This window comes from Brachyhypopomus gauderio, chromosome 9, assembly GCF_052324685.1.
Source record: "Brachyhypopomus gauderio isolate BG-103 chromosome 9, BGAUD_0.2, whole genome shotgun sequence".
NCBI lineage: Eukaryota > Metazoa > Chordata > Actinopteri > Gymnotiformes > Hypopomidae > Brachyhypopomus > Brachyhypopomus gauderio.
Window position 1 is genome coordinate 23,307,273 of NC_135219.1, and position 58,043 is coordinate 23,365,315.

The 58,043-nt window shown below is 42.8% G+C and overlaps 1 long non-coding RNA gene across 9 annotated transcripts; it reads right to left on the minus strand.

Moving 5' to 3' along the window:
• Positions 1-2,375: 2,375 nt before the first annotated feature.
• On the minus strand, positions 2,376-21,701 carry LOC143523518 (uncharacterized). 9 transcript variants are annotated; one of them, XR_013133391.1, is made up of 6 exons: positions 14,334-15,347; positions 8,949-10,695; positions 3,785-5,447; positions 3,351-3,505; positions 2,835-2,952; positions 2,376-2,599 (listed from the first exon to the last, which is right to left on the minus strand). It is a non-coding gene; the product is annotated as an uncharacterized LOC143523518 (long non-coding RNA). The 9 variants fall into 9 exon arrangements; XR_013133389.1 differs by having other exon boundaries at positions 8,949-10,698; XR_013133394.1 differs by lacking the exon at positions 14,334-15,347 and having other exon boundaries at positions 2,377-2,599; positions 3,785-5,204; positions 5,294-5,447; positions 8,949-13,551.
• Between the last annotated feature and the right edge of the window lie 36,342 nt (positions 21,702-58,043).

Genomic DNA, 58,043 nt, shown 5'->3' on the forward strand with positions numbered 1-58,043 from the left:
GAGAGCTCGCAAAATGAAGCTCAAGAATTTTGGTAACAACAAAAACCATTTTATTTTACCAAAGCACTTTATTTTTTAAATTAAATGTGAAAGACACTTAATTTTAATTGCATCATGGCCCCCAAAATCGGAATCTAATCGAATCGTGAGATAGTAAACGATTCCCACCCCTACTTCTAATTGTATTCTTCTGAATACTTTATAAAGTAAAATGTATTCTTCTAATTGTTACTATTTTGTTCAAAATGATTTATTCTAGTGTTCTATAGACATGCTTATTGCACAGCTTTAGTCTTGAACAGTTCTTTTGTAAGGGGCTGGAAATGTTAAATAAAATTATAAATATACTTTACCCCCTATACTTTTCTGATTAGTCTTAAGTGGTTTTAGAAACATTCGGGTATTGTTTGTGTGTAACTTGTTAAATTTTTATTATCTTGGTGCGATAAGTTTAAAATAAAAAAAAAGTTTAAAATAAACTTCATGTGGGTTTGGAATTTAATTAGCTTAAAGTACTAAATAATGGCACTAGACCAGCAGGGGGCACGCCGTAAGGAGAGATCGGTCCAGGCTATAAAACTGGCAGCGAGGAAGTATTCTTCACAACGCCAGTTTGCACACGTTGACTTCTGTGTCAGTCTCTCTTTTAAGGTACGAAAAATATGGTTTTATTCCACTTTCGCCTTTTCTCTGCATGGTTTTAAAATGTATTATGTATCTTTGGTTAGATGCAGTGTATGATTCTCACGTAGTTGGAAACACGTGTTAGTGTAGCACGCCATTAGCTGGCTCAGACAATGAGTTCTTAATGAATGAATGAATGGAGGCTATTGGTTGGGTATGTTAAGCTCAAGTTAAAACAATCATTGGCTACGTTAACGTAAATACTCGTAATAGTATTTATATGAAATATGAAATACTCGTTTCATACTCGTATGAAATACTCGTTTCTGGTGCACTTTGGTGTACCGCTTGAGATAAGTAGTACTTATTAAAGGCTGAATGAAGTTTATTATTGGGTTGTATGTGGGGTTAAAGGGTTTAAAGTTATGGTTATTGGCTTTTCTGATATTTGTCCTTTCTGATTATGGGTTATGTTGTGTAAGTGTTTGTAGGAGTTATTTATTTCTTTTCTTCATTATGGTCCTTCTTGAGTTTTGGGTTTGTCTAATTGATTTCATTAGTGATGTTGTTTCTTTGCTTATGCTTATTATTATTATGTGTGTGTTCATATTTGAATGTTAATCTTGTTTAAATGTCTGATTTAAGATTATGCATTTTCTCTAATAATAACTGTGATTAAGGGTTTCTATTTGTTGATAATTGTATAAATAAAGAACGCCAGTTTGCACACGTTGACTTCTGTGTCTGTCTCTCTTTAAAGGGAAACGGACGTTTGTACCATGCCGCAGGTTGCACCTAGGCCTGAGGCCGGTAACACTTTCAGAAGCCTAAGATTTGCACATGACTATATGCACTATTGAGATTTAAACCTTTATGGGTTTTTTCCACATTAGAAATGATCGCAGGAATTGAGAAGCACCTCTTTGAAGGCAAAGCAGGCAAAGGAAAGTCTCCAAAATATTCACTAGACAGACATCTAGATCTAGAGAGTAAGGGTACAGGAAAAAATCGATTAGAGCTCGAATCGTGTTTCTAACATTGAACGATTCAGAAAAAAAAATCGATTTTTTAATTTTTCTGTAGTGCTAGGCAAAACAAGGAAACAGCTTTGACTATGTACAGGCATGCAAGCCTAGGCTACAGAGGGTTGTGTAGTGTACGGTATTTGTTGTTGCGCCGTTAAAGTGTGAAGAAAAAGAAGTTCAAACGGCTCCGCGGTCTTTGAAAGCAACCATTTGGAGACACTTCCCAGATAGCAAATTTTTGTCGGGCCAGATATGGCCCACCATACGCCACATTCTTCTGGCCCAGTTGCGGTTTGGAATGACAGGCCAATTCTGGCCCAACTAACATCCGCCATTATCTAGCCAAAGGTCACCCAGAATATGGCCAAAATAAGCCCTAAATTCAGCCAGCATTTTCCAGAACTCAGCCGGATTTGAACCATTTGGCCCATTAATGGCCAAGATGAAAACTATTTGCATTAGTATTATAAATACACTAACATTTAAGCTGTAAATAAATTTAAGTGCAGTTAAATTTAAGTACTTTACCGTGTAAATAACAGATGTACTGAATCATTTAAAATAACTGAAAAACAAATTTTTATTTCATATTTTTATTCTAATGTGTAAACATTTAAATGCAAATTAAGAAGTCAAAAATTACATAAGATTTATAATAAAAATAAAATGATAATGAAAGAATAAAAATAAATACAGATGCAGTATAGGAATAAAACAATTGCATTCAGTTAAACTTGCTAATGTATAAAACTATATTGATAAGAGTATATTAATTTCTTAGGCTAGTACTTATTTGTTCATTAAAACTATATACAAATCATGTAATAAGTATGTGTTGATTCAGTGTATTTTAAAAACATTTTAAACATTCATAAGTAACAACATAACTCCTAACTAGTGGGTTTACCGGTGTCACTCTTCATGTTCTCTCACTGGTTCTTTCACTGGATCTAAAAACAAACAAAAAAGAGAAATTAATTCAACAAAGAAGCATAGAACATGGTTCTTTAGACACACCTAAGAAGAAAATAATTTCTGGGGTCCATAATATGCAATCCAACAACACAACTTTAAAGTCACATAGAGTATGTGATAGTAAATTAAAATTTTAACTTCTGTTTTATGGACTTATGTTCTTGCCTGACAAGATACACTGGAAGTAATGCACAACTGAAATCTGTGTACCTCATTCGAGCTCGTCTTCCTCCTTCACGGTCCCCTGCGAGTTGAAGCCACCGCTTCATACACCGTTCAACATCCAAATCAGTTGCTTTGGCTGTGATGGGATTCCTCCGTATAGCATCTACAAAATTCAATATCATAAATCAAACAAAGACCATGTTCAATTTAAAAATACAGACTTTTAATGTCCACTGCTTTGCCCACAGACACAAATCTCATTCTGCATTTTCAGCCTAAGGCATATAAAAAATGTACAAAAACAAATCCAAAAAAATGCAAATAAAATAAAAATGCAGTTTACTTACATTTACTTTATTTTATGTAAATAAAATAAAGGTTTTTTATGGCAGATGCTGATATTTCATGATGATGATTATAACCATTAATTCAGCACTGTCTTTGGCTGCAGAGTGATCACACTAGTCAAACGAACTGGACTTTGAGAATCAAAAATGCTCGATCATGGTACAGACTGCCTAGTGTGAGTACACGCTTAAAAATACAGAAATTAACTCTTACCAATCAGTACTGATTTCAGATGCAGTCTCTGAAGTGGCATTTTTCCATTGACTCCTCGCCAGTTGATCCTTTTGGCCACACTGTTGAAAATGTTCGCTTCGTTACAGCCCAGTCTCCCTGATGTCACCTCCACCAGCAAGACCCAAGGTGCAAATCTGAAAGTACAATGTATAATATAAATTTTCATTCATTTCAAAAATACCTACCGTACATATTAGGTGGCCAATCTTCATTAACTGCACATTGCATCAGTAAGAGCAGGGTGTGAAGGTTCAATTAGCAGGGTAAGAGCACAGTTTTGCTCAAAATATTGCAATGCACACAACATTATGCAAACATGACTATCGCATGATGCAAAAAAGTCAAAATACCCAAAAGTGGAGATACATGTTTTGATGCTGGTCACCTGTTGATACCAACCACAGGTCACTTACCTTCTTCTTTTGGGTCTAGGTTGGTCTTCTTCCTCAGTTTGTATACCTGTGTGCTCCACAGCTTCAGGTAGTTTTCTTCTAGCAGCACTGTAATCACCTAATAATTGAAAGACAAACTTCAGCCACCATAAACTGTGAGGCTGTATTGTTCTGTAAAGCAGGCAGGCACTTAATGTCTAAGGCACTATCCACATGTACCCAGACATTTTAAAATATATAGGAATTCCTTTAACTATGAAACACTTGCGTGAGCACTCCAGCATAGCATAGCTTAAGTGAAGTTTAATCATAAATGTTTCAATAAATATATTGATACTGGATTACTGTGCATCAATAACATATGACAAAAATGTTATGTTGCACCATTGTTACTTAAAATCACGAGGACACGATTATAGTGTTGTAATCAAAACACGCTGTATACTTACTTGCTGTGTAGATAACACAAATGCTGTATGGGATCCATGACTCTTGTGGTTGCTCTTGAGATTTGACTGCTCTCTAGGGCTGGCCCGAATAGTGTTTTTTGAGCTCCGGATATTCGGCACTGATTCGAAGCGAATATTCGAAGCTTCATTTTTAAATAAGACGGATTAAAAACGGATTAAAGTACGAAAAAATGAACTGGAGGCTTTGCTGTGTCGTTTTGTCGGTTGAAGATGTCGATGGCTGCGAAGCCATACGGACGGTATGCACCTATACAGATGGAAGCTGTTAATAGGCTGGGCATTTTTTTTTGTGATTTAGCACCTAGTGTTGCCACATTACCCCTTACATTTTATTATATAAATCAGTTTCAAAGTGCCTGCAAGTTATTATCATGTATAACAGGAGTGGCCAACCCGCGGCTCTTGTTTCATGCGGCTCCCCAGCCGGTCCGTGGGCTCACCTGCACAAACGGGGCGACACACTGCTACATTTTCGTGGTGCGCGGTTTGTTTACAAGCCTAGCGAGCCGCCAATACTTTTAAAACCGGCGTAGTGGAAAACACGCTTTCGACTGTCTTCACAGCTAATAATTCACACTCGCCACCCCAAACACCCCCCCCGCTCAACAATCTACACTCGCTCTTTACCGTAACACAGTAAGAAAAGTGGCTCTTGGTCTATGACGGGTTGGCCACCCCTGATGTATAACATTACTGTTAATGTCAGACATAAGCAGCTTCGTCATGGCAAAACATGGCAGACACTATTTAAGCCAAGTTTGTTAGCAGGAATAATCTTGTTTTTTTTTTTACACCGTCAAGAAATAATACTTACCGCAATTTAGATGATTCCTCAAGCTTGATGTGCCACCATGATATGCCATCTGAATATTACATATTTGGCACACCGCCTTTGTCTTGTCTGCATTCAATTTAAAATGCTTCCAAACAGCTGAGCTTCTCGGCATTTTGCCTCATATACCGCCATTAACCTGAACGGAACTGTAACGTTAGAGTGAGGCGGAGCTAAGAAAAAAAAACACGAATATCCGAATACCAAAATTAAAAACCGAATACCTACTCAATGACCGAATATCCGAATATTCGGGTCCAGCCCTACTGCTCTCAGTATCATTTATAAGGAGGCCAGTAGCAAATGCCATCTTTCACCCAAGCAGCTGGAATGACTTCTACCTCAGGGTTCAAGTAGTCAAGGACAACTGGCAACCATCCACCTACAGGAAAACACAATCACAATAGCATTTTATTAATATTTTTTTAAAGAAATAATTATTCTATTTACTGTTTAACATTCATCAGTTAAAAGAAAATGGTGCAAAGATAGCTGGCAGCAGATATCATGCTATATTTCACCAAGTTATATAGTAAATTAAATGATCAAGATGATAAGTGAGGAATATTTGATCAATTTCTCAATTTTATCATAGTTCAGAGATGATGTAGCTTAATCAGGGTATATACAGAGATTCTTAAGTTGAATTTAATACCTTTTTAATACCTACAAAATATTTTTTAATACCAGCATGACTTAAAGCGGCGACTGAAGTGGCCTCTCGGTTGTTGCTAACTACTGGCCTAAGCCAGTCTTAAAACAGGCATGAAAATGGGGGTTATGACCGGTGACAGCACGGGGATACAGCGATTACCATTACGCAAGGGCGTAGGAGCAGGTTTGACATGGGGGGAACGACACATATTTGCTATCAAATCAAAGCCCACACTATCTTTTATATAATTTTTATATTTTATAAATATTAATATAAACTGATTCCACTGTAGGTAAGGTAGTTAATCACTGTATGTATAGTGACATAGAACATTTGTGGAATTACGGTAAATCGCAAATAAATAAATAAATAAACAAAATACAACATTTTCTGTACTTATGTTTATTATTAGACAAGTCCAAATTAAAGGACACTTTATAATCTAAACAAGATACTCAATAATACATGATACTGTTGTCCACAAACTTTAAATAAATTATGCATGCAATGTATGGATTATATTCAGATATAACCAAAAAACTTCTCTGCCTCAGAGGTTGAAACATGGACTACTAAAAGCAACCTGACCAGAGCTTCCACTTGCCCAAATAATCCATGTAGCTACCTCTGAAGGCAAAGCACAAATGATCTCTGCAGCTTCTGCACTGTTACTGTAACTTTGTACCAGTACTCTCCTAATAAGGTGATGCATAATATTTAAAATAATATAACAGGTTTGATGATGATGATGAGTGTTGTGTCCTGTGGTTTAATTTTTTCTTTGGTGGCATGCTGAAATGAAATGACAAAACATTTATGTTAAGGTTTCCTGACTAGAGAAAGTAATGTAGAGAGTAATGTAACTTTACGTTTCTGAGAGCTTTCTGACAAGCGTAATATAAACTTTAGCTAACCCAAACCCTCCTAGTCTGTTAACAGCACATTACAATAAAGCGGTTTTATTGTCATATATATGGTCATATGGTTGGCTATTCATTGCTCTTATCACTGACCTCGCGTTTAATGCTGGCGCAAACTACCCGCCGCTGCAGCGAGGCGAGAGCTTGGGTCAGTGACGCTATGAGTGCGGGATATTTCTGAACATCTCAACACAAGCCTTAAGAAAGCGAAAAACCCAGAGAGCGCCTGGCGAGTTGCTAACAACACAGCGCGTGAATTGCGAACGCTGCCAAACGCGCTTTTAGAAAAATGGTTTTTAAATAGTTTCCGCTTTTTCTTTGGTTTAATTTTTGGGTGGGACAAATCTACCTGTTTCTGATATTGGGTGGCCAACTGTGCCATTGAAATAGCCGATTTCGGCAGTGCTCTGTTTGCTTATTAAGTCAATATGATAATAAAAAAATTTTATATAATTTTCACCCTTTTCAACTTCAAAACGGCGAATTTCGCCGAAAGGTGACAGATTTTCATGCTTGTTTAAATCTTGGGTCGTCAAGCCAGACGTCGGTTAACTTGCACTTTCCTAGAGTTTCACTAACCGGTTTGGCGGCAAACCAGCCAGTATTTAGGTGACTGGCGCGTGCGCGAACAAACATCACATCACGTCACGTCAAATCACTGCTAGCAACATATAAATAAATCTAATTTAAGGAGTTTTAGGAGAAAGGCGCTTAACACAAATTCAAAAACGTCTAGGCAGTTGGATGAGCGTTCGAAAATTTAATACCTCTTCCGATGAAGTTTAAGACTTTTTAATATTTTTTAATGGCCTTAATTTTGGCAAACTGAATTTACTACCTTTTAATACTTTTTACAACCCCGCGGTAGTTAATGGCTACTACTCACATTTAGCCCACCCATGTTCCTAACAAACACAAAAGGATATAGGTTAAGGAGCCAAGACAAGTCTCCTAAAAAACAAAGATCACTCACAAATACTTTTTTTTCTGAGCTAATTACCATACAAATAAGTAACTTGCAATAATAATGTTTATTTATATATCTTTCACAAACTCAAGGTCGCTTTACATTGTTAAAAACAATATCTCCATAGTATTTTGTAATACGCACATCTTGTGTATATTAAAAAATCAGCTAACTGCAGCAATAGCCAGCTAGCCATTCAAATGTTCCTTTCCTGTGTAAATTATATGGTGCCTTGTTAGAAGAGAAAAATAATGTTACACGTTGTTCATCGGACAGGGAAAATATAAAAATATGCAGTAAATTCCAGATTACACCAGTAAGCAGAACCACCGTGAAGTGGAAAAAATTAGGGGTGGGCGATACTCGGAATTTTGGTATCGATACGATACCGATACGATACTGGTCAGTATCGCCGATACCGATACTTCCAAACCGTTGGGGGGGGGCATACTTTTTACTTGAAATTATAATCCATTAATATAATAATTTATATTAAATTATATATATTTTTGCTGATGCTGGTCCAGCGTGTCGCGTGCCAGTGATTATGCCTCGTGCCAATGGTGGCACGCGTGCCATAGGTTGCCGACCCCTGCTGTAGACGGTCAACCAGTTTCAGCTGTGGAAAATTCAATTAAAACAGGCGAATACATCACAATTAAGCCAACTACAGGAAAGTCTGATGTATGGAAGTCATATTCCATTGTAATTAATGGAGAGGGAAATCGGCTTGTTGTGATTGATATCAGAAAGTGTTGGTGTACGTCACCTGACGGCATGTGTTTGGACTGTGGTAAGAAATGGGACAGCGCGATCCATCGCTATATTGCTGTTTTAATAAATACATAAGAAAATTTCAAGTACGAAATCTAATTAATTCAATTCATATTAGGATTGCGGGCGGGAGAAGTCTGGTGAATTGCATTAGGGTTGAATGTGGTAACTAGGAGGGAAATGACGGAGTGACACCTCAGGAAGCAAACCGGCAGAAGGCGGAAGCTTTGGAACATGGCGGCAGGCCGCTGCTAAACAAACTTATCTATATCTTTTTTACCCGCTAACTTAATTTAAGACAACCTAAATAAAAATATATATATAGGCTATATATAATAATAAATATCTGTGTTTGTTCTTCTTTTACATAGGTATCAATGAACGCAACCACTCTGGAGCACCACAAAGATTTGGACAATATATTTACGTATATTGACAATTGCTTCGATAGAATTATCATCAGATCTTCAGTCTCGCAGTATGAGAGATAATCTTATATTTGCAGGTATCCCGGAGAAGGCGGACGAAGACCCCGAGACTACGGTGAAAACATTTATACAGACTCACCTAAAAATCTCAGAGGCAACCGTCCAAAACATCAGCTTTCACCGCGTTCACCGCCTGGGGGGGAAACGGCCGGATGCGCAGAGACCCAGACCGATCGTGGCAAAATTTGAACATTTCAAACATAAAGAACTGCTGAAGAGCCGCGGCCGGGAGCTGAAGGGAACCAACTTCAGCATTAACGATCAGTTCCCCAAAGAAATCCTGGAGCGACGCAAGGTCTTGTTTCCCATCCGCAAGAGTTTCATCCAAGCAGGTTCCCGGGCTGTAATATCAGTGGATAAACTCTACGTGAACGGTCAACTCTACCGCGACACCAACACAACACCATGGCTGTTCTAAACAGGTGAACTGTATCAACACCGACACCAACTCCTTACTACACATTACTTTTCGCCTAGAACAACAAGACATGTTTAATTTAAATAACTAATGCCGGTCTAATTAGCACCGTACTGTATGTTTTCCGTCATTAGTCCTAGTTGTTTATACTTTTTTTGTTGTATATGCACTTTCAGTGTACGTCTCCTTTTCCCTTCCCCTCTCTTTTTCTCTTTCTACACTCACCCAGCGATTTGTTCACCCACTTTCAAGACTGCAATGTATTGTATGCACACACACACGCACATGCAGGCAGGTAGGCAAAACAGACACACACGTAGACATATAGCACAATCTCACACTAACACACAGGAGATACACACACATGACCGATTCATGCAGGCACACACACTCAGGCATATAGCGCAGACGCAGACACATACACAAAACATTCAACACAGGCATACTACACAGAAGTGCAACACACACACCTTTAGCAACCATCCAACACTCAAACAAGTAGTTTTAACATTAGTTCACTGAAGTTCGTCACATGGAATGTACGTGGAACTGGTTCGAGGGAAAAGAGATTGAAAATTTTTAATCGGCTAAACGACTTACAAGCAGATATTGTCTTTCTACAGGAAACACATATGTCTAAAACACCTACATACACACTGACCTCTCCTCAGTTCCCACACCTGTACTCAGCCTGTTACAACTCAAAACAAAGGGGGGTGGCCATATTAATTAACAAAAGGATAAGCTTTTCCATTAGCAACAATATAACTGATCCAGATGGTAGATACATAATACTCAACCTATCCATTCTAAATATGCGTTTATGTTTTGCTAACATATATGGGCCGAATGTTGACGACCCCTCCTTTTTCCACAATATTTTCACTGCACTCTCTGATCACTCTGACACCAAACTAATAATAGGAGGAGACTTCAACTTGGTACTTGATCCAGATATCGACAGGCTCAGTACAGCAGTGAGTCAAAGGAACTGGCAGTCTATAGACACCCTAAAACAATATATGAACGATTTTGGGCTCTCTGATGAGTGGCGTTCACACCACCCCACTCTCCGGGACTACTCTTTCTTTTCGGCAGTACACCACTCACATTCTCGTTTAGACAACTTCTTAGTTAGCAATTCCATTATGACAGATGTCACAGACACTTGTATTCATCCTATCACTATCAGTGACCATGCACCGGTCTCTCTCTCTTTGACACAGAAAAGAACCACACCAGCAACGAGGAACTGGAGATTAAATACATCATTACTTAAGGAACAAGATTTCATTAATTACTTCAAAAAAGAATGGGCAACATATTTAGAATATAACGATCTACCAGGAACCTCTCCATGTGTTCTTTGGGAAGCAGGGAAGGCAGTAATGCGGGGGAAAATAATATCCTACTGCACACATAAGAAAAAGACAGAAAAAACACAGGTATTAGAATTGGAAGAAAAAATAAAATCTTTAGAAGCTGCCCATGCTGCTTCACCACAAGAACACACACTGAGCAAGCTGAGGAAACTCAAACTGGAATTAAATGAAATAATAGATAAAAAGACACAATTTTTACTGCAAAGACTGCGCTGGCAGAATTTTGAACATGGCAATAAATCTGGAAAATTCCTTGCTAATCAGTTAAAGCTTAATAAGGAAAAAACAACTATCTCCTCTATTAAGAACTCAACAGGTAGCATTATTCACGACCCACAACAAATAAATAAAGCTTTTAAAGAGTTTTATAAAGCTTTATACGCATCACAGATTAATCCATCAGATTCAGCTATTGAAGAATTTATTAATAATATAAATCTCCCAAAGCTAGAAAACGAACAAATTGTTGCACTGGATTCACCACTTGCTCTGCCCGAATTACATGAAGCCTTACAGCAGCTACCAAATAACAAAGCTCCAGGACCAGATGGATTTCCTGTAGAATTCTACAAAGAATTATGGTCGGTGCTAGAACCAACCTTTTTTAGAATGGTAACTCAAATTCAAAATGATCACGTACTGTCTCCAGACATGAATTCTGCTAACATCAGTGTACTTCTAAAGCCAGGCAAAGACCCTACACTTCCTTCCAGCTATCGCCCCATTTCACTCATAAACATAGATCTTAAAATTATTTGCAAAGCACTTGCCAGAAGATTAGAGGAAATCACCCCACTTATAATACATCCAGACCAGACAGGTTTTATCAAGGGTAGACAATCTGCCAACAATACACGCAGACTAATAAACATAATAGATTACTGCACAATTAACAAATTAGAGACTACCATTGTATCTTTAGATGCAGAAAAAGCATTTGACCGGGTAAACTGGAAATATTTATTAGCAGTTCTACACAAATTTGGATTTGGCCCATCCTTCATTAACTGGATCAAAGTCTTACATAGTTCTCCTAATGCACGGGTTAGGACAAACGACATCACCTCACAAAGCTTCACTCTGCAAAGGGGCACCAGGCAGGGCTGTCCACTGTCACCCTCACTTTTCGTTCTCTTCATTGAGCCATTAGCAGCAGCAATTCGACAAAATGCAAATATTACAGGAATTAACACAGGAACCACAAACCATAGGATAAGTCTCTACGCAGATGATGTATTACTTTTCCTACAGAACACACAAGATTCCCTTCCGAATACAATCAAACTTATAGACAGCTTTTCTTCTATAACAGAATATTCCATCAACTGGGGCAAATCAACAGTTTTGCCTATAAACTGTAGTTTCCAGAACACGACCACCACTCCACTACAATCAGGTAATATTAGATATTTAGGCATACATGTCTCTGCTAAACTGTTAGACTTGGTGCAGTTAAATCATATCCCTCTATTAAAAACAATAGAAGATGATCTCACACGTTGGAACGCTTTACCTATATCACTCATGGGGAGAGTGGCTACCATTAAAATGATGGTTCTACCCAAAGTTAACTATTTATTCTCATTAATCCCAAATAAACCCTCTGCTGCTTGGTTTAAATCCCTAGATTCAAACATCTCAAAATTTCTATGGAAAAACAAGCCATCAAGAATAAGTATGAAAACCTTGCAAAAGCCAAAACGCAATGGTGGCTTAGAATTACCAAATTTTTATCAATATTTCTTAGCCAATAAATTACAGTACATTTTAAAATGGGTCAAATACGACTTAATAGACAGGCCATGGTTGGACCTAGAACAAGCATTTTGCGGGAAAATAAAACTCTCAGACCTACCTTACATTAGCTCTAATATTAAGCGTCAGGACTGTTTTAAAAGCCTTAATATAAATACTTCACTGACAGCCTGGTGGGAATTCCTTAAATTAACTCGGTCCCCACTCATCCCATGCAAACTAACACCCATTTGGAACAATCCAGACATCTGTCAGAACAAGAAAGTACTACATTTTTCATCATGGCATGACAGGGGAATAAAAAATTTAGAACATGTTATTAAAGATGGAAACTTTGTCACATTCCAGGAACTTGTATCAGAATATGGAATAAACAACAGTAGATTTCTGGAATATCAACAATTAAAATCCATCATTCAACAGAGATTCAACCGCAATCAACTGAACTTAGAAATATCAGCATGGATAACTGAATTTTTTAATCTATATACTCCTAAATTATTATCAAAATTGTATAAATTATTGTTAAAATTAGATGACTCAATCTCCCTTCCGATAGCCAAATGGGAACGAGATCTATTTATTAATCCAGATCAACATTTCTGGACCGACATGTACAAATATCTTCAAAATAAGTAAAAGCCCCAACTTACAACTTATACAATACAAAGTCCTTCATAGAACACACTATACAGGACAAAGGATGTTCCAAATGGGCCTAGCACAATCAAACATATGCACCCACTGTACAGGCAATATAATTGATAACTATATGCATGCTATATGGGATTGTAGGCCTGTTAAGGAATTCTGGCAGAAGGTATGTGTAGAATTGTCCACGGGGCTTAAAAGCTGCATCCCAACTTCCCCCAGACTGTGCATCTTAGGAGACGTCAGTGAATTAGATACAGAGGCAGACATATCTCACACAGTTCTCACTGCCCTATGCATCGCCAAGAAAACCATTCTTATTAATTGGAAAACGAAAAAGGACCTGCATATTACTCATTACAAAAATTTATTACTTGATCACATCTGTCTGGAGAGAATGTCTGCTTCCTCTAAAGACCAGTTGGAGGAATTCAATTCTCTTTGGTCCCCACTGATCAGTTCCATTAGCTAGTCGGGGTGGTTGGCAGGGGCCTCGGCTCCCGGAGGGCCGGTTGGTGGCTGGGGGTCGACCCCGGGGAGGCTGCTCGTGCCGGCCACTTTCTGGGCGGGGGGGCCGGGGCTGCCGACCTGGGATGGCATGTGCTTGCCCTGGCGGGCGGTGGTTGGGGGGGGCTTGGGTGGCGCTCCCTCTGGGCTCTGGGGTGTGGGGCCGGGGCGTGGGGGGGAGCAGGTGCTGGCCCTCGGCGGGGTGGCTGGCCTCCCCTGTGGGGCCGGGTGGCGGGACCCGGGGCCTGGTGCCTGGGGCCCCCCGACCCCGAGCTGTGGCCCTGCCCGTGCGGGGGGACCTGCGCCGCTGCGGTTGCGCCGCTGGGGGTGGTGGGTCGGTCGGCCTGGGTCGGGGCGTCGGGTCTGGGCCTTGGGGCTCCGAGGTGCCTGGGTGGTGGGAGTGGGGTGGTGGATGATGGGGATGTCTGTTGTGGGCTGGGAAGTAGGGTTCCGGACTCCGACCAGCATGTCCTCAATACTGTTGATGTCTGTCATCGTTTGTTCACTGTGCGATTGGTATGGTTGTGGGTGCATACACAGGGGTGTGGTGTATATGGGACAAGCGTGTGTGGCGTTGACTGGTGTATATGTATGTGTAGATATATATGTATATATGTATGTATGTGTATGTATATATCTATATATATGGATGGATGTATGTATGTATATGTGTATATATTTATGGGTTAAATGTGTGAGTGCATACGTGTATGAAAGAAATGTGTGTCTAGGTGTATGTGGATGTGCGGACCGGCTGCTCTCTGTGGTGGGGGTGGTGTGGATCCGGGCTTGGATGTGGTGGTGGGGGGGGTTGCCGCCCTGGTCTCCCCGGGTCGACCGCTCCCTGCCTTGAGCTGGGGGGGCAGTGAAGTTCGGTGCTCAATGAGCCAGCTAGCAAGCTGGCTCTCCTCTTCCAGAGGACCCTTTCCTCTGGACCTAAGCATTCCCACCCACCCACCCCCCCCCACACACACACACACACACACACATCCTTGCTCATTTAGGATTCTGGGGACAGGCAGGTACCCAGAGGTTGACGAGGTGGGCCTGCTGCCATGGTTCACCCGTCTCCTCACCACTGTCTGTCCTTCAGTTTTTACTGCACTTTAGACATTGAGGGCCTTTGAGGGGACGGTGTGGACATGCACTCACGTTTGTCCTAGCACCTGTCCCCTCAATTTTAACTGCACCATAGTATCACACACTACGACACATGCATATACACCAACACCTACACACAACACTGGGGGTGGAGGGGTGGGAAGGCCTTCCTTCACCCGCTTCCTGCTCCCTGCCGGGGCGGGGGGGGGTTGCTGGCGCGGGACTGGGCTGGCGGCTTCCTAGGACCACTGCAGGTCCTTGCTGGTCCAGCCATTTGCCCCTGCCGCAGAGGGTGTGCTAGTCTGGATAAGTGTGTGTCTCTGTCCTTGTTTTCTTCTTGTTTCTGAATGGGTGGATGAATGAGTGCGTGTTGGTGGGAGGGGACATATGGCCAGGTTTGGAGGTGTGAGGGTGAACTTGAGTGTATGTGTGTGTGGGGGTGGGTGTGTGCATGGTGGGGGTGTATAGGGGCGAATGTAGGGTGGGTTTGGTTATGTGGGTGAGGACAGCTGGTTCTGGGTCGGGGCTGGTCGTGCCCGGTTCACTCCCGGACGCTCCCCTGGGACTACTGCACTACTCCAGAGGGGGGGCGCCTTGGAGCTCCGGAGTCCGGCTTGGCCCCCCGGCGTAGGGGCGGTTGGCCCGCTCCCCTGGGCGGTGGTGATATGGGGCGGCCGGGTGCTCCTCGGCGGGAGGTGGGCCCTGCCGGGTGGTGGGTGGCTTTCCGGGCGCGTGGCGCCGTGGTCTTGCCGCTGGCCCCTGGGGGGGGGCATCCTGGGGGGGAGGCGCTCTGTTCCCTCTGGTTCCCCTGGACCTGCGCTCCTTGACTGGTGGGGCGCTGTCCGGGGTCTCTCTCTCCCGCCTGCGGGGGCGGGCGGGTGAGGGTTTCTGGGAAGTGCGGCTCTGGTACTCCACCGCTCTGTGGGGGGCCGTGGGCGGGTGGGGTTCCCGGGTCTCTCTCCGCCCGCCTCTGGCCTCTGGGGGAATGCTGTCGCAGCTACCCACCCTTGCTGGTAAGTACATTCCATACATCTATCCTATGTTGCACTTCTAGGTTGCACATAAACACACACTCACACACACCCATACATTGCACTCATCTGTACTATATGTATTTGGTTTACTTTCTGTACTTCTTTGCAGTGGTCATTTGAGCTGGTTGCGTGTTTTATTTTATTAATATTATTATTATTTTATTAGGGTTCACACACGTAGTGTGGGAAACCTATTGTAATTGCTAGAATTTTTCTTCTTTTTCTTCTTATTATTAGGGTTCACACACGTAGTGTGGGAAACCTATTGTAATTGCTCGAATTTTTCTTCTTTTTTTTTTTCTTCTTATTATTATTATTATTTTTCTCCGCATAAAACGCATACTGCAGCCTATTCGGGATTTCAGGAAAACGATTATTAAAAAATAAAAATCTAAGGAAAATGAATTAAGAATAAGTTGCATTGTACGTCCTCTTAGGGCTTCCGTAGCTTTTAACTTCATTTAACAGTGATAACATTAAAACAACCTTTAACATTAGGTCATTGTTGTAAACTGTTATAAGTAGCCTCGTTGTTTAAGTTGTTCACCATAGGGTGGCAGTATAGCGCCTTATACACGTACATGTATAAGAGAGTTAGAAACCTGCATGTTGGCGGTAGAAAATCCCGTGTACGTGTGCTGGAATAGAATAAAAAAACCTTCGAGCTGCCTTCCCTTCCGTGAAGTGTTTGTGCTGCCTCTATATCCAATATACTACATATTTGGCGACGAGGATAAACTGGAACTGGGACTGTTCGGTGAATTTAAAAGAATCCCATGATGGCCACGGTAGGAACTGTGACTCCGTTTGATTCCCAGTTGCAGTCCTGGGAGGAGTATTGCGAGATGCTAGAATATTTTTTCGAAGCTAACGATATCGAAGACGCGGATAAAAAAAGAGCCATTTTGATAAGCTGTGTGGGACCTGCTACGTATAGCTTAATGAGAAGTCTAGTGTGCCCTCAAAGGCCGGGAGATAAGACGTTCGAACAGTTGGTTAACTTGCTCAAAGCTCATTTTAACCCCAAGCCAAGTGAAATTGTGCAGAGGTTTCGGTTTAACTCCAGGATGCGCAAAGATGGTGAAACTGTGGCTGATTATGTGGCGGAACTACGGAAACTGGCCCAAGATTGTAATTATGGCGAGTCCCTACCAGTAATGCTAAGAGATCGGCTAGTGTGTGGGGTCAACGATGATCATATTCAGAGGAGATTACTGGCTGAACCAGATCTGACGTTCGAGAAAGCGCTGAAAACCGCGCAGGCTATGGAGTCAGCTAGTCAGAATGTGAAGGATTTGCAGAGTCATGTTCTCGATGATACTGGGAAATCTTATAAGTCGCAAGCAACAGTTCATCGTGTGGGGGCGGAGCATAAGAAAGAGCAAATGTGCTACAGATGCAATGGGTCGCACTCGGCAATGGAGTGCAGATTCGCCAACCAATGTTGTCACAAATGTGGCAAGAGAGGCCATATTAAAAGGGCATGTCGCAGCAAGGATGGCGTGGGCACGGACCGTGGTAAAAAGGCGTCTTGGGAGCCACGTGGTCAAGCTAAGCTGGGCAGAGTGAACAAAGGGCGGAGAGCCCATCTTTTAAAAGAGGAAGAAGAGGAGGAGCCAGCTGAAGGAGAGATGCACACAATTTACAGTGTTGAAGAGCACAGTTTACATAAAGTAGCGCCAATTACAGAGAAAGTGAACATAAATGGTGTGGAGGTAACCTTTGAAATTGACACTGGCTGTGGAGTGACTGTAATGAACAGGGAGCAGTACGTCAAGCTCTGGCGAAAGTCACAAATACCAGAATTAGAGAAATGCAAAATGGTGCTAAAAACATATACAGGTCAGAGAATAGAGGTTCAAGGTAGGACAGAAGTGATGGTGTATCACAATAACCAGGCAAAGTCTCTTCCATTAATTGTGGTAGATGGAACAGGACCAAATCTGTTGGGCAGAGACTGGTTGCAGCAGTTGGCAATAGTGGTACAGTCCGTAAACCAAGTAGCACCAGAAAGGAAACTCACTTTGGAGGTAGTGTTGGAAAAGCACTCTGAAGTCTTCAAGGATGAGTTGGGTCAACTTAAAGGTACCAAGGCACAAATACATGTAGATAAGGAAGCCTTACCTAAATTCTACAAACCAAGGCCAGTGCCTTATGCCATGAAAACCTTGGTAGAAAAGGAACTCCAGAGACTCTTAGAAGACAAAATCATAGAGCCAGTTAAGTTCTCAGAGTGGGCTGCTCCAATAGTTCCTGTTCTTAAGCCTGGAGGAGCTGTAAGAATTTGTGGGGATTATAAACTCACTGTGAATCGAGTCTCCAAGCTGGAACAGTATCCGATACCGAAGGTCGAAGATCTGTTTGCTAACTTGGCAGGGGGAGAAAAATTCACAAAGTTGGACACGAGTCACGCATACCAGCAAGTGGTATTGGATGATGATGCTAAGAAGTATGTGACTGTCAATACGCACAAGGGTCTGTTTACGTATTGTCGCCTACCATTCGGTGTGTCCTCCAGTCCTGCCATCTTTCAGCGCACCATGGAAAGCATTTTGCAAGGCATTCCCCGTGTAACAGTCTACTTGGATGATATACTGGTGAGCGGGAAATCAGAGGCGGAACATCTCAGCAACTTAGATGAAGTGTTGACACGGTTGAGGGAGAGTGGCCTTCGCCTTAAACGAAGTAAATGCAGTTTCCTAGGCAAAGAAGTGGTGTTCTTAGGCCATAGGATAGATGCTACAGGCCTACACCCTGTATCTGAAAAGGTGCAGGCGATTCAAGAGGCACCCCCACCTAGGAATGTGACAGAATTCAAAGCTTTCCTGGGGTTATTGAATTATTACCATCGATTCTTGCCAAATCTGTCCACTATTTTGGCACCCCTGCACAAACTGTTGAGAAAAGACACTGGGTGGAGCTGGGGAAGCGAACAGCAAAGAGCTTTTGAGAAAGCCAAGGCTCTCATGGAGACATCAGGAGTCTTGGTACATTATGATGCAAGTAAAGAGTTGCTGTTGGCGTGTGATGCATCCCCGTATGGAGTGGGTGCTGTTCTATCGCACCGCATGTCGGATGGTTCAGAACGACCGATTGGATTTGCATCTAGGACACTTAATCCAGCAGAAAAAAATTACTCACAGCTGGACAAAGAGGGTTTAGCAGTGATATTTGGGGTGAACAAGTTTCACAGCTATTTGTATGGGCGAACCTTCACAATAATCACAGACCACAAGCCACTCCTCACCTTGTTTAATGAGCTGAAAGGAGTTCCACAGATGGCTTCACCTAGGATCCAACGTTGGGCAGTTACCTTGCGAGCGTATGAATACACTATTGTGTATAAAGCGGGCAAGGATCACAGTAACGCAGATGCCCTTAGCCGATTGCCAGTAAAGGTGACAGAGGAACCCTCAACAGATGTTGAGCGAGTACTGTTGTTGGATCACATGGATGCACCATTGGTGACAGCGAGACAAGTGCAGAAGTGGACAGACAGAGACAAGGTATTAGCTTTGGTACGGGAGTATGTACTAAGGGGTTGGCCATCAAAAGTCAGTGATCCTAGCTTGGTGCCCTATGTACACAGACAGGAAGAACTCAGTGCTAGTGAGGGATGTGTGTTGTGGGGGTCCAGAGTTATAGTCCCACCTGCAGGTAGGGAGGGAGTGCTGAAACAGTTACACCAGTCACACCCTGGCATAACTCGGATGAAAGCTCTGGCACGCAGCTACATCTGGTGGCCAAAACTAGACGAAGATATTGAAGCGTTGGTCAGAACATGTACAGTGTGTCAAGAAAACAGAGCTCGCCCAGCGGTAGCACCCCTTCATCCCTGGGAGTGGCCAGAGCAGCCATGGAGGAGAGTACATGCAGACTACGCGGGACCATTCATGGGAAAGATGTTTCTGATCTTGATAGATGCTCATTCTAAGTGGATGGATGCATATCCACTTAACAGCTCTACTTCCGTGGTCACTGTAGAATGCTTGAGGAAAAGTTTCAGTCAGCATGGTATTCCAGAGATGCTGGTAACGGATAATGGAACATGCTTCACCAGTAGGGACTTTGCAGAGTTTATTAGACAAAACGGCATTAACCATGTCACGACAGCTCCTTACCATGCGTCATCCAATGGATTGGCAGAAAGGGCTGTGCAAACATTTAAGACCTTGATAAAGAAGACTACAAGTGGCAGCATTGAAACCAGAGTATCTCGAGCCCTCTTCAGTTACCGCATAACACCTCAGAGTACTACAGGGAAGTCACCAGCAGAGCTGCTGCAAGGAAGGAGATTGCGATCCACCTTAGACCTAATCCATCCAAACCTCAAGGGTAGAATGGTACAGCAACAGTTAAGACAAAAGCTCTACCATGACTTGCATGCCAAGAGTCGAAGCCTTGAGGAGGGAGATCCTGTTTACACTCGAAACTTTGGATCAGGGCCAACTTGGATTCCAGGATTAGTGGAGCAGCGAACTGGTCCAGTCTCATGTAGAGTAGCACTAGGCAATGGCAAGATTGTGAGGAGGCACATTGACCAAGTGAGAAGCAGGACTGCTTCCTACTCTTCAGCAGAAAACTTACCTGAGACGATTTCTACAAGAGCAACTGCAGCCGCATCGGGTCAGAACTGTGAACTGGAGAATACAGTGGCAAGTGGGAAACTACATGTGCCAGAGGCAGCAGATGCGCCTGCTTCCCAAGTCTCGCCCATAAGTCATCAGCAGACATTACTTCGGAGGTCCGAGCGAGATCGAAAAGCACCTGATTATCTGAAGGAATTTGTTAGAGTAGTGGTGAGTTCCCCAGCCACAGGGTAAGAATGAGCCCTGGAACTCATTGAGACTGATGGTAGTCTACCCGGACGTCTCTAGATTAGTGCACCGTTATAGCACTGGTTTGTGGACTTTAAAACTTATTAACATGTGTTGGTTATTGGGGTGATAGTGAATATTGTAAATGCAGAAATAAGTTTAATTCAGAGGGGGAGGAATGTTGTAAACTGTTATAAGTAGCCTCGTTGTTTAAGTTGTTCACCATAGGGTGGCAGTATAGCGCCTTATACACGTACATGTATAAGAGAGTTAGAAACCTGCATGTTGGCGGTAGAAAATCCCGTGTACGTGTGCTGGAATAGAATAAAAAAACCTTCGAGCTGCCTTCCCTTCCGTGAAGTGTTTGTGCTGCCTCTATATCCAATATACTACAGTCATCAACATTCAAAACAGCCTTTTAGCTGCTTTGTCAAGCCAACATAAAGTTTGTTCACGAACTTTGCCTTTCTAGTTACTTTATGTGCTCTAAACACCATCAGTACCGACTTCACCAGTACCGTTTCCACCTTGTAACCAGTTTCCAACTTATTTTCGATTTAACAGTCAATTAGTCGATTTAACTTCAGGCATATAAACAGACAATACAATAAGGTACAAATAAAACACTTGATTTGCAACATATACATTAAATATATATAGTAACACACAAACATCTTCAATTTCTTCAATCACTTTCTCCACGTCTCCATTCAACCCGCACTGTCACACCCCTCACCACACAAACTCAATAGCCAACGCTGTATTACCACAACTCCGCTTCAAAAGCCACCAAAACGCTTTCGCTTTCCTCGTCTTTTTAAACGCCACGTTGTCCAGACATATTCATACAGTGTTTTTATACATAGTTCCCGACTACCTACATTTAGCCAAAAAAAAAAAAACATGCCAACCCCTCCATGCATGGTCAACACGTGCCCTATCGCCATTGCTCGTGCACTTCATGTAACCGATTACAAGTTTAGCAACTTGCTTGCTACAACCATATATATATACAATTACCAACTACTAACTCATTTACCTTTTAAACACAATGACTCTTTACATTTCACTATATGGACAATAAAGTAACAAACTATGCAATTCTCGTAGCACATGCAACATTCATCTTACCTTATCGAGTGTGCGTTTTGCAGGAATCGAATACCTACTTCCCTATACTTCCGCTCATTTCAAAATAAAAGTTCTACAACTACACTCTCCCTTCAGCTTTCAATATAGTATCACATATGAAGAGCATTTGTACAGTGACCAACTACATCTTTTAAAATACTTTTTTTTCTGAGGGCCCATTATAATAATCTCACTAATAACATCACACCTACATATATATTTGTCTTGTAAACAAAGTACATTTATTTTAATGCAGATCATTCCTGTACTCAGATGTGTCAAAACCTTTTGCCTCCTACTTTAATGTTTTTGCCCTATATAACACATGTACATTAACAGTAATACATTATATTTACACTTTTATCCTTTGAGATATGCAACATTTTAATTTTACAATATATTTGACTTGGAAGAAGAACTGCATTCCTTCCACTAACAAACATGCTTTCTTTGATTAATTCTCTCCTTATTCTTACACAATCCTATAATTTATTTGCTTGTGTGACTCCTGCTTACACATCTCAAATGTTATGCCTCAAAGTAACTGCTACACATTCCCTTTCATCAGCCAGACACCTTCTCCCCTTCTCCTTGGATACTCCCCTTCTCTGTCATGTGCTTGTGTTGTCCTGCCTGCCTGCCCCTTTGATTATTCTATCTACCTGTGTCTTGTTTGATTCCCTGTTTCGGTGCATTTAACACCCCATGTCTCTTCCCTCAGTGTCAGTCATTAATTGTAAGTAATTGTTTTTCTGTGTTCATGCTAATTTGTATTTTCCATGTTCATTGGTATATGCTCATGTGCTTGTGTTGTCCTGCCTGCCCCTTTGATTATTCTATCCACATGTGACTTGTTTCATTCCCTATTTAGGTGCATTTAGTCCCCCTTGTATTTTTTTCTCAGTATTGGTCATTGATGGTAAGTAACTGTTTTTCTGTGTTCATGCTATTTTGTATTTCCCATGTTCATTATTATATGCTCAGCCCCTTGATTTTCTCCCATATCATCCTGTACCTGTTTTATTCTGTTTGGTTCTGTTAATGTAAGTTGGCATTCTATGCTCATTTTGATATTCTTCTGGTCCCTGTGTTCCAATTTGATTTGTAGTTTGTGGGTACTAATGTTTATGCTTGTGTCAGTTTGGAGTCTTGCCCTGTTTGGTTATTTCACTTCTTATTTATGTATCCTAGCAGTGTATTGTTCCTTGTTTGTAGTAGTCTCTCCAGTCATCTGTGTATTGAATTTTATTTTACTTTTATTAAGACTACATTCTCCTGTGCTTGTGTCCAGTCAGCCTGTTTCAGTTATCTAATTTTTAGCTATTAAACTTTATGGTGGGCCACAACTGCTCACTCCTTCTGTTGTAGCCTAAAATTTTTTTCTTTAATTTATGCTACTCCTTTCCCATAGGGGTAAGGTAAATCATTCCCCCTTGTATCGAACTGCTCTTTTTCCTCCATTCTCTCACAACAGATCCTGATTCATTCCTGATTCACTTTCCAACATGGCATCAGCTTCAAAAGCTACGTACAATCTTCGAGGATATATGCATGAGGTTTCACCACTACATAAAGCTGGTGCCACCTGTAAGCAATATTTTACAGCATGGTTGCAAGAGGCAGACCGCACGTCACGTGTGGTGGTCTTTGTACCACATCACCACGACTTCTTCAGTCATGCTGAAAAGGACAAGTAAGTATCTTACTTTTAACCTGTTCATATATTGATCACTACATGATGGCACCGTGTTCATAAAATGTACTATTATAATACTCCTATCACACTTCCAGAAATCCAGTTCTGCTCATGGGTGTTTCCCTAAGCCCCTCGCGACAAGACGAGGGCAAAAATGACATTATTGTTAATAGATATTCAAGAGTCAGTTGCCTCAGGAATCTCGATTTCGCATTTGATGTCTCCCCACCATGTCACACACTCACCAAAACGCTAATGGACATCGTCAAAAATCCTGTCCAGTACCAACGTGTAAGTCCCACCACACTCACTACTTGCACCCTTCTAAATAAACACAATCGTTCCCCATTATCACTCAATAACTACAAATTAATACCTGAACTCTATACTTTGCACATCTTGGACCCATATGCTCTATTTGAACACTTTCACTTTTGCTCCATGTGTACATTTTGGCTCTATTTGCACTTGTTTTTTTACCATAAGCCATATGTATTTGAAACTATTACCTAATGCTTTGCCTTCTAATCTTTCTCCCCATTCTTTATTTTTTTTAGGTCAACATATCGGTTTGTGTAGTGGAGGAGAGGGAGCGCAGTGAAGATTTTACCAAGAGCAACACAGCCACACCTCTCGACAAAGTGGTGTATGCAGTATCCGACAAGACTGCATCGCTACATCTTGCAGTCTGGGGCACCCACACATTTGAAGTAAACAACTGGTACAACTTCTCAAATGTCTCTGTGCGCATCTTCTTGGGGCAGACGACACTAACCACTACAAAGGACACAGCAATTCAAGCTATACCTCATGCTGGCCAATCAGTAGATCCAGTTCCAGAGGACGTGCTCACCATTCAAGGTGAGATTGCAATGGTTGATATTAACGTGAAACACCTTTGCCCGAGTAGACACCCTCTGGACTTTGTGAATCTGTCCACATTAATGACAAGATGCCAGTCTTGCAGGGCATTCTGCAAGACTGCAAAGCTCCATGCTGTGGCTTGTGGCACCCTCACAATTATAGATGATACAGGCACACAACATGCTCACCGTATGAATGACAAACTAATTAGAGCTGCGCTCTCACTGGGGTCTTGTCCTCTGCCACAGCCTGATGAGCTTTCAGCTCAGTTTCTACAACATGATCGAGCCACCATAACCACCAAAGGCTCTAGAGTTGTATCTATAAAACTTGACCCAGCACCTGAAGCCCCAGTGTCTGATGCTGATCTAGAGCATTGCTTTAAATAAATGTTTAAAAACTTTTGTTCATTGGCACTTAGCCCTGACCCTAGAAAAAGAGCATATTTTCTTTGACTTATGTACTACAGCCATCATATTTGTACATTCTGTTTCTTTTAACTTGTTTAGTTGGTACAAGGACTACAATTTTGATTTATGGCATTATGTACTGTTTGATTTCAATACTTATTGGCATCTTTTGTTACACTTTCTATTAATAAACATGCATATCACATATACAACTTTGTGATTTTTACTCCCACTCTAACCTCTATTGCAGAATCCTATGTAAATTCTAACTTGCAGTCTGCACACCATTTTTACTATTCTGCTCAGTGTTTGCACCTCTAGCTCAATACTTCCACTCTCACACCTGCCCTTGCATTCATGCTGCAGCCACAACCATCCATACCTCTTTGAAATATCAAGGGCCACCTAGGGTAGTCACACATGCCTACCCGCAGGTATTTATTTACAAGTGGTTTTTTTAGTCGTCACAAAGCAGCTTTACAAGTGTCTGAGTCCAAGCCCCCAGTGAGCAAGCCAAGGGCAACAGTGGCGAGGAAAAAACTCAGCTCCAGCTCAAACTGTACGACTAAATCGCAGGGAGAGTCGGCTCGTGGAGCTGCTTCAGCAGTGCGATACTCTCACGAGGAGCGATTTGAATTTCAAACATGTTTGATATTCTTGCGACGCTGCGATTTCTGATCGGGAGTTGGTCGTGAGGTGTGAATCGTTCCTCGTTTACCTGTGTAAACTATACGATGCACGACACGCGATTGAGCCGAAACGAGTGAAAAATCGGCTGAAAATGGGCCAAAAATCGCACAGTGTACGCCCAGCTTAACGCGCAGGTCAGTAATGATAACTTAACTGGTTTTTAAATTACCTTCATTGGACCATTAAGACTGGATTAAACTTTCGCGAGTGGCCGTAGCGCGCGACTCCGCACGCGTTTAAACATGACGCGTCACATTATTTGTGTTGTCCGCTCCCTGTGGTCGAAAGACTTACAAGAAGCGCTGCACATTGCGATGCAAGTTACGAACTACCGTCCAGGGGTGAGTTTCCCAAAACGTTCTTAGCGCCAAGTACTTCTTAACCTCGTACGTAAGAATGAGGTAACGAAGTACTTGGCGCTAAGAACGTTTTGGGAAACTCACCCCAGAAAGACAATGTCGAAGAAAATCCAGCAGCTGTATGATGAGGAAAGAATTAAAACAGGTTATTGTGAAGAGTGCCACAAATGTGTCTCTGACTGGGGATCACTGGACCTCTGTTAGCAACAAGAATTATCTTGGTGTGACAGCTCATATAGATGATGAATCTATAGATGATGAAGATCCAGTCATTTGCTTTGAGCATGCAGAAGACCACTTCTAGGCACTATGGAGATGCCTGTGGTAGAGGCCTGGGAAATTTAAGAAATTGCTAAAATGCTATTAAAAAACATCTTCTGATTTACTTCAATTCTTCCAATATCCTGAGCAAAACTCCCAAAATTAAACAACATTTTTGATCAGAATTTCCAATGTTCTGAACTGTTTTCTGCACACTACACATATATTGGTCTGTGTAGTAGACTGGTGGAAAAATAAACAAGATGTTGAAGTTTATGATTATGTTCATTGATTCATTCATCATTCAAACTTAAATTAATATTTCTCATGTTAAATAGTGAAATGCGATTAAAATGCGATTAATTAATTACAAAGCTTCCGATTAATTTTTTTAATCGCGTCCCACCCCTTATATATATATATATATATATAAAGTGGAAGTGGACGTTCTGGCAGCTAACGTAAACCTACCCATTTTATTAATGTAACAGCACTTATTTTTGGAAGCACATTCATATATTTTTAATTTTTGTGATTTGTTAAGGAAAAAAGTGTAATTTTGTTTCTGAAAGTGGCATGTTCTCAGAAATAGGCAGCTAGCCTAAGCTTAATTCTTGTACGAAGCAATTTGTTGTTTTTACAGAAAGAGCAGTATTGGATTTACCTTTGTGTGTTTACATTATTGCAATATGTTGATAAAACATTTACAATTATAATATATTTATAAATGTACTCTGCTTATACAGGTTGCTTTCTGTACGAATAAGATGGCTGTTCCAGCAATCCAAAAATTGCTTAAGGTCAGACTGCAGCCGGGGAAGGAACACACAGTGAACCAGAAAGAGGAGGAGCTCACTGGACAGATCCATCCTCTTCCAAACTATGAAGAATGCTGTAATACTTGCATGTAACTCCAGACCAAACGTCCGTCCACAAGCATTCTATTCTGCACAAAAAAAGTTAAAAATTGCTCATTTCAGACAATCATTAAAAGTATATCACTAATAAATCAGTGATCATTTATAAAGCATGATGCAGTACTATTTATTTATCACTGTATAACCTTAACTGAAATACATTAACAAAATATTAGATTTAAAAACCTTGATTATGAACACTTTTGCCAGCAATAAAACTTGCACGTCCTGTTCCTCACACTTCAAACATACACCTCGCTATATCCACATTTTCAACACCGTGATCTCTACGAACTCTGCAAATGAATTGTTTTTATTTATGTATGAATGCAACTAGTAATTATTAACGGACTTATATAATTCATATTGAATAATTCCAGTTTAAACTACAGTATTGTAACGATGGACGGAGGCGGGTAGACGCAAATGCAGGAATGGGGACTTTATTTAAATAATTAAAGTGAGACACTGAACATGAACAGATAACTTGGGTAAAGGGGAGTCACAAGAGTACCGGGAAAAACACACACACACACACACACACACACACACACACACACACACAACCGACTAAACAGAGAAGACATGAGAGACTAAGACTAACAGATAGGTGAACTATGGAACCAAAGAATAAACACGACAAAAGGATATACTAAACAAACACAACTAAATACACACATACATTATATATATATATATATATATATATATATATATATATATATATACACACACACACACACACACACACACACACAAAACAAACACATAGATAATAAACACTCAGGAGCTACAACCGGGAAAGGCTAGGTAAGATACAAGACTAAGCATGAACACTAGAGGTGTGCCAAAAAAATCGATTCATATATCAAAAATCGATTCTCATTTACTACGATTCAGAATCGATTTTAAAAGTCGCGTTACGTAATTACAAAATTACGCGAGACTTTACGCAGCAGGTTCTGGGACACACTCGTGTGCGGAAGGGTTTCAAAACAGATGGAGGAAAGAGATATTCAACCTGTTCCGTCTTCAGTTAAGGCAAAAATATGGGCTCATTTTATTATTTACGAATGCCAGGGAAGACCGAACTTGACTAAATGTAGCTCTTGTGCAAGGCGTGTGTAACGCGGTGAGCACGGGAACGTACACACAGCGTGAAATAATATAGAGAAGGGTGGACACGAGTGCCGGCTCGCAAAAGCAATACATTTGACACTCATCACATGTATTAGCGAGAGGGAAACCCAGAACGAACAAACAAAACAACAACACGGGAGACTCAACGCGCGAGAGAATAGAAAGCAAAACCATGAGGGCATGGAGCAAATAGAAACAAAAAACAACGCGGGAAAAATAACAGTTAACCGTAGTGAGACGGGAGAAAGAAACAAAACAACGGTAACTAAAAAACAGCGCGGATAAAGGCAACGCGAAAATGAAACCAAGGACACCAGAAGAAGTAATTGGCAAAAAACACCGCAGCAAAATAAAACCCTTCCCAAAAATAAAGGCAAAACGGATAGGAAGAAATGCAGGATTGGGAAAACTTGAGATGAGTCAGGAAGCGACGCAGGAGATAGATACTCGAATAAGTAAAGAGAAAGCATAACAGAGAGGTGGCCAGACACCTTCAAACGAGAAGCAAGAGACTGGCTGAGAGGTACGGTTACGCCAGTATAGTCTGGGACTGACTCTGGTGCCCCTAGCAACGGCTGGGGTAACTGCATCCGCACCAGCCCTGACAGCTTGTAAAATGAAGCTCAAGAATTTTGGTAACAAAAAAAAGCATTTTATTTTACCAAAACACATTATTTTTGTTAATTAAATGTGAAAGACAGTTTATTTTCTGTATTTGTCATTCTGTCTTGCAAAGCAGACTGCAGTAGATCATGCAGATTTTATAGATTTAAGCAGAAATTTTTATAAATCAAATTGTTTTTTGAATCGAAAATCGATTTTGAATTGAATTGTGGCCCCCAAAATCGGAATCGAATCGTGAGATAGTAAACGATTCCCACCCCTAATGAACACTATAACCAAAAGCATAAACCAGAACTACACCACCAACCTAGGAACATAGAGGAATGAGGAGAATGAAAAGACAGGAGAACCAAGGGAAAGGGAAGACAATACTAAGGAGCTTAACAGGCATGGAGGGCATAGAGTGATAGTACAGGGAACCAACACTGAACGACAAACACTAATTGAAATAGACTGAGGCGCAAGGCAGACAGGATGCAACAACAAACATACACAGCAAGGCAGGGCATATAAAGGACTAGAGACTCACACACAACAACCTAAACCAGACAAAAGACAAGGAGCTGACAAAGCAGAGCTGTGCAGAGCAACGGAAGAACTTACGAACACAATGACCGACAACAAAGGGTAGAACAGAGAGGTTTAAATATACTGAAACATAGAGGTGAAACGAGACACAGGTGGAAACATTTAGGAAAGGGGCGTGGCAGACATAAGGGAAACCAAAGAGACAGGGAAACAAGGCGGGGCTAGGGCAGATGACATGGGACTGGGAAGGAGGGCGGAGCTGGACGTGACAAGTATATCCCTTGGTCCAGTGGCTCTAAACATCAGTCCTCACACTTATCTACAAATTTTTAATTATTTCTTGACCCTGATCTTGTTCAAAAAGCACTATAAATTTCCTGATAAGTTTGATCAGGTGCGGTGGGGTTGTGACTATGAAAATGCAGAACTGAAGTTAAGAACCACTGCGCAAGAGTAGCATTTCCTACCTTAATCATAGAATACTTCTAATTAGCAGTTTAAGATTTCACTTGCTCTCACACACCAATTTTAAACTCATTAATGGCTTATTCACTAATTGCAAATAATGAATTAATGAGAAGAAGGAGGAGACTATGATATGCATGTATTGGTAAGATTGTATTTGCTTAGAAGAAATTTCTAATGCTTTCTGCAAACAATGACCTAAGCAATTTTACCTTGATGGCCACCCCAATTCCTGATGCCTTCCAGGAAAAAACTCCAGGGCTGTTGAAGCTTTATTATTTGTAGCAGCATTGAGGTACATGATCTAGGACACAGACAAAGTTTAATCAGTATTACATGTTATGAGTATGAAGGAATCTACCTACACTCTAAACCTGGATTTGATTTTAATATATTGTTTTAGTAATCATTAATAATTATTTCATGTTTTGTAAAAAAAAAATATTTCCATTACTAAATAAAACTAGTTGTTATCATTATTGAGCTGAAATAGGCATTGCAATGATCATGTTAAGTAAAGATAACTGAATATGTTAAGTTTATGATTGGTATGGGGTGGGGCCTGTTTGAATCGGACCACTGCACAGTGCGCATATAGAATTGTTCTAGTTGTGCATATTGTTTGAAGAACATTTCGTTATCACCCCGCTGTAGCCCAAATGTATGAGTTTTGAAATCAGTGTTTTCTTCAAATGAGTATTTGCGTCAGCTTTCAGTGCATGTAACGTATTTAGTTAGCGCTAATATATACTTATCGGTTCATATAGCATTAGAACATGTGAAATGTGAAATGTGTGTGAAATGTGCCATATTTTGTCAATTGTGATTTTTACACCCCAATCGAAATTTGTCCTCCGCTTTTAACCCATCTGTGCAGTCAGAACACACACACACACTAGTGATTACTAGGGGGCTGTGGATCACACGTGCCCAGAGCGGTGGGCAGCCCTAGCCCGGCGCCCGGGGAGCAGTTGGGGTTAGGTGCCTTGCTCAAGGACACCTCAGTCATGGCCTGTCTGGGAATCGAACCCACGACCCTCCGGTCACAAGTCCAGTTCCCTAACCGCCAGGCCATGACTGCCCCTATGTCATGTGTCTGGCATTCCTGTCCGATCATAGTTTAACTATAACCGTAGCTGAAATATGTGTTCTGACGGTTTGGAGTTTATGGCTAATTAAAAATTTTTTTTAATTGCCTCAGCAACCTAACCACGCAAGAGACCACGATCACACAGAACAGACTTAATTTAGACACGAAACATGAGGAAGTGGCAATAAAACGACAACACTACACAAACATGGCATGGAATAATTCACACAGTACAACTACATAAACTGATGAAGGGGGACTTAAACCAAGTAACGCACATAATCAAGAACACCATCAATCAACACATGCATAGACATCACATTAACAGAGAACGATACCGGAGTCGCAGGGACTCATGGGAAGTAGCGCCGTCCCCCATTGGACCGACGCTTCAATATAAAAAATATATAACATTAATAGTTAAAATTAGCCATAAAGGCTGCATGCAGGAAATGTCACAAACAAGGACAGCCTGTACACGAGGTGGCAGACGAAGAGGAACTCTGCCAGGACAGCCTGTTCCTAGGTGAGGTGAGGTCAGACAGCACTGGCTGGTACTCAGACGTCAAACTGAATGGCACAGTAGTTTCCTTTAAACTAGATACAGGGGCAGTGGTGACCGCCATTCCTACCAGACTGTATAGCTATAAAAGAGACGTCCCCCTACTGCACACCGCCCCAAAAACTGTTTGGCCCAAATTATACCACGCCGGTGATTTAGTGGCAGTGCAGCCTTGAAAGCAAGAACAGAGATTCGACTCAGCCAGTGTTTGTCATCGATAATTTAGCCAGGCCACTGCTGGGCTTACCAGCACTTACAGCACTACACCTTGTTGAGCTAATGGAGGAAATTGACACACCGGAAGTGAATGGGGAACCAGAGAAAACATTCAAAAAGAAATTCCCAAAGGTCAGTGGTTCCCAAAGTGGGGGGCGCGCCCCCTAGGTGGGGCGCGGAGCTATTGCAGGGGGGGGTGCGGAGCTTGAAAGTAAAACGTGCACATGTGTCAATATTAGGGATGCACCGATTCCGATATTAATATCTGGAAAAAAAATAAAATAAATTCTAGATCGGGTATCGGGGACAATGTGACAGATCCATAAAAACAGATCTATTCAGTCTAATTCTATGCTTGTATTGCTTGCTTTTCGGAGTTAGTTCAACCTTAATACTCGCGCTGGTGGTATTCCACTTAGTCCGTTTATTTGCTGGTTGACCAAAATAAACCTGGGCTCCAGCAATACTTTACTGTTCATACATGAACTGGTGAGTTGTCCAAAGCTCCAAAGCTCATACTTACAGAAATAAATTTAAGAGCAGTGGTCTGACTCGGTCTACGGCAGAAAGCTAAAAAAACAATATTCCATACGCGCACTCAACTCGCTCCCTTAAAGAGACAGTACACATATTTCTGGCCGTTACATGCTTTGTGCTCTGCGTGATGTCTGCGCTTGCAAACTAGCCGCATATGTATTGTTGTTTCTCTTATTTCATCTCCTTATTTATTTTAAATTATATTTAGAATTCTTGAACCATTTAAAAGGTTTCTTGCAGTTAATTTTTTGCATGTTTGACCAAAGTTGTGAACCTATTGTTTTTGTAAGTTGTCAACACATCCCTAGTCAATATGGGGGGGGGGGGGGGTGTAAGGGGGGCACAAAAATATTCTCATCTACTAAAGGGGGGCATGGCAGAAAAAGTTTGGGAACCACTGCCAAAGGTGTTCATGGGATTAGGGAACCGTACCGTATCCGCCTGAGAGAAGATGCCGTCCCCTACGCCCTTACAACCCCTCGCCGTGTGCCAATACCCCTAACTGAAAAAGTCAAAGAGGAACTGAAAAGGATGGAGGAAATGGGGGTCATCTCCAGGATAGAGAAACCCACTGAGTGGTGTCCGGCGATTGTAGTAGTCCCAAAACCCAATGGCAAAATTAGACTTTGTGTTGACCTCACCAAGCTCAATGAAAGTGTGTGCAGAGAAAGACATATCTTGCCTTCATTAGCACAGCTGAATGGTGCACGATTTTTCACAAAATTGGATGCACGTAGTGGCTTTTGGCAAATACCATTAGCACAAGAATGTAGGGAACTAACAACATTTATTACTACCTTTGGCCTTTTCTTTTCAATGTACTTCCTTTTGGGATAAATTCTGGGCCAGAACATTTTCAAAGACACATGTCCCAGTTCTTGGCGGGTCTTAAAGGGGTTATATGCCATGCAGATGATGTCCTCGTACTTGGAACAAAATACAGCAGCGCATGATGAGCGGCTCACAGCTGTCCTGACACGACTTCAAGAGGCAGGACTAACACTAAATGAGATATGCACCTTTGCACAGACGGAAGTTGTGTTTGTAGGACATAAAGTCAGTGCAGCAGGCATTGAACCTGACCCTGACAAAATCAGAGCCATTACAGACATGGCTGTCCCACAGAACACAGCAGACATTAGGCGGTTTTCGGGGATGGTGACATATGTTGCAATATTCATTCCTCACTTTGCAGATTCGATCAAACCGCTCAGAGATCTGCTGGTAAAAGACAATGATTGGACCTGGAGTCATATACAGCAGAAAGCCTTTGACAAGCTCAAGAATGAGCTGATATCACCAACGGTCTTGGCTCAATACAGACCACAGGCCAAGACAAAGGTGTTTGCGGATGCATCGTCCTTTGGCCTTGGGGCCTTAATGCAGAGAGAAGGAAACATGCAGTGGTGTCCAGTTGCCTACATTTCTCGGAGCCTTTCTGAAACAGAGCAACGATATGCCCAGGTGGAAAAGGAGGCACTGGCCGTCACCTGGGCCTGTGAGAGGCTAAATTCATACCTCATTGGATTACAGTTCACAATAGAAATGGACCATAAACCCCTCCTCGCACTGTTAGGGACAAAAGCACTGGATGACTGGAGGGGCTTACCTCCCAGGATTCAGCGATTCCGCCTGCGATAGCTTAGGTTTACATACAACATTGTGCATGTACCCGGAAAAGCCCTCATCACAGCAGACTCACTGTCCAGAGCTCCGATAAGGCGTCCAATGACAGCAGAAGAAACACAGATGGAAGGGGAAGTACAGATTTTTGTTAACACAGTACGTGACCAGTGGCGTGCACACATAGACATCAGGTGGTGCTAAAGCACCACCAACTCTGCCCTTTATCATCGAAAGTGCCCTTTTGAAACTTTTTTAAAAATAATTTTAATGAGGTCGGTTTGAAATTATCTTTTGAAAACCTGAGCGATTAAAAACAATGCCCTGAAATGCGCCACCACCTCACACACCCGACCTCTCTCTTCCTTTAACACCAGATGCGCTGCAGCAGCAGTTCAGTTCAGCGAGTGGAAGGAAGCGTCTTCAGCACAGCACACACGGTCACAGATAGACTTCTTCTCCCGTCCCCACCAGCCAGGTCACATACACATCAAGTCAAATCGTACCGTTTGCCCTCTAAGCCCAACATGAAATCATTTTTTTGTGCTGTAAAATGTCTCATACAACACCAAACTACTAAGCATTGTTACGACCACTGCTGGTCGCTGGGTTGCTGGTATCTGACGCTACAGGTCCAGACGCGTGTCTCCTCCAACCATGTCACTCTCCCTCTTCCTGGTTGTTGTGGATTGGCTGTTCACCGCCCAAGACCCGAAGTCCCACCTTTAAAAGACCGACGAATTAGCAGGACGAGGAGATCTTTGTCCACATAGGCTTTTGGTGTGTGATAGTAGCGTTCGATTGTTAAGTTGGTTTTCTGGTATTTGACTTTGTATTATTTCGTCCCTGAACTTGAGTCTGGATTTGCCCCTTTTGGTCTTGGTAGCTGGTGTATATATTGTATGTGTTTATGTATATAATTTATGTGTAGATATATGTAAATAGTGTGTAAGTATAAATATCCTGCTTGTTAGTTCGGCCCAGACGGGAAGAAAGGACACAACGCTCTTTTGGTTATACTGTTCTCTTTGTTTTGTCATAGGTAGTTAGGGTAGGTTATTGTTATTTACTTTCGTTTCTTTAAATCGCATCAGGTTAGGTAGTTGATATTATTTTGGTTAGATACGTTTTTGTTTGTTATTTTGAGCATTGTGTCGTGTCCTGGAGTTACATCCCTTGGCCATACTTTGAATAAATTCGTCATTTCATTCATATCTATCTCACTCCCTCTTTTCCATATCATACTCATTCTCTGTTAGGGCTATAGCCTAGAGTAGTCGTAACAGCATTTTTAGCCGACTGGTCACCTGATAAACTAGTCGCTCCAGCCCAAATCAATGAAAGATAACGTGAGGACGACCACATACAAATAATTAAGGTAGAGTTTGCAAATCTATGTTAAGCTGAACGTCTTCAGTTGTATAGGTTTTGTTAGGCAACATAAAATAACACATTCATTTGTGAAAGAAGAAACGGAAAGTTCCCCATTAGGCCTACCAGTGAAAAATGCCCATCTGCATTCAGTAGCCTATAACTTCTTAGTTTTTGGTCTTTTTACTGTCTTAATTGTAGGCCTATATTGATGTACTAATTGCAAAATATATGCAACAATGCCTGCAGTCAGTGGAGGGTAAACAGAAGTTAACTGAATGACATGACGGTGTATAGTTAATATTGGATATGAATTTTAAATTTTATCAGTTCGCTGCGTAACTTTTCTCCATTGAAAACTCACGTTTAGAGAATGTTACAAATAAAATGTCAAATTTCATTCAACATGTGCTTGTAATTTTTTTTATAATGAAGTGTTCCATGTGCGCAAAAAAGTGCCCTTCACCCCCCCCCCTTCCCGAGCACTTGCCCCCCAAAATGTCTGTGCACGCCACTGTACGTGACAACTTACCTGCATCTCAGTCCAAACTCCAGCAGATAGCTGAACATCAGCGGCAGGACGCCATCTGCAGTCAGCTGATCCTTCAGTGCAAAAGAGGCTGGCCACGACAAGAGGAGCTTCCCCAGCAACTGAAGGCTTATTGGGTTCACCAAGGGGAGTTACACATGAATGGTGATCTTTTGATGAAAGGACAACGTATTGTCATTCCAGAGACACTGCAAAATGAAATGCTGGCCCGACTGCACGAGGGACATATGGGGATATCCAAATGCGAGCGGAGAGCTCAGTCTGTGTGGTGGTTAGGCCTGAGTCCTCAAATCACAAAAGTCGTGGCCCAGTGTGAGATATGTGCTAAGCACCAACGGGTCTGGATTACAAACACCCACGAGCCTGCAACAGTGCTGAGACAAGCAGACACTCCCCGTTCCTTTGTCGTGGAGACCGATTTGGAAGAGGTGAGGAGAAACAAGGCACATCTCAGAGCCTTACCAGACATACAAACCCCTACACAGACTGCGGGGGAGACAGAACAGACAGCAGGACCAGAAGAGAGAGAGGGAGAGCAGGTGCAAAGGGCTCAACCAAGGAGGGAGGTGAAGGCTATGTACAATAGTAAAACAGAATAATTGAAAGGGTGTGAAATGTTCTTTTGGGTTTTTGCTCTGTAGTCCTGTTTTAAGTGTCATACTATAGGTTTTCAGTAGTTCATGTTTTTGTTTAAGATTTTATCACTACATTGGGGGAAGGGGAGATGAAATATGAAATGTGCCATATTTTGTCAATTGTGATTTTTACACCCCAATGGGAATTTGTCCTCCGCTTTTAACCCATCTGTGCAGTCAGAACACACACACACTAGTGATTACTAGGGGGCTGTGGATCACACGTGCCCAGAGCGGTGGGCAGCCCTAGCCCAGCGCCCGGGGAGCAGTTGGGGTTAGGTGCCTTGCTCAAGGGCACCTCAGTCATGGCCTGTCTGGGAATCTAACCCACGACCCTCCGGCCACAAGACCAGTTCCCTAACCGCCAGGCCATGACTGTGGTGAGTTGTGGTCCTCTGGGCATTCCGTACTGAAGGCGGGATTATGTACATGTATAGTCACAGGTGAAAAGAGAGTTGAATAAACTATGCTTGCCGGCTAAAGACAAACTGTAGTCCGAGTCCTTCCTGACTAATCTACAAATTACTACTACACAGCACATCACCTGTGTGTATTAATCAAATACAAAGCATACAAAAGGAATGCTTTCATTATATTTTAATCTTTTTTTCTACATTCACAAAATCAGAATGGGAAACAATAACCTCTTAAATGTTTGCTTAATCTATCTCTTTGAAACAAAGTGCGCAGCAAACACGCGTCGTGAATACACCCTTCTTGAATAAGGAACCAACTTCAGCCGCCGAATAAGGAGCTGCGAATAAGTAACCAAACGAATCTCAAACTGCGAATAAGTAACCAAACGAATCTCAAACTGCGAATAAGTAACCAAACGAATCTGAAACTGCGAATAAGTAACCAAACGAATCTGAAACTGCGAATGAGTAACCAAACGAATCTGAAACTGCGAATGAGTAACCAAACGAATCTGAAACTGCGAATAAGTAACCAAACGAATCTGAAACTGCGAATAAGTAACCAAACGAATCTGAAACTGCGAATGAGTAACCAAACGAATCTGAAACTGCGAATAAGTAACCAAACGAATCTGAAACTGCGAATAAGTAACCAACTTAAGCATCGTAGCAAAATCTTGGTGAGGACTTTTACTTTCTGATCCTCCACCTGTTGGATATTTACATAGCAGCGTGTCTCTCAGGGAAACTGTGTGCGTGTGTCTCACTGACTTCACTCGCGACCTAAAGACTACATCGTGGACTATATCGACTATATCGTGATGTTGACAAACAGTGATGCTGAGGTGAGAGTTGTGTGGATCTTATGTGTCATGTAATGTTTAAATGGGGATTAATATGTGAATTGTTCATGGTAAAGTTTTGTCATTGCAAAAGAGGAATTAGAGGAACTAGTACTGTTTCCTAGCCTCACCTTGCAGTCGCATCCACGGAAAGAGTTGGGTTGGACATGTTTCTGCGCTCTCTAAATCATCACCAATACAGGATGCTTTTAAACTGTAGTCCCATGGTAACTCATTTGCCATTCAAAATGACTGGGTGCGCATAGTTCAGAATTACGCACAAAATGTCGTAAATTTGCACGGCAAGGCCGTTCTGAATAAATAGCAGTAACGTGGCATTTTACTGAGTGGTATCATGGAATAGCCTTCTCCTTTCGTCTCCAGAGCTCGGTGGTATTTTGCTGCATTTGCAGGATATTGACTCCTTATTCTGCAGGATATTGACTCCTTATTCACTGGACCCGTCATTCCCAAACTGACAAAGCGCGCATGTGTTGGGAAGACCATGGCAGAGAGAAAAGGGAGAAATGGAAGAAGGAAAGAGCGAGTTGGCTGTGTGGGTCGCCTGGGGGTCGAGGGGGGTGTGCTGGTGTTGGTAAACCGTTTTAGTAAAATTTAGTAATAACAGAATCCATGTGATTGTTTTCAGTCTTGTTTTACACACAAGAAATCATAGACACGAGGTCATACAATTTATTTGTAAATATATTAAGATAAATCATTAAAACTGAGAATTTAAATTCTGATCATATCTGACATTACAATTTCCAAGACTAAACTTCAGTTCGTAACTGTCTCCTGGGGTTATCAAAATAAGGATTTTTTTTTTATAAAAAGGTGATTTTAAAATGTATTTGATCAAATTATATCTCGTCACAATTATTTATAGCTTACTTTATTCGGCAATGCGAATTACATTGTATTTATAAATAATCAACATTGCTGCTAATTAGATTTATTCCTGAATGTGCAGAGTGCACGGCTATAGTTTTTCAAGGGTATCCTTAGTGCAACCACGCCACTGTGTGGTGAAAATAGGTAGTGCGACGATGATCACTGTCCTGCTTAAAACAACTATGTTTTAGTTTTAGTTGTTTTAGTTTTGAGCTTAATTTTCTGAAAAAAAAAAACTTTAAGAAACACACTTAGTTAGATAAAAAAAGAACCAAAACAGCGAGGCCTCCAATGTGAGTGACTGATGTGTAAAAGTGTTGCCTGCATTTTTTTTGTTTGATGTACAAACAAAAACGAAGAAACAAGGGACGGCTAGGTTCTTGTTGAAAATGTAATGAAATATAATCCAATCCGCCCTTGGTTTATAGAGCAGCCAGAAAATTAAGGATGACAGTTATACTGACTTTTGATTTATACCATGTGCACTATCATTAATCACGAGAAACTCACTGTAACATGCAATTGCCGCATTTAACTTTATTGCTTGCACGCCAGAGAAAAGTTGGTGAATGCAATTCTTCTAAATTTCTCTTTCAATCATTTTTAACAAAGCATTTATAACAAAACACCCACAGAGGAAAACAACTACAACATTAATATAGTAAAAAATTACACGTGAGTAACATTTATTTATACAAGTAAGCCTAGGCTCCAATATTAAGTATTTCATCAAGGCACATTGCCTAACAACAACAACAATGATAATAATAATAATAATAATAATAATAATAATAATAATAATAATAATAATAATAACAACTAGATTTGCATTGCCTGAGCAAAATACATAGTGCTTGAAAAGAGCTGCAACTGTGTGTGGATGTTTTATGTGTGTGGGTGTTTTATGTGTCTGCATTTGCGTGTGTATGGAAGACGCGTCCAACAATGTATGAATTTCTGAACATTCGGCTTTTAATTTCTATGAAAGGATTTCAATTTTAAACTTAAATGATAAAAAAAACTATTTTTTTTGCAGGAAGCCACCACTATCCCCTTCAATGGAGAACTATTAATGCTCCCCTCAAGGCCTGTCAGAAATATTGTAAGTTGAGCATTCAAGTTGAGCATGAACTCCACCAGATTGTAATTATTGGTAATATACAATTTGATGGCAGATGCCACAATAATTATCAAGGTGGAATTACTTTGGCAACTATTATTCTGCATGATTACATACTTATGATCTCTAAAGAATTCAGTAGGCTACAAAATAACTGAAATTAATGCCTGAATTGGTGCCTCCACCTTTAAAATCAGGAACTCAAGGTCAGTCACGTTTGTTATATACTGCATTATACTTGCTTCAGTATTATGTTTAACATAAATGTCTACTCCACTGCCATTCCTGTTGGACAAATGAGAATGGATTGAATGAAACGTGTCTGTTCCATTTATGCATTTGATAGTTTGCTAATTTCACTTTGTCAGGGACAAATTGGATGTAAGATGAGATTCCGTGAAACACAAAACATCAATATTTCTAATGGGCATCACACAAACACCCTCAGCAACTTGCAGCCTATCTGATCAATCCCCTTTACAACCTTCAAGAGGTGTACTCTGTTTTTCCATCTGCCCTGTTTGGAGATATTTTATATAGTCATGTGCATCAATGTTGGTCATTTCTGAATACAAAGCAGAAATGATTGTTGTGTTATGTCATTCTACCTGTTTTAATTGTAGTAAACATATGAAGCACATCCTTTGGACAGTCTGTAGTTTGAGTCACAACCTGAGTTAGTGATGCTCGGTCTCCTTTAGATAATGCCTCTCCCTTGCCTCTCAATCTACGCTGCATCCTCTGTTTGGCACACGATCTCTGAAGGATCACCTGGAACAAGTCTTGCCAGAAGTCAAGCACATGGTCTTCAAACACACAGAGAGGTTTAACTTTACTTGGAAATTTGGAAGAAGTCTTCAACTGTTTTGTTCTTTGTAGATGTTTGTACAACCTTTGCTACCTTTGATGTCTTTCAGCCTCCGGTTGATATAAGCAAAGAGGAGCTTTGACACCATGGACATCTCATCCATAACTAGGTTTGCATTGACAAGCACTGTACTGTTATCCCAATGCTTCTTATTATTCTTCTACCTCACACGCGCACATACATATGAATTATTAAACTAGCAATACTGGCCACTATCATTTCTTTAAAAACAAAAAAAGTATCAAAAATAGTATCTGCTGAATTTCTGCTACATTACACGTATAGCGTATACTTCCTGTATGTGGGGCGGGTGTCTGTGTAGGTCCTTAAACTTTTGGCAAGCATGTGATCGGGATAATCTCTTTAATTGGTTGTCTTAAAGTTTTGTATTATATTGGTAGCCTATCATATAATGAATTATTTTTATTATGTCATTGGCCAATTCTCAATGATTATCGTTAGCATTCTGACAGCTCGTTAGGTGACAAAGAAGACGCGGATCTAACTCGATGGAAGAGTTAACAGTTTACGTTTCAATTTGGTACATAATTTCTTAAAAATTAAGGAAAATTCAGTTTTCTCATTACAAACAAACCCCTTCACCAGGCGTTCAGGTGAAAAAAAAGGGATAAAGAGTTTGGAGCTGGAGCTGATCGACCCAATTTACAAATTCAGCAGCAGGCTAGTGATCGAGGACGAGCTTACAAATGGGTCTCCAGCTCTTGCTATAAGAAAAGGAGTTGGCTAACGGTGTGATGTAAGTAATGCCTTGTATTGTTTTCCTTGTCTGCTGATTCAAAGCCTTGCCACCAAAACATTGTGAACGACGATGGGGTACGAGGGCTACGGGTGTTAGGTTGTGTTCTCATATGGATATTATTTATGGTTATTTTATATTTTATTATTGTTGTCAGACAATAATGTCTCCACTTGTATGTAATATATTTACATCTTATTAAGCACTTTTATTTTGACACGTAAGGACACTACAGGAAATAGAGGGTTTTTTTGGGTAACCATCTGTTAAAAAGTGGATTGCTCTGTTCACTTGACCTGCCGCTGCCACGTAGTGAAAATTGGGAGAAATAAATACACTACAACTTAAAGAATGTCTGAACGATCTTCATTAGCGTCTTTATTGGTTTGTTGGCAAAATCTATTCCTAACTGAGATGCAAAGTGAAAAACACGTTCAAGAAAACGCTACAACTGGACTTGAAACGTACGGGACTTGTCACGAAAGTAGCCGCAGCCATCTTGACTACGTTATGAGGCTGGGGTTTCTGGGGAAGCTTAGCATCTCCCAGCAGCTAGATGAAGGTTATACAACTGACATTAAAATGCACCATGAAGAAGTGACAATAAATCTGCATATCCTGTCCAGAATAATTGATTGTGTAAAATTTTGTGGAGCATTTGAGCAGGCTTTGTGTGGCCATGATGAGCAAGAGCTCAGGTAAGACCAGGATATTCTGTGGGTGGATTTTGTTCGGTGGATTTTGTTGCTTCCCTTGATGGAGTTTTGAAGGAGCACCTTGAGAATGCTATAGTGTTTAAGAGAACTTCTAAAACAGGTACAGAATGAGCTACTGGACTGTATGCTGTCTGTTGTAAAGGAACAAATAATCAAAGAAGCCCAGAGAAGCAATTTTCTCTCTATCCAGTCAGATGAGACGATGGATTTTGCCAAACGGTGCTTCTTCTGCAACAATCTTCAGGTCTCTCCAGAGACGCTCAATTGGGTTTAGGTCAGGGCTCTGGCTGGGCCAGTCAAGAAAGGTCACACTGTTCTGAAGCCACTCCTTTGTTATTTTAGCTGTTGCATGTGTCCAGAGCACTCTGTAAGAGGTTTGCTTCCAGGATATCTTTGAACTTCGCCGCATTCATCCTTCATTCAATTGCAACTAAGGTGTCTTGTCCCTGCAGATGAAAAATATCCCCATAGCATCATGATGCCACCGCCATGTCTAGGAAGAGTTCTGGTCATCCCAAACGTCTTCCATTTAAGGACTATGAAGGCCACTGTGCTCTTAGGAACTTTCAGTCCTGTGGAAATTCTATTGTAACCTTGGCCAGATCTGTGCCTTGCCACAATTCTGAACAGTACAAGACGGTGTTTCCTGAAGATGCACTGAGCAACACCTTGAAGACATATCCAGTGGTCAATAGAAGTAAGCTAAAGGCTTAGGAAGAAAGGAAGAGTCCAGAGCCAGTTGTGGTGCTGTAGGCGTACTCCAACAGTTTATATGTAAAGCCTGCTACCAGCTGGCTCACGTAATATCTTCCTTCTACATGGGATAAACTAGAGAATAGTTATACTTGGGCTACATCACCACCTAGCAGTGATAAACGGTTAGCCAATCCCACCAGTTCCCACTCAGGCTTGGTATATAATTACCAGAGGTGAATTAAGATGATGACCTTTTACACAATACTCTTATTAGAAAACTCAATATATAAAACTATTGCAAATGAAGATAAATAAAATGAAACTGTCATATTACAACCCCAGGTATCGATTAGCCAGTTAACTGGGTAAATAGAAAGGCAGTAACACAACCATGAAACATACATAGTGAGGTACAAGAGCTTAACGCAGTCTCAGTCCCAAACGACAGGTACTGCTACACACACTATCTGGGCCTCACTGATGCACACCGGGTTCAATGCCACATACACAGTCCACTTGGATTGAAACATTCAAAGCCTCACTGAAACTGCCCTAGAAGCTTCTTCACACTGCATCTGGCCTGCACCACAGTTCACTCCTCCACGTACTACAAACTGTCGAATAAAGTATTCCAAGCCGTGCTAAACTTTTAACAAGAGCACTCCTCGTGCTACATGCGCTTATCCCGGGCGATTAACCAAACAATAGTTGGGGTAGATGTCGCGAGACTTTTAAAGTCGTACCTACCCGCGCAAAGCGTCTTAAAGGCGCCACACCTAACCAAGCAAACTTTAAAAAAGCGTACCCACCCTTTTACCATTGTATGCTTAGTAAGGGTAACATCTAGAAAATAATCTTGAAATCTTGAAAAATAATCTTGAAAGTCTTTTTCATTCTTCTGAAAATACTCATCACCAATGACCACCGCTCAAGCTGAGAGATACTTTTCACACCTGAAAAGTATCAAAACTTTTCTGAGAAACAGCATGTCTCAGGAGAGGCAGAGTGCACTAGCCATGCTGTCAATGGAAAAGAGGCTGGTGACTGAGATGACTGATTTTAACCAAAACGTAATGGAGAAGTGTGCAGCACAGAAGGAAAGGAGAGCAACATGTGTAGTTCTACTGGCCAGTGTTTCGGGAGCATTGCAGTGTGTTGCCTTTTAAAAATTTGTTTTGATATTTTGTGTTTGGATTCTGCAGTTTGTTTGTGCCCCCCTCAACATTTTTTGCACCAGCCACCACTGCATCATACACACTATACACAACTTCAAACAAGTCACACACAACATATACACACAACACACATCTTCATGCACATTATTTCAACACACCATCAAACACACCACATACATACCCACACACCATGAACAACTTCATACACACTAGACTCTACACACATTACACTCTAACCCTCTCAAACTAGTGGTTCCCCCCTCCCCCCCACACATACATCTCTGTCTCTCACACACACCCACACAGACACATACCAAAGAAGTGTTGTTCACCTACACACACACACACACACACCACACACACCCACACAGACACATACCAAAGAAGTATTGTTCACCTACACACACACACACCACACACACCCACACAGACACATACCAAAGAAGTGTTGTTCACCTACACACACACACACACACACACACTTTGCACACTTTCAAGCCCTCTCGTATTTCCTTCAGGAAATGCAAATCTTGTTTCTCTTGTACAATTTCGATCACCGCTGGGCACACAAGTTTGAGAAGGACAGAATCAGGAGCTAAACACAACAGTAACAAGCAGTTGCACCTATTTATTTATTTATCAAAAATAAAATTGTCACTGAGTGTTTCACTCTGTTTACTCAAAAACACACTCAACAAACTCAAGTGCACTCAACAAAATATTTGTTAAATGTACAACAGTAAAATGTAGGCTCTTTTAAAATCATAGTTGATTAAATGTTTTCAGAAATAGTACAGAAGCTCCACTACAGTACTGGAGTCTATTTCACTTCACAGCTTCAGTATGGTAGTGGAGTACTCTTAGCTGCTGCAGTATTGTAGTGGAGTACTCTTAGCTGCTGCAGTATGATAGTGAAGTACTCTTCACTGCTGCAGTATTGTAGTGGAGTACTCTTCACTGCTGCAGTATTGTAGTGGAGTACTCTTCACTACTGCAGTATGGTAGTGGAGTACTCTTAGCTGCTGCAGTATGGTAGTGAAGTACTCTTCACTGCTGCAGTATGGTAGTGGAGTACTCTCCACTGCTGCAGTATGGTAGTGGAGTACTCTTCACTACTGCAGTATGGTAGTGAAGTACTCTTCACTGCTGCAGTATGGTAGTGGAGTACTCTTAGCTGCTGCAGTATGGTAGTGGAGTACTCTTCACTGCTGCAGTATGGTAGTGGAGTACTCTTCACTGCTGCAGTATGGTAGTGGAGTACTCTTAGCTGCTGCAGTATGGTAGTGGAGTACTCTTCACTGCTGCAGTATGGTAGTGGAGTACTCTTCACAGCTGCAGTATGTTAGTGGAGTACTCTCCACTGCTGCAGTATGTTAGTGGAGTACTCTCCACTGCTGCAGTATGGTAGTGGAGTACTCTTCACTACTGCAGTATGGTAGTGGAGTACTCTTCACTGCTGCAGTATGGTAGTGGAGTACTCTTCACTGCTGCAGTATGGTAGTGGAGTACTCTCCATTGCTGCAGTATGTTAGTGGAGTACTCTTCACTACTGCAGTATGGTAGTGGAGTACTCTTCACTGCTGCAGTATGGTAGTGGAGTACTCTTCACTGCTGCAGTATGGTAGTGGAGTACTCTTCACTGCTGCAGTATGGTAGTGGAGTACTCTTCACAGCTTCAGTATGGTAGTGGAGTACTCTTCACTACTGCAGTATGGTAGTGGAGTACTCTTCACTACTGCAGTATGGAAGTGGAGTACTCTTCACTGCTGCAGTATGGTAGTGGGGTACTCTTCACTGCTGCAGTATGGTAGTGGAGTACTCTTCACTGCTGAAGTATGGTAGTGGAGTACTCTTCACAGCTGCAGTATGTTAGTGGAGTACTCTCCACTGCTGCAGTATGGTAGTGGAGTACTCTCCACTGCTGCAGTATGGTAGTGGAGTACTCTTCACTGCTGCAGTATGGTAGTGGAGTACTCTTCACTACTGCAGTATGGTAGTGGAGTACTCTTCACTACTGCAGTATGGTAGTGGAGTACTCTTCACTGCTGCAGTATGATAGTGGAGTACTCTTCACTGCTGCAGTATGGTAGTAGAGTACTCTTCACTACTGCAGTATGGTAGTGGAGTACTCTTCACAGCTTCAGTATGGTAGTGGAGTACTCTTCACAGCTTCAGTATGGTAGTGGAGTACTCTTCACTACTGCAGTATGGTAGTGGAGTACTCTTCACTACTGCAGTATGGTAGTGGAGTACTCTTCACTGCTGCAGTATGGTAGTGGAGTACTCTTCACTGCTGCAGTATGGTAGTGGAGTACTCTTCACTGCTGCATTATGGTAGTGGAGTACTCTTCACTGCTGCATTATGGTAGTGGAGTACTCTTCACTACTGCAGTATGGTAGTGGAGTACTCTTCACTACTGCAGTATGGTAGTGGAGTACTCTTCACTACTGCAGTATGGTAGTGGAGTACTCTTCACTGCTGCAGTATGGTAGTGGAGTACTCTTCACTGCTGCAGTATGGTAATGGAGTACTCTTGGTTAATATTACTTTTTCCCCTTGTGTTCTCAGCATCAATAATTTAGCAAAAAAGGTGGGCAAAAAACCATTGGAAAAAAATCGAAAAGGTAAATATGAGAAAATTGTCTTTCAGATTATGCATAAAGGGCAGGCACATGCCATAACATGGTAACATGGTAGAAGGTGCCTATTTTAATCTATCTTTAGATCACTCTCTGTGAGCGTTTTAAACCCCAGTAGTGCAGGGACTCAGACAACCCACAGGGGTCGCTTGTAGCCACGAATAAGGCTGTATTTGTGCATGCACTTTCACAGGTAAATGTCATTATCTCCTGCCTTGATGTTGAAACACTGCCCTGATGGAAGGTCCATCTACAGCCTAAAGCAGGACATGGATTGTGATTGGACCACTTGGTACTGCCCATTCCAAATGTTAATGATCTACAATAGGCATGAACTGGATATTTTCCTATTACATGCTGACAACCAGATAAAGTAAAGGACCAGATAATTCAGTACACCTGGCCAGATAAAGTAAAGGACCAGATACGTCAGGACACCTGATCTGATGAAGTAAAGGACCAGATCATTCAGGACACCTGATCAGATAAATTAAAGGACCAGATAATTCAGTACACCTGATCCGTTAAGACTGAAATAATGCGGTCTAAAAAGGGTGGTGGGTAGTAAAGGTCATTTTACCTGATGGCATAAAGAAAAATAAACGAAATTAGACATTTCACCATGTTTTTCATAGTTGCAGAAATTCGTGATCACAAGAAATATGATTCTGGTTTCCTAATGTGTGGCAGGTTCTAAATATAGAACTATATCATAAGCCACATATAATTGGTTGAAGGTTGCTATGGTAATGTGACTGGTATATGCTTTCTTTGTCCAGCAGATGGCAGCAAAGCTGCACTTCAGCCTCTATATCTTCAGCCTGCTTGGTCTGCCGAGCTCAGAGGTCCCTACACAATAAGAGACATAATCAGAGCCCAATAGCTATACAGGAAGCAAATGATCACACAGTAATCGTGAAGTAGTAATTTTGAAATGAGCATTGTTAGCAAGGTTTTGAATTAGAATGCTAACTCCAGCAGCCACGAATATTAAGACAGTTAACATTAGGAAGAATGATTAAATCCTAAATTATTTAGATTTACGACCCCAATATGTGATAATTAGTCTCATTAGATTTGCATTAGATCTCAGTAATAATTTAAAAGCTTTTTCAGAGCTTTGTGGTCCCTGGCCCTGAGGTAAGCCCCAATGGCGTTAGTTTGTTGGGGAAGATGTGCCGTATACTCCAGATGCAGATGTACTGAAGGCTAAAAACGTCGCCCCATTACCTTTTCTTATTATACAGAGATCCTCACCTGAGTGACCAGCCCACAGTGGGAGGTGAGTGTGAACATACACTCTATGGCACCTCTACTGAGAACTATAATATAGAAAATATCACACAATATCTAATGTAGCCTTCGTTTTAAGTTTGTTACATAATGTAGTCTGTATCATACGGTATGTGTGTTACATATTGTCATGCATTGCGCTATATGTGTTACGTGTTGTAATGTAGTTTAACTTAGGGTAGTACAATGTAATCTCTAGATCCAACATTCATGTGCTATGTGAACTCCATACGGGACCTTATTAACCTGTTGGGCTTCAGGGACTTTAGCTCAGGGCCCTGACCACCAGAGGACCCTCCAACAAGGGTTAGGGTTAAAGTGCCCAAATATAGCGAAAGTAGCCTAACTGGGAAAATGTGAGATTTCCACTTCTGCATTAGCCATAGTGGTACATTGAGTATTGTATAGCATTGCTTTTAAGATCACTTGAAGCCACTCGGCTATAGCTAGTGTTACTCTTATGTAGTCTTATTTTAACTGAATTACACCAGACAGAAAACATGAAAGTGGATTTGGACAGCAACAACTCGGGCATAAGAACTAAATAAAAACAGAAGTCCCAAAAAAGACACGAAACGTCACCAACGTTTTTCTTTCGGGACAGCAGTTTAAGTCCTGGTGTCTGCAGTAACAGCACTGAGCCAGACCTTGTTGATACGGTTCAGATGCACAAGCAGCTATCTGCTGTGAGCGTGCTGATTCAGGCCACCAGTCTAGAGCTCACGGTGCGAAAGCTACCGTGACCCATATAACGTTTTCAACATTATGTTGCATGTTGAGTCTTGTGCATTATAACATTATAATAACTATAACTATAATAAAGTTAGAATTCATAACTTGAATTGTGCTTGAAACACAGTCACACAGCAATGTGAACACAGCAATGCAGGTTGCCGGTTGGTTATATTTTTGTGGTTTTTGTGGTTAGTTGGCTTTGTGGCTGGCTTTACTGTGCAGTTCCAGTATTGTGGCTGTACAGATGTGACTAAAATACTCGTATTCTGATGTGCATACTTTACACAACATAGTTAACCTGTTGCATTAAAAGGGTGCCTTGGGGGCCATAGACTTAATACTTGATTGCCTTCATGTAGCCTGTATTATATTTGTAAGGGTATACAGGTTGTAGTCCATGCATGTAATGCCTGTAGAGCAAGTCCTCTGCACAACATATGAGTTCAAACATTTAAAAAATGCAAAAATTAGAATAAAGCGATTATGCCAGTAACATGCACATTGCATAAGAGATGGTACTGACGGGGTGAGTTCTGATGGTACTCACAGGGTGAGTTCTGATGGTACTGACAGGGTGAGTTCTGATGGTACTGACGGGGTGAGTTCTGATGGTACTGACGGGGTGAGTTCTGATGGTACTGCTGGAGTGAGTTCTGATGGTACTGACGGGGTGAGTTCTGATGGTACTCACAGGGTGAGTTCTGATGGTACTGCTGGAGTGAGTTCTGATGGTACTCACAGGGTGAGTTCTGATGGTACTCACGGGGTGAGTTAACGTCTGTGCTGTACATAACAGGGCTGGGCCTGACAACTTACCAACAGAGAGACCACAGACACACAGGAACCCCCTCAGAGAGACAAACAGAGAGACCATAGACAGACAGGAACCCCCACAGAGAGACAGACAGAGAGACCACAGACACACAGGAACCCCCACAGAGAGACAGACAGAGAGACCACAGACACACAGGAACCCCCACAGAGAGACAGACAGAGAGACCACAGACACACAGGAACCCCCACAGAGAGACAGACAGAGAGACCACAGACACACAGGAACCCCCACAGAGAGACAGACAGAGAGACCACAGACACACAGGAACCCCCACAGAGAGACAGACAGAGAGACCACAGACACACAGGAACCCCCACAGAGAGACAGACAGAGAGACCACAGACACACAGGAACCCCCACAGAGAGACAGACAGAGAGACCATAGACAGACAGGAACCCCCACAGAGAGACAGACAGAGAGACCACAGACACACAGGAACCCCCACAGAGAGACAGACAGACACAGCAGACACACAGGAACCCCCACAGAGAGACAATGACTTGACTGGCAATGTCTCAGTGAGCCCTCATGTCTGTGGTCACCTCTGAACCCCTCCCTTTAGTTATGCTGCTATAGGTTAGCCTGCCAGAGCCACATGCTCATCACTGGCACGTGAGCTATCAATGGTGGTTTAAATTCATGTCCACTCAGTCTGTATTGTCTATCTTCTTGCATGCCTCTACCCAAGACGATTGGATACAAGCACCTACAAGCACCTACAAGCACCTGGGAGATGGTCTGGCTTGCCGGTGGATGTACTGATGCCAGGGTTGGATGTGCTATTGCCACAAGAGGTCGTGCTGATGCTAGCTCCTACCTGAGGCCCACCATCTGCACCAAAGGGACTGTGACTAATTGGTCAGGGAACAAGAACCTTAACTATTACTGTAGAACTGTAGAACCACCCTGCGACCACGGGCTTGTGCTAACAGGCCGCCCAATGGAGGATGGGTTCCCTTTTGAGTCTTGGTCCTCCCGAGGTTTCTTCCTAATCCCCACCACCATACAGAGTTTTTCCTCGCCACTGTCGCCTTTGGCTTGCTCTTTAGGGATCTGGACCCATAAGATTGTAAAGCTGCTTTGTGACAACATGTGTTGTGAAAAGCACTATATAAATAAATTTGACTTTGACAGACAGAGAGACCATAGACAGATAGGAACCAACCCCCACAGAGAGACAGACAGAGAGACCACAGACACACAGGAACCCCCATAGAGAGACAGACACATAGCAGACACACAGGATCCCCCACAGAGAGACAGACAGAGAGACCATAGACAGACAGGAACCCCCACTGAATGACAGAGAGACCTCAGACACACAGGAACCCCCACAGAGAGACAGACAGAGAGACCATAGACACACAGGAACCCCCACTGAAAGACAGAGAGATAGCAGACACACAGGAGCCCCCACAAAAAGACAGAGAGACAGCAGACACACAGAACCACCACAGAAAGACAGACAGAGACACAGCAGACACACAGAACCACCACAGAAAGGCTGGATTTGGATAAAAGAGGAATTGAAAAACAATGCACCTAACTTCACTATCAGTATCAGGGGCATCACTATCAATCTCCTCCCAAGGGAGATCAGAGAACCCATTTGAGGAATAAACCTTTTTAACAGGAGGGTATTTGCAGTCATCGGAAGCCATTTTTATAACTTGTATATATTTATAAGAGTAGATGGGTTTCCTCAGGAGTGAATCCACAACCTTGCTGTAAGTAACTTACTCATTCACCTCTTCCACAGAGGTCTTTCCTCCACACTCCATTGAAGCTTATTAGAGGGTGTGGACCTGGATCTCTGTAATGGCTTTTTTTGTGACAACAGTAAAGTTGGTACATGTCTATTGTAAAAAGCCTTGTTCAAACGGAAGGGAGTTTATCTGAACCGGAGGGTTTGTGTGGGCTGCTGCCCGAGCCAGTGGTGTTTGTCAGGCGCTGGTTGAGTGTGATGAACGACACAGCTCAGGATATCGCTCACTAGAGCCGCCACGTCTGGGTCCTAGTCCCGCAGACGCCGTGGGGACGGTAACGGGCGTCCGTTTCTGCCTCTGTCCCAGTCACTCACAAGGTGACGCATGCAGAAAATGCAGTTTTGCGTGGCTGTTAAAATGTTCAGATCCCATTTTTGCTTTATTGAAGAAAAAAAGCATTTTTTAATGTAAAAATATGGAGAGGGTGCTTTGTCTTTGAGCGTACGCATACCTCACTCTCCTCTGGGTCATTGATGGGTTTTCCAGCATCACTTATTTTGTCTCATGAAAAATTCACAGGGAATAGAATGAAAATAGACTAAATCAGAATGACCAGAAATAACAACTTCAGGTATCAAATACAAAACAACAGTGGCATGTTTCACGAAACTGCTATTAAGCATGTTATACAGGCACCAAACATGTGTCCCTAATGCAGAATAATTTGAAGAGAGCACTCAAACACACACACACAAACACACACACACACACACACACACACACACACACACACACACACGCGCGCGCACACACACACACACACACACACACACACACACACACACACACACACTCATGCCTCCAGAGAAGCAGAGAGCTGGGGGGTGGAAGAAGAGGGCAGAGGGTTTATCAGTGTTTCTGCCCAGTGGTGCAGGAAGAGCTGGATAGACAGGAGAGGAGATCAGGGGTGAACTATGAGGGGATTGAGGGTGAACTATGAGGGGATTGAGGGTGAACTATGAGGGGATTGAGGGTGAACTATGAGGGGGTTGGGGTGAACTATGAGGGGGTTGAGGGTGAACTATGAGGGGATTGGGGTGAACTATGAGGGGATTGAGGGTGAACTATGAGGAGATTGAGGGTGAACTATGAGGGGATTGAAGGTGAACTATGAGGGGATTGAGGGTGAACTATGAGGGGATTGAGGGTGAACTATGAGGGGGTTGAGGGTGAACTATGAGGAGATTGAGGGTGAACTATGAGGGGATTGAAGGTGAACTATGAGGGGATTGAGGGTGAACTATGAGGGGATTGGGGTGAACTATGAGGAGATTGGGGTGAACTATGAGGGGATTGAGGGTGAACTATGAGGGGATTGAGGGTGAACTATGAGGGGATTGAGGGTGAACTATGAGGTGATTGAGGGTGAACTATAAGGGGATTGAGGGTGAACTATGAGGGGACTGGAGTGAACAATGAGGTGATTGGGCAGTGGGCTACACAGGAGTACAGGGAGAGGGCGCCCTATGAGTGCCCAACTCCACCCCTGAGGAGCCAGAATCCAGCAGTGTGGCAACTGTCCTTCTCAAACACACCTAGTTCCACTCATGACTCCATTACTGGGTTTAATATTTGTGTTAGATTAGAGACATCACTGAGCTGTGTGGGCCCTGAACCTGGAGGTAAGCACACCCACACTGGATGATGCAAAATGAAAAGCATGGAGGAAAGTAAATATGTTAATTTGCATAGCAAAGACAAGATAACCAGCAGGCGTAGATGGGTGGTTCAGGTTCACAGAGTCCTTTCCAAATCCAAATTTTTTTACTGCCTGGATTTGCTAACTAGTTCCAGCTAAATTTAATCAGTCCAATCAATAAGATAATCCAAAATGAAGGCAGAACCTTTTGGACCACATCATCTAAACCTCTGCCAGAAGGCAGCAGTGGGACCTTCTGTCGTTATGTTTGGGAATAGTTGATCTCACTTTGGAAACAAAATGTGTTTGTCGAGTGTAAACACAGTATTTCAGTGACAGCCCTTTAGCAGTTGTGTGTGGGTGCTGCCCGTACAGATGCCCAGAATGTCAAAGTGAAATAACAGACTTGCTGGCGAAACGCTCTCTCGCCCCCTCCAAAGGGGACAACTTGTGGCAGTTTGATGGTGCAATCAGTCCAGCCAATGTAATGGCCCAAAATGGAGGTTTCCCAGCTGCGAGGCGAGAGCCCGGAGTGGGGAAATAACGCATTGTGTTGGGCCGGGATGCCCGAGGGGAGTTCTGGAAGAGATGAAACACCATGTCAGCAGAAGGGTGCAAGGGCGGGTGGGGGCGGGGGCGTATTTTAGTCGCAGCCTGGGGGCGGGGGGGGGGGGGGGCAGTTGGATGAAAGAGCGAGAGAAGGTGGCAAAGGGAGCAGGGTAAGAGGATTAGGAGTTAGAGGGAGAGTTTACGAGGAGGCCAGCACTGCAGGAGAGGTGCAGAAAAGGAGGATGAGAAGGAGGAGAGAATGAATGAGGTAGGCCAAGGTGTTGAGAATTAGAAGGCATGGTCTTCTCACAAGCATAAAGTATGGTTTTTATAGCTCGTTTGTATTATATATTGGAATTTTGCTTGTTCTAGTTCCAAATATTAAGAAGCATAAACCAGCTCATAAAACCAATGAACTCACTTTGATAAAGCCAGTGATGCAACAAGACAGCACTGGCCATTATCATAGTGGGTTCACTGGTTTGTGCCCCAGTGAGGTCACAGCCCTCCATGGCTAGTTCAAGAGAGCAAAACTGGTGCTAATGCTCCTCTCCGCCAATCACAGCGACACTAGCCAATCACATCGACCCTCGCCAATCACAGCGACACTATCCAATCACAGTGACCCTCGCCAATCATGGGGGTCTGTGTGTTCGTGCTGGGAAACGAGGGCAGTTCGGCTGATCAGTTTGACACGTCTGTGTGTTCACTGCACCCTCCACAGTCGGTAGTGGCTGTACAACAGAGGAGGACTAGCTAGCTGGTGGGTGGGAAATGACTACAGTTGAGAGATAAATGCGTTAAAAAAGCCCCGCTGGTGTACAGGGATGTGTGCAGTACATCAGGTCCTGGGAGGGGCTCTCACTTAGACAGACTCCCATAAACGTGGACCGTGAGAATGCTATCATTGAGCACATTCAGGTCAGAACATCAGAATCTGAAGGTAGCAGTATTTAAACATTGCTTGCTGTTAAATATTTGTAACTTTTAAGATTGATAATAATTATGATTAAGCAACAAGTCAACTTCATGAAAAAAATCACAAGCTTCATGGAGCAAGGAGCAAAGTGTTTTGTCATTTACATTTTAAACTTTAATTCAATTAGAAATGTATTTATTTTAAATTATAGTTTAAATTTTAAAATGCTTACTGTGGAATGAAAAAAATTAGGGATTTGTGATTAATCTGTGTGTGTGTGTGTGTGTGTGTGTGTGTGTGTGTGTGTGTGTGTGTGTGTGTGTGTGTGAGAGAGAGAGAGAGAGACTATGATTTTACTGTTATCCCTATTTAGTTACATAACAAAATAAAGAAAAGAGCTTATATTGACCACATATACTGCTATGATAAGCAAGTTTTCTCTAACAGGCCTAAGTCCTAGACACATCTGGATGAGTCTCTTATCTACAGGGGCTGATGTGAATGACACATTACTGACGTAGGAATCAAGTCCATGATGTTGGCAGCACACTGCTCAATCTGTATTACCTGGCGAACTATAGAAGCTACACATACCACACCCAGTCTTACCACACCCAGTCTTACCACACCCAGACTTACCATACCCAGACTTACCACACCCAGACTTACCACACCCAGTCTTACCATACCCAGACTTACCACACCCAGTCTTACCACACCCAGACTTACCACACCCAGTCTTACCACACCCAGACTTACCACACCCAGTCTTACCACACCCAGTCTTACCACACCCAGACTTACCACACCCAGTCTTACCACACCCAGTCTTACCATACCCAGACTTACCACACCCAGTCTTACCACACCCAGACTTACCACACCCAGTCTTACCACACCCAGACTTACCACACCCAGACTTACCACACCCAGTCTTACCACACCCAGTCTTACCATACCCAGACTTACCACACCCAGTCTTACCACACCCAGACTTACCACACCCAGTCTTACCACACCCAGACTTACCACACACAGTCTTACCACACCCAGTCTTACCACACCCAGTCTTACCACACCCAGACTTACCACACCCAGTCTTACCACACCCAGTCTTACCACACCCAGACTTACCACACCCAGTCTTACCACACCCAGTCTTACTCCTCTTGCACACAAGGCCCCAAACTGGCCCTTTGCGTCCACGCCGAGAAGTCACCTGCACTCGACGATGTTTAATGAGTGACCCCCTTAAGGACCTTGGCGGGGAAGATGTAGCACCTGGAAACCGAGCAGCTTATTCATGAAGCGATATGCAAATGAGTTGAGGTGCACCTGTATCAGACTACTTGGAGTCTAGTCCACTTTGATGTTATCATTTCTTTCCTCTCAAATTTTAAAACCAGCTGAATTTACCTGAGAAATAGTGAATGAAGAATTAATGAGCACATTTTTTCCTCAAATCACACCCTTTCCACATACTCTCCAAACCCCTTCCTCCCTCTCTCCTCACCTCCCCTCCCTCTCTTCCTCATCTCCCCTCCCTCTCTCCTCACCTCCCCTCCCTCTCTTCCCCACCTCCCCTCCCTCTCTCCTCATCTCCCCTCCCTCTCTCCTCATCTCCCCTCCCTCTCTCCTCATCTCCCCTCCCTCTCTCCTCATCTCCCCTCCCTCTCTCCTCATCTCCCCTCCCTCTCTCCTCATCTCCCCTCCCTCTCTCCTCATCTCCCCTCCCTCTCTCCTCATCTCCCCTCCCTCTCTCCTCACCTCCCCTCCCTCTCTCCTCATCTCCCCTCCCTCTCTCCTCATCTCCCCTCCCTCTCTCCTCATCTCCCCTCCCTCTCTTCCTCACCTCCCCTCCCTCTCTCCTCATCTCCCCTCCCTCTCTCCTCATCTCCCCTCCCTCTCTCCTCATCTCCCCTCCCTCTCTCCTCACCTCCCCTCCCTCTCTCCTCATCTCCCCTCCCTCTCTCCTCATCTCCCCTCCCTCTCTCCTCATCTCCCCTCCCTCTCTCCTCATCTCCCCTCCCTCTCTCCTCATCTCCCCTCCCTCTCTCCTCATCTCCCCTCCCTCTCTCCTCATCTCCCCTCCCTCTCTCCTCACCTCCCCTCCCTCTCTCCTCATCTCCCCTCCCTCTCTCCTCATCTCCCCTCCCTCTCTCCTCATCTCCCCTCCCTCTCTCCTCATCTCCCCTCCCTCTCTCCTCATCTCCCCTCCCTCTCTCCTCATCTCCCCTCCCTCTCTTCCTCACCTCCCCTCCCTCTCTCCTCATCTCCCCTCCCTCTCTCCTCATCTCCCCTCCCTCTCTCCTCATCTCCCCTCCCTCTCTCCTCATCTCCCCTCCCTCTCTCCTCATCTCCCCTCCCTCTCTCCTCATCTCCCCTCCCTCTCTCCTCATCTCCCCTCCCTCTCTCCTCATCTCCCCTCCCTCTCTTCCCCACCTCCCCTCCCTCTCTTCCCCACCTCCCCTCCCTCTCTCCTCACCTCCCCTCCCTCTCTCCCCACCTCCCCTCCCTCTCTCCTCATCTCCCCTCCCTCTCTCCTCATCTCCCCTCCCTCTCTTCCTCACCTCCCCTCCCTCTCTCCTCATCTCCCCTCCCTCTCTCCTCATCTGCCCTCCCTCTCTCCTCATCTCCCCTCCCTCTCTCCTCATCTCCCCTCCCTCTCTCCTCATCTCCCCTCCCTCTCTCCTCATCTCCCCTCCCTCTCTCCTCATCTCCCCTCCCTCTCTCCTCATCTGCCCTCCCTCTCTCCTCATCTCCCCTCCCTCTCTCCTCATCTCCCCTCCCTCTCTTCCTCACCTCCCCTCCCTCTCTCCTCATCTCCCCTCCCTCTCTCCTCATCTGCCCTCCCTCTCTCCTCATCTGCCCTCCCTCTCTCCTCATCTCCCCTCCCTCTCTCCTCATCTCCCCTCCCTCTCTCCTCATCTCCCCTCCCTCTCTCCTCATCTCCCCTCCCTCTCTCCTCATCTGCCCTCCCTCTCTCCTCATCTGCCCTCCCTCTCTCCTCATCTGCCCTCCCTCTCTCCCCACCTCTCCTCACCTCTCCTCCCTCTCTTTCTCTGTTTCCACACTCAGGGTAGGCAGCCTGATCCAGAAGCACAACAATAACCACGCAGTAGTTTGAGCGCTGAGATGACTCTGCAGTTTGAGAAACAAATGCCATCAGACCACAATCAAGGGTGACGTCTTGAAATCGGTGAACTCGAGGTCTGAGGGCGGCTTGTTTGGGTCACCAGCAGATCCATTCCTTCATCTTTCAGATGATGATGATGATGGTTTGTCTCTAAATGTCCAAACAGATTTTAGATGCCAAACAGTGGGCAGTCCAGTGCAGGCTGGACGCTAAGGGGGTTTAAAAGGAGAGCGCGTGGTGAAGTTTCTGCACCTGCACACTCAACATCACAACCCTTCACTCTGCAGACGGAGGTATGGTTCATGTGTAGGGAGAAAGAGAGAGTGAGAGAGACTAGTGTGAATGTATGGGTTTGAATCTGAACTTGTTCACGAGGGGTATGTCCATACCTGGTACACCAGGGATTCGTCATGTCTTCATATCTTCACACACAGTGTCTATATAAGTCGAGATCAAAGCACTTAAAAAACAGCCTCCTCTCGGTTCTACAGCATCACAAGTTCAAAGAACCTTCTGCCTGTGTGTTTGGATGAAACTCTGGCCCAGGAACCTGCAGTGGGGATTTGGTTCCAGAAGCCAGCAGAAGGTATACACTGGTCAAACCCCCCCCCCCCCCCCCCCCCCTCCCACACACACACACACACCCAGTTCCATCACACCAACTGCCTTGCCAAAAAAAAAGGGGGGGGGGGGGCAAAAAACCTTCAAAATATCTACAGGGAGAATTTTGAAATCACCATTTTATTTCTGAAGCGTTGAGGCGGGAAGAGGATGGTGGTGATTGCAATGACAGCTCATTAACGCTCACGCAGGATAACACGGATGTTTGAAGGAAATGACAGG